Source organism: Ostrinia nubilalis, chromosome 12 (genome assembly GCF_963855985.1).
Source record: "Ostrinia nubilalis chromosome 12, ilOstNubi1.1, whole genome shotgun sequence".
Classification (NCBI taxonomy): Eukaryota; Metazoa; Arthropoda; class Insecta; order Lepidoptera; family Crambidae; genus Ostrinia; species Ostrinia nubilalis.
In genome coordinates this window covers 13,463,473-13,534,659 of record NC_087099.1, presented here as the reverse complement: position 1 = coordinate 13,534,659, position 71,187 = coordinate 13,463,473, and the positions used below count along the sequence as shown (strand labels likewise).

Sequence of the window (71,187 nt, the reverse complement as noted above, 5' to 3'; positions counted from 1 at the left end):
ATGTATTTTTGTACTTTTGACAGTTACACTAATTTTAGACCACACTTTTGGAAAAAACACAGGTCAAATTGGTGTAAGTACTGCCCAAAGTTACATTAATTTGATGATTTTCTGGGATTTGGTTACTTAGTTGCTGTATAATTTATGTAAAAGTATTAAAAAATAAGAGAATTCATGAAAAAAATAAAATTTTGTCGTTTTCTTTATTTTTTTTTTCAAATTTTATTAGAAATAACTTTTATTTTATTCATTAAAAAATGTTAAAAAAGCCACGAAAATCAAGAAAATATGTGTGTTTAATTTTTTTAAGACAGAAATATTGAAATTACTAAAGTATTACTGTGAAACTAATTAATTTGAATATTTTTTTAAGCTTTGACTTACCAATACCGTATTTAGCTCTACGGGGCAACTTAAACTGAAAACAAAATGGATTTAATTTCCCACCTCTTTAGAGCAATGTTAAATTAAGGTCATGAGTACTACAACAGTAAAAGTAACAGAGTAACAACAGGTTAATGTTAGCAACGCGCAGTGACGCCTAGTGGCTGGATAGTTTGCTCAATTGCAATATTTTTTTTTGTTGAGCTAACTTTAACTTCTTTAACTGATACTGCTGGTATAATAATAATGTAATATGTCTTAACACTTTCTAAATTCCTATTTTATTTCATGTTATAAACCTTAGCAAATCAGTGTAATTGCAAAGTTTTGTAGCAAATTTTTTACATTATTACAGATACACCAATTCAACCTGGTAAAATTATTACAATGTCAGTTACACCAAAATTGTGAAGGAAATCTGAAAAGTTCACACCTGAAAATGTCCGTGTAATTGTAATTTTTTTAAAGCTAGAATTTTTTTACGTATACCATTCGAAAGAGCAGAAAAAACTAAGAAAAACTGTATATTTAACTCAAAAACCGTATTTTGTCAGTTACCCCAAGTGAACCTGCAACTGACGATATTTCCTATAGTCTAACGTATCTTCCATTAACTTTTAAGAGTGGTCGTGGGGGATGGTTGTGTCTGTTCTCGTAGAAGATGATCCTTTGATGGCCATCGAAGCGGACCTTGGCAGTGCATTTTGCAGAGCTTCGTCTCGTACAAGTGAAGTACCGCCGACTGGCTGCTACCTGGTAGAAAGTATAGTTTTCTACCACAAGGACATCCCTTTTGCTATGCGTTGACGGTATGAATTCGTACGCGATTTCTGTAAAAACCAAGGTATATATTAGCAGTTGAAGAAAACTCATTGTCATAGCCTTTGAAAACAAGCTTATCTTTTTTCTTTTCAGATTAAACTTCGAGATCACAAGATCTACATGGTGTTTGGCGGACGGTTAGACAAACTTCGTGGGTGTATAGGTAAGGTCATTTTAAGAATACAAGTTCACCCATTTGACCCTAAGTGAGCTACTTTTTTTTAAATGATATTTTTGTTTTTGTAATTTTTTTCCGAAATTTTACCTAAAAACTGATTCAATTTTTTTTCTCGCGTTTTCAACCGATTTTTTTATTTCGTATTAAGGCTTGGTATTTCTGCTAAAGTAGGTATTTCGCGCTGTCAAAATCTGCGCGCGCAATACTTCGCCGAAGACAGCGCGCCAAAGAGCTCTCGCGGCTACACAGTATAGAAATACGCAGTTTAGAAATACGCAGTTGGTTAGGTTAGGTTGACTTCCTTCCGTTCAAGCGTCACACTCATAGCACTTTCTAATACAAATCATATCCAAGTAATACAAATTAAAACAACTTTCAAAATTTTTGGGACTATATTTTAGAATCGAATAAATATAGAATATAACTGCCAAAGTAAACACGGTTCAAAGAGGCGTGGCGTCACCCGACCTTCCGGAAGTTCCGCGCCGGCTAAAAGAATTTCAAGATTACGTCACCCGACCTATCGGTAGATCCTCTGGAGCTTGAGCGATTGGAAAAACATTTTATGATCAGTTACTCGTAGTAGCGATTATTTAGAGCTTGGATAATAATAATAAATTATAGTTGTTGCAATTCACAAAGCTTTGCATGTAGTTAATTACATTAATCAGTACACGCATCAATTTTGTTCAGTCTTTTTGTTTATTAATAAATAAAAATATCATACTAAAATTGCATACATATTTGTTTGTATTGGTCTGGGTGTTTTCTTTCCATAATTTATGTATAACGTATGTACGGGGCTCTGTATCGAAAATCACTATGAGCAATGAGCATCACACACGGTTACCTGGAGTGCATTACCGCAGCAAAATTTTTATAAATGTTGTGCTTTAGAGAGTCGAGAGTATAGCAGATAATTAGTCCTTTGTTTGTTTGTTTTGTGATGTCCCAGATCTCGTAAATGGCTCAACGCAGAAGTTTGAAAAAAATACCAATGATAGACCTTAATATTTCCAAATTAGTTCAAATATTAGTCATTGATTTGAATGATAAACCCCAGTGTAATTAAAAGATTTCAGAAAATCAGATAAAACGGATTTGTGAGTAAACCAGTACTCTTACAATCGAATAAAAAGGTGTAGCATGTACCCTTGGTACACCTTTATAACCACAGTATGTTTTTGGCTAAAATATTCTTCTATCTTGCAGTTTAGACTTTTATTACAGACCTCAGACAGTATTTTTGGAAAACTTTTACGCATGGTGGAGGAAGGGACGCTCTAGAGACTCAAGTCTAGAAGGAGTCACATGAACTCCAAGTTTTAAATCCGCTGACATCTGCTGCATCTGCCATCTTTTTGGCTAGAAGATTCGTCTATCTTGCAGCTTAGACCTTTAGCTACAGACCTTAGTATTTTTGAAACATTCTTACGCATGGTGGAGGAAGAGACGCTCTAGAGCAGTGGTTCTTAACCGGTGGTCCGCGGACCACTGGTGGTCCCTGGAGGCATTCCAAGTGGTCCACGATGTGCACTTGCACACCTTGGTCAAAACCACTTTTAACTGATTTTTGCAGTCAAACTGGTTTTGACCGATTATGAGGTGGTCCCTGACAAGACAGAAATTTGGTAAAATGGTCCCTCATGACTTAAAGGTTAAGAACCACTGCTCTTGAGACTCAAAACTACAAGGATACACATGAACTCCAGTTTTAAATCCGTTGATATCTGCTGCATCTGCCATGTTTTTGGCTATAAGATTCTTCTATCTTACGGCTTAGACCTTTAGCTACAGACCTTAGACAGTATTTTTGTGAAAATTCTTACGCATGGTGGAGGAAGGGACGCTCTAGACACTCAAGTCTACAAGGAGTCTCATGAACTCCAGTTTTAAATCCGTTGACATCTGCTGCATCTGCCATCTTTTTGGCTAGAAGATTCTTCTATCTTGCAGCTTTGACCTTTAGCTACAGACCTTAGACAGTATTTTTGAAACATTCTTACGCATGGTGGAGGAAGGGACGCTCTAGAGACTCAAGTCTACAAGGAGTCATATGAACTCCAGTTTTAAATCCGTTGACATCTGCTGCATCTGCCATCTCTTTGGCTAGAAGATTCTTCTATCTTACAGCTTAGACCTTTAGCTACAGACCTTAGACAGTATTTTTTATTATTTATTTGTGTCAGTGTGCTCTTCTAAAGAGTGTAAGACGATTGTATGTAGGTACTATTAAAATGTAATTTTAACTCATTGGTTTTGTCTCATATTTGAGGAATGTACTATGTATCATGAGTAGAGTCTTTGTTTAAAAGGATGCGAACGATTTAAATTTCAATAGGTAGACAAAATTGATAATTCTTAATTATCAAAAATTTAAGCTTTCTCCAGTAACACTGATATTATTATACTGTGACTCATCAAAGTCATCATTGTCAAAAATATTGACAAATCGCGAACTGTCACGGCCAAAAAACTGACACGCGTCCGTCCTCCGTAAGCGCCACCGCGCGACTGATTGAGATTGTCCAAGCCGTCATGGACGATTTTTTTCACATTTTTTAACATAGTAACTAAATAAGACGCAATATAAAAATTTCATCCGTTAAAAGCCCTCAAGTTATTTCTGAACTTTAGTTTAGTAAAAGATTTAGAATCTCAAATAGCTTATTTTAAAAATAAAACCATAAATAGAAAACGAATAGAGGTAACTTTGGGAATTTATTCTATCGAGTCAACTTCATCAAATCGTGTTTCCATCCGTTAATAGCCCTAGAAAATATCCTCAACTATGCCCAATAAAAATCTTAGCCTTTAATTTTACTGTTTAGTACCTCAAAAATGAAAAATGAAAACCTCATTTTCGCCATTTTCTCTGCTACCCGGCCTTAATATAAAATATGTTTTTAGTCAAATAAAATAAATTTTAGGTCCAGATAATGATTAGATAGCTAGTTACGAGCAGCCAAAAAAGAGCAGAAAAAAAAATGAATAATGGATTGCCAATGATCTTAAAAATATATCTAGTTTTTCTTCTTTCCAATGATATATCACATGTAGTAATTAAATATTGAAATTCGTCAAAAAATCAAAGTTTATGGAAGAAATTGGAATAATTATTAGAGATGGGCCGACTAGTCGCCGACTAGTCGGGAAAGCCGACTATTCGGCATCATTTGTAGTCGGCCGACTAGTGACGACTATTCGGCAAAATATGCCGATTATAATCGGCGCATTACAAAATTAAATATGTGAATGAAATAAAACTCATAATCACCAAGATGATTATGAGGTAGACCAAGGGCGTTTATCTATTGTTTCAACTGATTTAAAATTTTGGCAATCAGTCTAAATTCATACAAAGTTAAGATTAGTTAAAATTACTAGGAAATCATCAAAAATGTTTAAAGTTTATGTAATTTGTCCATATAACAATTATGACACTTTTTTTTCGGGGAAAAAATGCATGGAATTGCATACCTATCCTGAGGGGAAGTGGTGGATTATGTGGGGCTCCTCTCATCGGAAGGATGAGGAATACCCACATAAATAACCCCTGAGATCGCCTTAGTGTGAAGAACTATGGGAATCCGGACAAAGCCATCAACTATCACAGTCCGTCCCGGCAATTGTCCACCTGTATGGCGGGCCCTATCCGACGGTGGTGGTAGTCCGTGTTATGTAGGCAGGGGTACCCCCACGCCCTAGCTCGCTGACCATCACCGTGGATGGTGGAGAGGAATCAATGGGCCTGAATGCGTGGCGTGATAAGCGCAATTTTTCCCATACATTTTGACGTCGATAAGTAAGTAACAATAATATCACGGCGCGCATCCTAGCCCAGCAAGAGGCGATCATATTGTCACCTCCGCCGTCGAAAATTATGACATCTACCTTAGGTACTGTTAGGTGATTGTAATGCTGCTTTTTATTTTTTCTCATATTAAATAAATCTCATTTCTCAAGAAGTCATATTCATCTCTTTAGGAATTTAGATACTCATATTTCTTTGAGAAAATCTAGATATTATTCTTCGGACAAGTAGGTATTAGAATGATCGGCATTGCCGATTAGTCGGCCGACTAATCGGCAATTTGAAAACCGATTAGTCGGCTAGTCGGTTAGTCGGCAAAGACCATAGTCGGCCGGGTCCGTGGCCGAGTCCCCCAGTTTTCGACGCACCCGTGGTCGACGCCCCCGGTCAGTTAAATTCGATTTGAAGCAATTTTTAATCAAATGTACAGTCAGGCACAAAAATGTTTATAAACGAATAAATATTTATTAGGCCAGTAGAATTAAACACAAAAATGAATCTAATGAAATGAAAATAATTCCTACAAAAGTTTTTTGTTTCTTACTACTGCTGGTTTTGGGTTAAAATTTTGCTCCCAGATTGCATAAATAGCGTCAAACATGCATAGTTTAGTATAATAACTAGCTTGTGAAACTTTTTTCGTTGACTGTACTTAGTGCAAAAGCCGAAAAAAAAATGATATTAAATTTATTTAAATTGGGGGCGTCCACCACGGGTGCGTCAAATACTGGGGGACTCGGCCACGGACCCAGTCGGCCCATCACTAATAATTATACAAAAATTTTCCATACAAAGTTGATTTAGATTTTTTAAAAATTATTTTCTTCATAACGTAGAAACGTAAAATAAAATAACGTGAAATAAAACACTCAAAAATAGTCATGAAAAGGAGTATAGCAGAAATATATATAGCGATGTTTAAAGAAACTTTGTATGGATAATTTTTCTATACATTTGACAAATGACAAGTGGTTAAATATAAGAAATAATAATGTTTTTCGAACAATGTTTAGCTTCAATTTTAATACATTTTTTAACTATTAGTTTACATTTTGTTAATATTTAACCATTAGTAGCAAAATTTAACAATTAGTTACTTTAACTACTAATCAAAAAACTGGGCCTAAGGCGATCTGCACACGTTGGTGTGGTTGAAGCATAAAAGGCGTTAAAGAGTAGCCCAGCAGAAGCAATGATAACCTGTATAATAAAACAAAGAAAACACACACCTAAAATACAAATAATAATAGTTAAATGACTAGTATATTTTTATATTTCGTTACATAAGTCTTAATCTAAATAATACCTATGTTATAAATCGCCTATATACGAGTATCTATTCGCACACAATATCTGTTGTAATTAATAGCATAATAAAAAAAATACGTCCACTGTTGGACAAAGGCCTCCTCCAAGGTTTTCCACAATGCACGGTCCTATGCTGCCCGCATCCAGGTTCTTCCCGCGACCTTTACCAGATCGTCGGTCCACCTAGTAGGAGGCCTGCCCACGCTACGTATTCCAGCCCGCGGTCGCTACTCGAGAACTATTCTGCCCCAACGGCCATCGTCTCTACGAGCAATTTTTTTTGCACATAGCTCGTAGAAAAATACATTATTATATTAGATAAATTATTACTTATATTTAGTCTAATCGGGTTTCAGAATAAACAATGGGTCGACCTGAAGAAGTCAGATTACTTGTTACTTAAAAGCGGACAGAGACACTATTGATCTACAAAACATATTATAGCATAAGTGCCACTTGTGGTCTAAACTGAATAAATATTTTTGATTTTTTTACTGTGGTGGTTGGTGGTTGATTGAGGATTGACGGTTATAGTGCGATATGGCTATTTGTATGTGGGGAGATTTAGAATGTCATTACCGATGGAAGGAATTACAGTAATACTGATGTCATTATTGGGCCTGGTTCAGATAAAGCGATAATCGCGCATTTACTGCGCAGTTCTCGTATATTTCCATTAAACCGAATCCGCACGGTTACCGCGTCAAGTGTCTCGTCAATGAAGACCACCCAGGAACCGCGTGACATTGCCTGGATGCCTATCAACATCATCATTTCAGCCATAGGACGTCCACTGCTGAACATAGGCCTCCCCCAATGCTTTCCATGTTGATCAATTGGTAGCGGCCGGCGTCCAGCGCTTCCCTGCTACCTTTACGATGGATGCCTATAGTCTAACGTATCTTCCATTAACTTTTAAGAGTGGTCGTGGGGGATGGTTGTGTCTGTTCTCGTAGAAGATGATCCTTTGATGGCCATCGAAGCGGACCTTGGCAGTGCATTTGGAGCTTCGTCTCGTACAAGTGAAGTACCGTCGACTGGCTGCTACCTGGTTAAAAGTGTAGTTGTCTACCACAAGGACATCCCTTTTGCCATGCGTTGACGTCATGAATTCGTACGCGATTTCTGTCGAAACAACGGTGGATATTAAATTCAGTAGTTGAAGAAAATTCATTTAAATTGCCTTTCAAGCGTATCTTTTTCAGATTAAACTTTGAGATCACAAGATCTATTGTTACTACGAACACTAAAAACTACCTACTTCAAAACCGGTGGGCAATGGGCATTCCAAATTTCAACAAGTACACCTACTGTAAAAAGATATCTAATTATCTACGTTAGACTGGTAGACAAAACGACTAGATTTAAACGCTAGCCCTTCTGATGGCACTGGAAGAATTTTCCTAACCAATTTCTTTCGATACTAACAATGCAGCTAGTTTATGTAAAACATTTATTAGAATAACAATTTTACAGCGCGAGTTGCGGCTCGGTTTGCGTTCTACAGAAAATGACACGCAACAGTCAGTATGGATACCGACAAATTCAAGATAATTGTGGCATCTTATTTAAATTTCCTTTTTATTCTTGAAAATGTCTAGTCGGTTGAACAGGAAAATAGATACTCCAATAAAGTCTGACTGAACGTTAGAGTCGGACATATTTTCCGTTGACTCTGACAAGCTGAGGTGGCGCGTGGTTGTGCTGGTTTTCATACATCACGATCCTGTTGTACTCGTCAAACTTGACCTTGGCAGGGCATCTAGAGGAGCACCGCTTGGTGCAGGTGAAGTATCGGCGGCCCGCTGCAATCTGGTTGAAGGTGTAACTATCCATCACGAGGACATCCCGTTTGCCTTTGGCATTTGACGGCATAAACTCGTAAGCAATTTCTGTAGGAAATAGTGGTGTTTTTTTTATTTTATTTATTTATATTAGGAAAACCAGGGTTTACAATTTAAATAATTACAATAATATAGCAGATAGAGATGTGATTGGCAGAGAATTACATTGAAGGATGATTTAAGTAAAACATCAAGTTATTAGAAAACGACTCGATTGAACCCTTCGGTTGGCAAAAATCCATACCAATTTCTTTCGATACTAACAATGCAGCTAGTTTATGTAAAACATTTATTAAAATAACAATTTTACAGCGCGAGTTGCGGCTCGGTTTGCGTTCTACAGAAAATGACACGCATCAGTCAGTATGGATAACGAGAAATTCAAGATAATTGTGGCATCTTATTTAAATTTCCTTTTTATTCTTTAAAATGTCGAGTCGGTTGTACAGGAAAGTAGATACTCCGATAAAGTCTGACTGAACGTTAGAGTCGGACATATTTTCCGTTGACTCTGACAAGCTGAGGTGGCGCGTGGTTGTGCTGGCTTTCATACATCACGATCCTGTTGTACTCGTCAAACTTGACCTTGGCAGGGCATCTAGAGTAGCACCGCTTGGTGCACGTGAAGTATCGGCGGCCCGCTGCAATCTGGTTGAAGGTGTAATTGTCTATGACCAGGACATCTCGCTTGCCTCTGGCATTTGACGGCATAAACTCGTATGCAATTTCTGTATGAAATAGTGGTGTTTATTTTATTTTATTTACGTTAGGAATACCAGGGTTTACTTAATTACAATAATACAGATAGAGACGTGATGGCAGAGAATAACATTGAAGGATGATTTAAGTAAAACATCAAGTTGTTAAACAATTATTTTAATTAAAAAACAGTAAGTTGAAAGTTTAACATTTAACTTTTACATTATTAAAGTCAAATATAGGTCTGCTATTCTTAAGTCACTAGCTGGTTATGTTAAGAAGACTAATGCCCGTTTTCACCATCAATCCCTAATTTTTAAGTGACCCCTACACATAACAGGAATTTTGTTTTCATAGGGGTCACTTAAAATTAGGGATTGATGGTGAAAACGGGCATAAGGGCCCTCGCCCACGGCGACTTTTACTACTAACACGCGTAACGCGCTACAGCAGCGCGACTGCATAGCTACAAAAAGTCGCCGTGGGCGATGGCCCTAAAGAGAGAATAATTGTGAACAAATAACACATTGCTTAAGTTCTTGATCAACAAAATTTGGAAGACAAGTCCTAATCCTAAATGCATTGTTTTATAATAATTAATGATCTGAATTATGATGAATACTCTAAATTACAAAGCTTCTGGATTTTTTCGTCTTCATTTTGTACACACAAATATAATTTGAGCGGACGCCCGCGCGTTTCCATGCAAAAATGCTTTGCCATTTTCGGGCAAGCGCGTTGGGGTCCAGAGAAACCATCACAAGCTATGCCTTAATTTAAAGCAGGGTGTACAAAGGTAAGGTTTTTTCGGACATTGTGGACAGTAAGTGGGCACTTTCGCAGTGATGTTCTTGGCTTTCTTACTGCCGTACACGGTGACGTTTATCTTGTAGCATCCAATGCAACGGTGTCTCGTCAACTTCACTGGCCCGTCCTTGCGCATTAGGATATGCCGGTTCAAGGGATGGTACTCTGCAAAATAAAAGGTTATCAAACAATGAATCAGTAGAAAAAAAGCTTTTTTGAAATTGACTGGTTAGAAACTGAAACTGATATTTCAGTTACACATTTGCAGTATTATTTCATAATTATATTTTTTAGAAATATCAGAAAAAGAAATTCCCATTTCTTCTAGTGTACAGTATTACACAAAAGTATTAGACTCTCAAGTTAGTTTTTTAAGGCAAAAAATAAAATACATTAAATAGTTAAAAAAAAAAATTTAATTTAAATCACAATTTGCAGTATAATAATTTTATACTTTTTGGAACTTTATAGCATCATTTCTTTACCAATAACAATTTAAATAATGGGTTGACAGGAATGGTATGCTTCTCTTTTTATGTTATTGTCCGCGGTAATAATTAAGAATCCATTGCACTTCGCCCGTTGTGTACAGCGCCAAACCACAGAGCCGTCTTTATTTAATCTGTGCTGGTTATACTTGTAGCCTGCACAGAGAATAATAGGTTTGCCCCTCTCCGATTCCAAAAGCCTGAATCCTATTTGGTTGAGAGACTGATATTGTCTTTGGTACTCCAAGTCCGCCTTGTGACCTATTTGGAATTAGTTAAAGAAAAAAATAATATTAGAAACTGTTTTTTTGTTTATTTTTAATATAACATACATACCGCCAGCACATCATCTACAATATGACTTGATTATTTTTTATTTTTAAGCTTATCTACAGGGTGGAAACGATAAGTGATCTCACTCGATTATTTCTAAACTATACAAGATATCAAAAAACTAGTTACTGATCCTGAAAGTGCTTCATGAGCTCTATCAAACGGTATTAATAATATGTTACAGAATAAACTGGATCTATCCGAAAATTCAATGTTTCCAGCTTCCATACATTTGGTAAAGTCACATTATTTTAAAAACTACACATGATATCGTAAAACTGATTACTGATTCTAAAAGTGCTTCACAAGCTCTATCCAATGGTATCAATATTAGGTTACAGAATAAACTGGATCTATCAAAAAATTAAATGTTTCCTTCTTCCATACATTTAGTACTACCACAGTCATGACACTCATCTCTTGACAATATTATAGCAAGTAAAGCCTAAAACCAATGTTTTCCATGAATAATTTTAAATAAGAATACAATTTACGAGTTTATTTTAAGAGTTTATTATTCAATGAAAAAAAATACACTTCTAATATTGTGTGTCTGGCATACATTTAGTATGGAAGCTGGAAACATTGAATTTTCAGATAGATCCAGTTTATTCTGTAACCTATTATTGGTACCGTTTGAAAGAGCTCATGAAGCACTTTCAGGATCAGTAACGAGTTTTTCAATATCTTGAATAGTTTAGAAATAATCGAGTGAGATCACTTAACGTTTCCACCCTGTATACTTATAATAAATCTGTAGAGAGGTCAATTCTGTACATGAAATATATTTTCAAAATAACTATCAGGGGGTGATTTGTGATCGATAGTGATGCCAAAAATGCAATCAGTAAAATTTTTGTCTGTCTGTCTGTATGTTCCTTATAGAAACAACTACTCGACGGATTTTAACGAAACTTGGTACAATTATTCTTCATACTCCTGGGCAGGTTATAGTATACTTAAGAATTCCGACGGGAACGAGAATTAGCGGGAAAATCTTTTTGTATGAAAAATCTAAACCGCTTAGGTTAGACGCTTGAAATTTGGCATGCAGGTACCTTAGTAAACTTAAAGCTTAGTTACAACAGGATATTGCAAAATTCCCACGGGAACGGGAGTTAGCGGGAAAAAACATTTGTATGAAAAAATCTAAACCGCGTAAGATAGATGAAGGGGGTAAAACGGGATCCACGCGTACAAAGTCGCGGGCGGCCGCTTGTTAATATCATAAAGTTCAAAATGCAACGAGGAATACGTCAGTTAAAAATAATACTTCATCGATGCAGTAGTAAATGTAGCGGTACATAAGTATACATTAATGCTACAATGAAATACAAGGTAAGCAGTAAAAGTGCCAAAGTAAGTGAATGAAACATTATTTATTTATTTATGAAGCGATAAAATGATTATAGTTTAAACGATATTACTGTTTAAAAGACACGACTTTAATTAATCATAATAATAAATTCAGGCTCGTCATCTTTCTTCAAATTGCATTTGCATAACATGATTAATGATTATAATGAATTTAAATTATTTTTTTTTACATTTCTTCCTTCTATCCCTTTTATGTTTGGTTTTGTGATAGTATATCAGATTTTTTCTTTTAAACTCTGCATATTTCACTGGATCTTTTTTTACCTTTTGTCTAAACCGCTTTTGCCTTTCTGCGTTTGTTAATGGCCGCGCTGAAAAAAAAACCATTATTTTAACTTACACGATACAAAGAAATATCTTAAAATATTAAATACATACCTACACCACAATAGAAAGTAACAAAAGAAAAAAAATAACCAAAAATGAAAACTATAAAACCCCTTATAACCCAACTTTAGCTATTAAAAAATAATACTCCAAGTCACGAGTCTGAAAACAAGGTTTATTAGAGACTCTTTTAACACACAAAAATATTACGACGTCATCAAAACATCAAAATAGATTCAACAGGTCAAAAAGTAGCTGATGATGGTATTATTCGATATGAACCTGTTTTTATTACTTTTACAAATCCAAGAATAATAGTCTTAACATTAAATAATAACACAATATGACTAAATTTTATATATCACCAGTTTCATAATTTTTGAGATCTTTTGATAGAAGTCTGTTTAATTATTCAAATTCATTTAGGAAAGATTAACAGTTTTAATATTGAAATACAATGAAAACAGAATAAATATTAATTATTAAAAGATCCACAAACGGCAAATACAAACATAACGACCCAAGAAAAAAAAACAAAATCAAAAATAAGCAAAACGACAATGTCAGAAAAATGAAAGAAATGACATCATGTGCCATGAAAAAAAGGAATGTTTTTTTGAAAACATTAAAGTTATGACGTCATGTCTCGTGGAACACATAATTAATGGCAAAACGCGAACGATTGAAGCGAATTAATTATAAAGAAAAAAAATACTTAAAAATAATTAGCAAAAACAATTAAAAGTTATATTTAAAAAAATAAAATAAAAAATGAAATCATTTTAAATAGATAGGTTTGGAAGGCCGAAATTATGGTACTTATCTTTATTTATTTCCATAACTAATTCCGAGGTTTTCTTTACATGTAGGTATTTTACATTACTATTAATATTTATTTTATCAAAATACCTAATAGTGACTTAGTTTATCAATTTGTATGTATAATTTAGTAGGTATTTCTTTCCAAAAATTTGATTTGTATACTTTCAGACATGTCTATATTAAAAACTTATAAATATAACACTTAAACTAACTAACAGGTAACAATTTTGCGCACGAAAAAAAAAACAACAAATTCAAGTGGTGGGGTTGGTTTGGGCAAAGAGTCTGGGTTTTTCCACGTATAGCCCATCCGACGTCTTCTCGTATACAGGCGGTAGATGCGTGTGTTCTTGGGAGACGCATACGCAGACCAGCTCGTAGTCATCGTTGACGTGGATACAGACGTTGCATTCGAACCTCTCCCTGCCAGAGCAGTACCATCTCTCCCCCCCAGGCATTGGGGAGGGGTTCGTGAAGGAATACCCGTTCAGCATGAGAAGGGTTGCCCCGTTGATGGCCGTCACGACCGTCACTGTAATGAAGTGGGCTGGTCATTATGAAATATTCTAAAGGTTGTCCTTTAAATTAAGACTATCTATGTGATATATTCTATGGTATATTTTACCACCGAGTCACGTACCTCGTTTTGTATCAGGTTTATATGTAGCCGACTGTACTGTACTGGCCTTAATAAGTCAAGGGAAATAAATAAAATTCAATTACAAATCTTGTATTCATCCATGTTTAGGATCATTTTGTTCAAGTATAAAAATACTTATTTACTCAAACATTAGCGGAAGAATGGTGGGGCGCGTCTTCGTGGATGACACGATCTAGTGTGTCTTGTTTTGCGGTATCCTGCAAAACTGGATTGCCATTGGAATGAGCCCTTAATGAGAATGGTCAAACTTCATCTCCAGAAACCTGTTCTGGTGGTCTGTGTACACTTTGGCTTTGCACTTGCGCTGGCTATTGGAGGAACAGTACCAGCAGATCTTGGAGAGGGTGGTGTGGTGCCTCCAGTACGTGTGGTTATCATGCACCAGGAGAATTTGGCCTCTACTGTTTGTTATCAACGCGAACTCGTACTCTGCAGAATAAGTATATGACTGTGATGGGTTATCCCTAGTTGCCTCCACCAGTGTCGCATCTACTGGGGACAATTTTGAATTATTTTAATCGATTCCGAGTTGCCGCTAGTGGGGGCGATCCTGGTGAAGGAAACTGGGAATAACCCGCTGTGATAGGCAAATTATTTGTGTGTGAAGGAAAACTTTGAAGAAAACTGTAGTGTTGTGTGTATAAGTAACCTGAGTGGTTAAATACATTTAATAAAAATATAGTAGCAAAACTATTTGTAATATTCTTAATAAATTGGCGTATTTCCTCACAAAAGTACAGTTCCAGCTACCAATTCCAGTTTTTTCTTTCACTCTCTCTCATTACATATGTATATCCATACATAGAACGAGACGACATGATCGCAAATGGGTAGCTGGCTAGCTAGCTGGACTAGAACTGGGCCACTGTACGTACCAGCTAATATGTATAGGTTTTTTGGAAACCAATTTTTAGTTTTCTCGTAGAAGTTATGTTTTGTTATTGAGAGATCAGTATATTTTTTATGTAAAGGATTGTTTTGATTGGAGAACAGGCGGAACGAAATCAAACAAGTATAATTTTGTAGAATAAAACCCTTTATTAAACTTCCCATTAAATCAACTTTACATACAATGTAGCAGCACATTCAAAATACATAGTAGGATGACTTTGAACACTTGAATCGTCACTATTTAGCCTAATAACTATAATATTCTACCGTCTACGTACAGTTAGCGTCAAAAAGTTACATATAAAAAAAATTTTTCTTCGTATTTTATGTAGCTAACTGAACAGTGGTTTTCTTTAACAATAAACGATAATAAGTAATTGCATTACATAATATTGCTGTTTCGTCGATCAAGAGGGAAAAAAATGAACCTACATTAATCAAATTTTTGTTTTCTAATATGCGATATTATTGTTAGTCAATGTTAAAAAATATATAAAAAAGCTATTTAATGTGGTAAAGCACAATGACCATTTAGTTCTTACAAGATTACATGAACTAAAAATAAACATCAGGGATTTAAACAACTGTTATAATCTCATTCAGACAAACTTTTATAAAGTACGGATATATGATTTCCTTCTTAAATAAGAAATGTTTAAATGCACTATGCAAATACACATGAATAACGTCACATAAGTAAGTACACGCATTTACATAAGTAAGTAAAAAATGTCTGAGGTAGAAGCGATACAGATAATGTTCACTATTGACTTATTCTTAAATATACCTAGTCACAATATAAAAATCTAACTTTAAAAGCTACTTTGCTTATATGAAAAAAAAAACTAAAAATATTAATCTTAAGACATTAGTCTTTACTTTTTGCATGCACTTATAATACAAAAAAGAAAAAATATTTAAATAAATCTTCAAAATAATTAATTTATGATTAATTATTTAGCAATTTACGTTTCGTCCATAATGCTATGCTAATGAGGCAGTAATAGTTTGACTTATATTTTATTAAACACATTTATTACAATAGCTACGCTTATGTATAATGTTCAGCAGCATATTTGATAAAAGAAAATAGATATAATTTTGTATTTTTTATTTTAGCAATCTAACACAAAAAAATTATACGCAAGATTATGTTAGTCAAAAAATCAATGAGTTTTTTTTATTAATAGTTTAAGATGTCAATTACAATTTCCTTACAATGGAAACAATCGAATCAATGTCTCTCAGTAATTTTGTATCTAGACTAGTAAAAATAACTAAAATAACTAGTACTAATAATTTGGAACCTTAAAATTTTGTTCTATAATGGCAGTTGCATTGAAAACAATCAGCTTTTTCGACCATTTATATTTATTTCCCTGGCCATGATGACCTACTTCTTTATTATTGGGTGATAATTTCCCTGGCCATGAAGACCTAAAGCCTTTATCATTGGGTCGTAGAAAAGTACACATGTTTGGGTTTAGATGGCACAGGAGTGGGTGGGTGTGTATGGCCAGTGTGTCTCTTTTCCTTCGGCCTTCTAGTCTGGACTACGTTCAAATTGTCGTCAGTCGTCAGGGTCGCTTTACACCCTTCTTCTTTACTCACGGAACACCTCCACACGGCACCTTTCTTGGACATGGTACACCTTCTGTACGTATATTTGTCGTATAACAAAATATATTTCCCGTTCTTGCCTTTCACGAGCACCGGTCCTGTAAATGGGAAAACCACATTAGTTTTAAGGTCACAAAACAGAATACGAAGCTAGCAAATAAAACCGATATGAATTAAAAAAAACCTTTTAAATACATGAATATTTTGTAAGAAATAAAAAACATTCAGATTCATAAATATTAAATTTATTTTCATTAGGATACCTATATCTGTACAATAATTAAAACATGAACAATCATTGGCTAAACTGTGGATTTTTTATACCTACAGTCGAAATAAATTGAAACGTCAGTGTTAAACATAAGTGCCGTTATACGAAGGTGGTCATAGTAATATTTTTTACTTTTTTGTTAGTTGCTATGCTAACACTGTGGCATCTTTCTTAATATGCAGTTGTAATTCTACACAAGATGCACCAGTGTTTTTACCTTGATGTACTCTCTTCTAATTTTATCCGTCATTCCTATTGGGAAACCTTACCAAGGTAACAATTCCTCAATCATTTAGAACCTTCGATAAATTCGAGATGCGACTCTTAACCTAAACGCTAAAAATTTTTATTAATAAACTATTTGGAACTTTGTTATAAAATTCATACTTAAATGGGGAAATTAGTCATTCTTGTACTATACGTAAGAAACTCAATAAATGAACAATAACTTTAAATTTTTGATATTGTGAACAAAAGGTTTACAAGAAATAAAGAAAAAAAATATTATTTGCACTTTATTTGTAACTAATAATTTAAAACTATCAATGGATTACACAACCCAAATCAATTTGCTATGCTCTGCTCGTACTCAATAGCAGATAGATCATCATCGGTGATAGGATCTAGGAACTCAGGATTCTCTTCATCATCATCCAGTATGAGTTTACTAACTTGTTTGTCGGATACGCGGATGTATTCACCCTTCTCGTTGACGTAGAATACAGGGGGTGCGTGACTGTGTTCGTTGTTTATAACTAACAATTCGCCGGTGTTGGTCAACCGCACTTGGGCGTTGCATTTCTTGGAGCACCTAGACGAGCACGTCCAACTAACTTTGTTCTTGCTGCGAAAGTTCTGCGCGAATGTATACTGCTCATACACCAGCAACTTGTAGCCTTTCTTCGATGTTATGAAGTGTATCTCTGAAATAGTTTTTAAATTAAAACATGCTTTCTATCTTCGATGATAGGAGCGGTATTTGTTTGGGATATTCAAAGAGAAATGAACAATTTAAAAATAACATTTATTTATAAAATTTAAAAACCGTAACCATTAATTCGTTTGTTAACAAAGTTGCGCGATTCATAAAGATTAATCCTAACTATCGGGTAGAGAATTATTTGGAAGTAACCTTAGTTCTTCCTCAAAATGTAACGAATAACATAGCTTATTTACCCTTCCCTAAACATTTAATACCTAGCTATAAAAAGTAATCTAAAACAATCAAACAACGAATTCCATATCGGGGGGTATTTTAACTTTCGGCGGTGGATGGTTATGGTCCCCATAGAAACTGGTCACAGTAAAGGGCTTTTTCGACTCGTCAGTGGTCACGCTGGCTCTGCAACCCTTCTTATGGTGGCTGGAACAAGTCCAATAGTTCCCATCCTTTTTTATGTTGCGCCAAGAATACGTGTATTTCCGAAAATACACCATTCCCCTTCTATTCCTGGAGGGAATTATAAGAGCGTCTGGAAAATTAACAATTTTATACGTGACATACACACATTAATTTGAGTGTTTTATTTTCAAAGTTTTATCGTTAGGCAAGGAGAACAAATAAAATAACTTGTAAGGATAATTAATATATTTTTATTTCACTACTCTAAAATTTTAAATAATAAATAAATACATTCAAAATCGCTAAAACTCTTACTCCATTATTATTAAAGTTGCAAGCACGTTGAACACTAGTTTGATGAAACGTTTAAAAATAATTGTTGAACTAGTGTTGAACACGTGTGTAACTTTTGTAATTTACTCTCATTACACTGCATTTATGTTATTTAGTAAAAAAAAGTATGCACAATTGTAATAATATAATAAGTAAATTATAATACTATGCTATGTTAAAAAAGTTTAAAACTAAGTCAAAATACGTTGTTAAAATGCTATAATACAAGATCGACAGCAGTTGAATTCATACTTATCAACAAATTGCCCTATAATATTTTCAACTAGCTAGCTTTTCTACTAAACTCTGGCACTGGCGACTGTGCGAAAACTGAAATAAATGACATTTAAAATATTGCCCCGTTCATAAATCATTTACTAACTCTTAACTTTCTGCACAGCTCTACCACAAGATACTAGGTGGATCATCAGAAAAACTTTATCGCGCGCGTCCCTGTTTCAAAAACCGGGATAAAAACTATCCTATGTCCTTTCCCGGGAAAAACTATCTCCATGCCAAATTTCATCAAAATCGGTTCAGTGGTTTAGGCGTGAAAGCAAGACAGACAGACAGAATTACTTTCGCGTTTATAATATTAGATTTAGTATAGATATACTATTATAATATGAATATTACGCCAAATAACCCGGAAATTTTTGGAATAAAATTTAGATTAATAATACTATTTTTTGACTAGTAGACATGCAGCCAGATTTTCGTTCCATTGTCAATTATAGCTTTTAAATAATTAAAAAAATCGAATTGCCTAGGATGGATTTTTTAAGTTATTTAAAATTTAGTTTAAAGTTACCTATATCTTGCTGTTATACTCTTCTTAAAATCTTTTATATTATATACTTATATTTTTTTTAACTTACTATTAATTGTGATAATATTAAAATACCTAATACCTACCTAATAATTCTAGGCAAATAAATATTTGAAGCGATACAAATGAGTAGTAATAATGAACACACGTTCAACACTTTAACATTAAAATTAATGTTTTTAGGAGACGGGTAAGTACCTACTAGCTTAAAGCCCGTATTCACAAACATTACTATGAGGTCTCACAGTGCGCGTGGACGCACAGGGTGTCACACGAACCAATCACAGAGCTCTATTCAACGCTGTGCGTTCGATTTGCTGCTTCACTTAAGGCTTGGTATTTCTGCTAAAGTAGGTATTTCGCGCTGTCAAAATCTGCGTGCGCAATTCTTCGCCGAAGACAGCGCGCCAAAGAGCTCCCGCCACAATTTCCAGCTACACAGTATAGAAAAATACGCAGTTGGTTAGGTTAGGTTGACTTCCTTCCCTTCAAGCGTCACACTCACAACACTTTCTAATACAAATCATATCCAAGTGATACAAATTAAAACACCTTTCAGACTTTTTGGGAATATATTTTAAAATCGAATAAATATAAAATATAACTGCAGAACTAAACACGGTTCAAAGTGGCCGTGGCGTCGCCCGATCTTCTAGAAGTTCTGCGCCGGCTTAAAGAATTTCAAGATTACGTCACCCGACCTATCGGTAGGCCCTTGGGAGCTAGGAAAAACATTTTATGATAAGTTATTCTTAGTAGCGATTATTTAGAGCTTGGATAATAAATTATAGTTGTTGCAATTCACGAAGCTTTGCATATGGTTAATAACATTAATCAGTAAACGCATCAATTTTGTTCAGTCTTTTTGTTTATTAATAAATAAAAATATCATACTAAAATTGCAGAAACATATTTGTTTGTATTGGTCTGGGTGTTTTCTATCTATTGTATGTATGACGTATGTACGGGGTTCTGTATCGAAAATTACTATGAGCATCACACGCGGTTACCTGCATACCTCTGTGCACTCATGGGAGTTCAAGCAGAGGTCCCTAGAGTTTGACTTTGAGCTTTGTTTATAGTCATTACGAAGCAGACTGATGGGAAACTGCACTGTCTTGAATTCGAAAGGGAAATTTGACGGTGTTACGGGAATTCTAGGAATAAATAAAGTCTCCTCATTGAGATTGAGACATTTCAATTTGAGATTTCACTTGACATTGAACACAATCTGACATGGAGTTTTCAAACACTTGTAAAAATAAAAAGTAATTAAATCAAAGGCACTAAGTAGTATTGATATCAACTTCGAAGCAAATGACTCCCAAAATAACTTTCTACCCCTTTTACACGTTTGTCATGAATTATAATATTAAGGAATTGTTAAGCAAAATTTCAAGTAGATTGAACCAAAGAATCACTTTGTCCCATACAAACTTTGCCCCCCTTTTTCACCCCCTTCATTTCATGACCCCATTTCGGAAAATCGGATGCCTACGTCATACAAAGAACACACCTTCCAACTTTCAGGTCTCTACGATATCCGTCAGTCATTTAGGACAAAGCATTTTTATTAGTTGTCCCATACTCTATCGTTCCAGGTATGTCATTGACAGGAGGGCGCTACTATCTTAATGGTTTATTCATTAGTCCCAACTTTATGCCACTTGACATTTCAGAATCGTTTGACTTTAGATACCTAAGCGATTTGATATTCGGAGTCTTTTAATGAAATCAAGTTCTGAAATAACTTGAGGTGTTGTACCCGATCAAGCTTTTCAATGCAGTTAAATAGTTTTATTATGAAATTCTTCTCTAAGTCTTAATTTGTCAGAGTAGGTAAAGGCTCCATGAGAGCAAAATTTAGCTTTATAATAGTTTTTAATTTTTTTCTTGAAATATTTGACGCCTTGTAATCTCGCCTGTAAGACTTCGACTTTAATAATTATGCTCTTACATAATTATAAATAGACTAGCTTTCCGCCCGCCGCTTCGCCCGCGTGGAATTTTTCGGTTTTAATATAACCTATTACACTCAGATATAATGTGACTTTCTATTGGTGAAAGATTTTTTAAAATCGGTTCAGCAGATCCCGAGATTACTCCTTACAATTTAACAAATACACAAACACACAAACTTTACCTCTTTATAAATTAGATAAAGGTAGGTAATTTGAAACCCTATTTTGTTTTGTTCTTTTTTTTAATAATAATAATAAAATTTATTTATTTCAAAACTTTACATGCACATAAAGTAAGGCACTGGTTCCCACACTAGGATTCCCTGTGTTGTGGGATCCAGTCTCTTTCATCTGATTATGTTAATACATTAAAGGTTATAGAACAAAGTTAAAGAGAAGAAGCAATGGAATGTGATAGCCGAGTGTAATTTGAAATAATTGTAGTGTATGTGTGTTTGTGTTGCTGGTTGTGTGAATCCTACTTCCAACTAAAATTAATATTAATATTATAAATGCGAAAGTTTGGATGTCTGGATATTTGTTACTCTTTCACGCAAAAACTACTTAACGGATTTTGATGAAACTTTACAGTATTATTGCTGATAGCCCAGGATAACATATAGGCTTTAATTTATGACGATCGATTTGTGACAAACGAAATTTTACTCGGGTGAAGCCGCGGGCAAAGCTATGTAATTAAGAGTTCTGTATGCGTGTAATCTAGGTTATATAACCATTTGGTGAGTACATTTTTACATTTACGCCTTGTTAGTTGTACCACATCCAGTAAGGTATTGATTCTATTGTAGATAAGTGGCCCCTTGAAGGTAAATGATCTTTTCCCAAACATTAGCTTGCAGGTTTCCTTTTTCCACTTCGTTTTCCTCTGTGACCTTTGGCTTTTTTGAATTGTGCATAGTGAGGTTTTGTGGTATTTAAGCGTGACGGCAATGATATACAGTTGTCGCACTCTCATCAGTCCTGTTTCCTTATAAAGAGTATCAGTACAGTATCTTATTTTATTTTAATTATTTCACAATCCAAACTAATATTTACTGTATGTAAATGTTAAATAGTAAATATTAGTTTGGATTGTGAAATATCCTATCCTACTAATATTATAAAGGCGAAAGTTTGGATGTCATGATGTCTGGATGTTTGTTACTCTTTCACGCAAAAACTACTGAACGGATTTTGTTGAAACTTTACAGTATTATTGTTTATAAACCAAATTAACATATAGGCTAACTTATGACGATATGTGACAAATAAATTTCAATAAATAAATAAGACGTGTCTAAAAATAAATAAGACCTGTAACGCCCCTGGGTCTGCGGGTGTCTATGGGCGACGGTAATCACTTACCATCAGGTGATCCGTCTGCTCGTTTGCCTCATATCACATAAAAAAAAAAAAAAAAAAGCGCCATCTACCTATCGTCATTGGTTAAAATCTACAGCACTGGACAAACTACTGTATGAAGTGCGTAAATATTCATTCGGGGGAAGCCGTGAAACGCCTATCAACATGATATCTAACGGAGGTAAAACGAGGTCGCAGTCGAAGTCGCGGACGGCCGCTAGTTTATAATAGGTAGCTTTCCCTCCGCAACCTTATTGGTATTCCATGTATGTGTCTTTTAACTGATTTCTGTTAAACATTTCATGTAAAATTTGTCCAGTTATAACTCCATTTACATCTGCATCTGTAAACAAGGGTTCATGTTCTCCAGCCCAGATGCCGAGTAAACAGAATCATCTTTCAGTGACGTGCAGCTGCCCCTATATTTGACCCACTGACCTAATTTTTTATTGTTTATTTGTATCAGTGTGCTCTTCTAAAGAGTGTAAGACGATTGTATGTAGGTACCTACTATTAAAATGTAATTTTAACTCATTGGTTTTGTCTCATATTTGAGGAATGTACTATGTATCATGAGTAGAGTCTTCGTTTAAAAGGATGCAAACGATTTAAATTTCAATAGGTAGACAAAATTGATAATTCTTAATTATCAAAAATTTTAGCTTTCTCCAGTAACACTGATATTATTATACTGTGACTCATCAAAGTCATCATTGTCAAAAATATTGACAAATCGCGAACTGTCACGGCCAAAAAACTGACACGCGTCCGTCCTCCGTAAGCGCCACCGCGCGACTGATTGAGATTGTCCAAGCCGTCATGGACGATTTTTTCCACATTTTTTAACATAGTAACTAAATAAGACGCAATATAAAAATTTCATCCGTTAAAAGCCCTCAAGTTATTTCTGAACTTTAGTTTAGTAAAAGATTTAGAATCTCAAATCGCTTATTTTAAAAATAAAACCATAAATAGAAAACGAATAGAGGTAACTTTGGGAATATATTCTATCGAGTCAACTTCATCAAATCGTGTTTCCATCCGTTAATAGCCCTAGAAAATATCCTCAACTATGCCCAATAAAAATCTTAGCCTTTAATTTTACTGTTTAGTACCCCAAAAATGAAAAATGAAAACCTCATTTTCGCCATTTTCTCTGCTACCCGGCCTTAAGCAAGTATCGTTTGTGAATACGGGCGTAAGTCTCTACGTGGTCTCATGAATGTCTGATGCAAGTGTCGCCCTCTCCAAAAATATTTATTACGATTTAAAATGGCGACGTGTGGGTTTGACCTAACCTTTAGTTAGAGGTATGATTATATTACTCCTTTTAATACTACATGGTCTTTATTTATAAACGAGCATGTATTGTAAATTGTAAGATGTCAATACTGTAAATCACAATGGTGTGGTCAAGTGTGGTGACCACCATTGTAATTTTTGAAGCTTGAGAAACACGTACTATAATGCCCCAATTAGCAATGCTGTAAAATTTTCATCTATTATCCCAATTAGGGTTACCAGGTGCCCGGCTTTAGCCAGTCAAAAGTCGAGCCACAGAATAATATCGAGCACACATGGGCATGTGATGTTTGGCTACCGATACGAAGATACTAATTGCAAGTGACATGCTTAAAAAGGTATGTCCGGCTTTTATTTTAAGCACTAAGTCCGGATTTCGTATTTTTGGACCTGGCAACCCGGAAGACGTAGCGTGGGCAGGCCTCCCACTAGGTGGACCGACGATCTGGTGAGGGTCGCGGGAGGTGCCTGGATGCGAGCGGCGCAGGTCCGGTCTTTGTGGAAATCCTTGGGGGAGGCCTTTGTCCAGCAGTGGACGTCTTTCGGCTGAAACGAACGAACCCTAGTCCCAATACATACCTACTAAGAAGACGCGTTAAAATGATTGAGAACTACTCATGTTACCTATGCTTATGTCAAAAAACAAAACCGATCATTGTACAGTTAAAAAAATACATAGGCTGATGCAGAAGGCAGTTCAAACAAAGGTTCTTGTAAAAATTACGGTAAAATTTCTATATCAATACTATCGCTGAAACGCGTCACGGGTACTTCTATCGGAGGCGGCATTTCTACTTTCGGTTTTTCTACCGCCTTTTGTTTCTCCGCTTTCGCCTTCTTGGGATGGCTATGTATGATCCCCTGCGGAGTCTCCGTGATAAGTGGCTTTATATGGTTGTGCCGTCCTTTGATCTGTACGATATGTTCGTTGGAGTCTGTGATGAGGACTGAATCGCATTGGCTTTTGGCATACATCACGCAGTACCAAGTCTTGTAACCTTCCTTTGAGGGTTTGCATTGGCGTCGGTATACAAACCCAGCGAACATGAGCAAGTTTGCACCGCGAGCACTTCGGACATATCTGGCTGTAAAGAAATGTATAAGTTTGAAAAGAGCCAATGAAAAAGCCTTGGATTTGCTAATAACTTTTAATGGTATAAAAATCTACATAGAGTAACTACATACTAGACGTGGCAAATGAAATAAGAAAGGCAACATAGAAAAATATTTCTTTAATATAACATGTAAAATAAAATATTAACAATACAAGTTGTTTCTAATAACAATGAAGGCAAGCTTCACTTTTTTCGTTTTTATCTCAAGTTGTGTGCCTTACCTCCCTTACCTTACTTACCATTTACCAATTTTATATGAAACCATTTTTTACCAGGACAGAGGACAGGGTTAATAAAAATACATTTTGGTGTAAAGAATAATTATATTTTTATTCATGTAATGTCTTTAGTTCACAAAATTAGTTCAGATTGTTTAAGTTTAATTTCAGCATGAAGTGCACTATTATAACAAATCAGATCAGTGAGTAAAGTATCAGAAAAATTAGAAATTGCAACATCATTGAACAAAATATTGGTTAAAAAACAAAGTAAACACAATTTCTTTGAACTGTAGTGAATGTTTAGTGCAAAAGTAGTGGCAAATATTTTACAGAACAATAAGTCAAAACACTTACCAGTTGATATAATTATCTTCTACGGCCTGATAGAGAGGACTTACCTAGAACAATGAAGACAAAATTAATTATGATTTCTTAAAGGTTACATTATAAAACTTCATAAGTATTTATATTCCTTGCGCATGTGAATACATTATTATTATATTATCAACTTTGATATTTTAGACTTGTTCAAAGCAAGCACACTTCTCCGCAGAATCCATCTGCATCTATCCACTGAGAAAATGAGCAAATCAATTTATCCATTATAAATGTTTTGCAAACAATCTTATGCTTAATTAATTATTAAATATAATGTATTACAATGCTCACACTTTCTATTAAATAAAAATCTATCAATCTAAAAGCCTATCCAGTACCTCATTGGTTCAGATGATCAATAAAACAGGCCATATTTTTTCAAAGCCTGGTCCTAAATTTAAATTACAAATTAGAATAAAAAAATAGATATCATCCCTAACACTATAGTGTGCCAATATTTTGCTGTCTTGATATTCCAAAAGCAAAGCAATGATATATCAACAGCTAGAAATACTGAGTTTTAGTGAATAAGTTTTAGTAATACTAGAAACACTTAGTGCTAACTAAAAGTTTTTTCTGCAAATATTGTATCTCACAATATCCATAATCATGTGAAAAGAACGCCATAGCAACTTTAATAGCGCGAAATCGGTTATACCTTTGGATTAAAAATTTTATTCCAAATTTAATTACGATAACGTCTGATAAACAGCTTTGAGGAAATAAGTAGTAACATAAACTATTTAAACATATTTTAATAGACAGGAAAATAATACAAAGCAATGTTTACAAATAATACCTTTTAATCTTGCAAACTATGACCTCCACTCCAACTAACAGATTTTAAAATACACACTAGGCAAAGCACTAAGCCTACACTAAATTTGGATGTAAAATTAACAGAATTAACACTTTCCACTAGGTAAACTCACTAGATTTGTAAAAACTAAAAATAAGGTGATTACAAGTCACACTTATGCACATAACAACTACACTCAATATTAAACACCTGGCACAACACACACACATTTTTTTAGAAATATTAGTGGTATGAAAACTGATTTTATAACATTTGTTCTTATAAAATTGCAAAAAAATAAACAATATTTTAGGTTAGAATTTCAGCGTCAAGAAGCGTCAATTGGCGTCATTCATAAATTTTGACAGATGTCAAAAAATACGAATGACACGCCACAGTCATATTAAGGTAACTTCACACTGATCTGATGGAATCAAATTTATTAAAATTATATAGCCTGACCAGCAACATAAAAACCCTGGCATAGAGGCGCTTCAATTGCATTTGATAGTGCAACACTGAGTACAGTCGTACCTGTGTTAATTAATAGGCTAACTTTATGTATCAGGATTCAGGATTACGGGCTAATTTGATATTTTCATAAATTAACGAGAAAATATTATTATAGGTAACCTGGTTTAAATAAATTAAATGAAACCATCAATCGAGCTAGTAGGATTTATTTTATTATTCATCAATAATCAAATTAAGAACTTGTATATTCAACTGCAATGTTTGCTCAAGAACGCTTTAAACTCGGTACTTATTTCCCAATTCCATAAAATTCAACACTTAGAAAGTGACAAAAATTTTTAAAATAGGTAGTTGAAACAAACCACAGCTAATTTTCATAGTGGACTGTACTATGCGATAAACATGTCAGTCAATTTGACAACCTTTGTCGGAAACATTAATCAATGAAAATATTGTCCGAACCCTTAGTATTTCTCTTCGACAAACACTTTAACACATTGTAAGCCACTTTTCTTTCACGACTATAAAAAGATTTTAGCAATTTAATTCACAAAATCAATTGCGCACATTTAAAATAAAGTTTGTTTACACTTTGACAGCAATAGACTGACATGCAGGGTGACATGACAATGAAGTTTTCAGTTACTGTTGCCATTAAAAGAAATTAGTACCATTAGTTTTCCGCAACATGGCGAGGGTTTTTATGTTCCTGGTCAGGCTTATAAAAATAATCACAATAAAAATTACAGTTCAGATTTTTTCTAAATACAATAACTAGAAAATACCTAGTATAAAACCAAACCGAGCGGCGCAGCTACCGAATCCATCCTACCCGATTGCAGACGTATTTCAAGCTGGACGTGACGTGGTCCACACCAGGCGGGATCTTACTCAGATACTTGAAGATCACCGTTCCCAAATAGTTTTCGTCCGCAAGAGAGAAATAGTTGGTCCCACTAACCTTTGAGCCGATCCAGGTTCCCCTTCAGCCAGCTGAGCCAGCTCGCTCAGCACCGGTACGGTACCGGTACTTCCGGAATGAACAAAGTTCAATCAAAGTTTCACTTCCCACGCAGGGGCTTGGGTTCACGAACACTTCCCGGGTTTTTCTAGGGGGTAGTATCACAGAATACAGTCATAATTCAATGATTCATCATTATTATTATTTCAGCCATAGGACGTCCACTGGTGATGGTGAACAGAGGCCTTCCCTAATGATTTCTATAATGGCTGGTTGGTAGCGACCTGCATCCAGATTTTAGCGCCATCCTGCTGATTAGTACCTTTGTGAGGTCGTCGGTCTACCTTGTGCGTGGACGTCTTACACTGCTGCTCTTTCCGGTATAATCAACTTTAGAAACTTGCTGCTCCGTCAGCCGCGGCTCAAGGAATAACAACAATACCAATAATGAAACTAAGCTACATAAAAATGAGTAACTGAAAGGGCATTCATTCAGCATTATGCCAAGTTGTCGCAAAGGACATCGTGATCGTGACGCTTAATTCTTTCATCCGTAGATAGGTAGGTAGTTGCCTAGAAGAGCAAGAGCTAGTTTAGACAACCAGAATGGAGAAGTTTTTGAATGATGTTCCTGCGGTTCTAGATAACATTGCCAGTTCCTCTATGGTTAAGGGTGAAGCTCCCTTCCACCTTCAGCCTGAATGGTGATGTCACCATTCATCAGTTTCCATCTGGTGGGAAATTGGGAATTCCTCGAAAGTCCTCGTTGTGGATAAAAAAGTAACGAACATTTACGAAGATACTTAAATTTGTTACCTGTTACAAATAACGGGATGCCCTTTGACGTTTTAGTTTTAGTTGTAAACAGACAGTTAATGTCAAAGTCAGTAATCTAAATATTATGTTGTAAACAAATACCAAAATTCATGCTAAAATGCGTGAAAACTACTTATTAAACGGATATTATTTATATGTGATGTGAAATAAATTCATAAACACTTGTTGAGTGATTAAATTTATTGTTGATGTGATATAACCTCAAAATGTGCAGTGAACATTTTTTAAATTTTGGTGATAAAAATCATAGTTTTATAGTTGTGGTGAATCTGGTGATGAATCAGTGATGTGTTTTATTAAAGTGATAGTGAGTAGCAGTAAGTTGGTGCCCTGGTAAGTGATTTTTTATGTTCCAAACTGACAGCATCTTTGTTGTTTACTTCAATTTTTGTTTAGAATTTCTTTAAAACGTTGATAAATTCTAATTTAAAATACAATTTGCACTTACTTTATCACATTTAACCACTAGAGAGTGATTAAGTTTCTTTTAAAGGAACAAATATGTTGTCAGTTCACTAATTTTGTAAACTTTTTTATTGTTTTTGTGTTGTGTCCTGTGCTCTTATTTCAGAGATTTTTTTCATAAACGATATTATTAGATACTAAGTTGCTTATAAATTATTTGTTTGCCGATTTTTAACTATTATTATAGGTTACTTTTTTGGTTTACTGCATTATCTTTTCACATTGTTTTCAGCGATGCTCAAATAGGTATATTTGATGCCTTAATTTGTAGTTAAATTTGTATTAAGTGAATATAATGATGGTAATGGTTAATAATGTCAGCGATGTCACATTTCTTTAAAATTGTTTTCAGGTTATCCGTTTTCCATAGTGATTCTTTTCAATGTGATCCATTATTTTACTTATAAACAACGCAAAATATTTCACAGTTGATTTTTAATTATGATTTATGATGTTACATTGTTTGATTTAATATTTAAAATAAAAATACAATATTCCTATAACCCTGGTGTATTGGAAAAAGTTTAAAACTGGGATGCAAAGATATTTAGGTTTCATTCATGGATTATTTAAAAGGTAATATAGCATAATTTTGCAGAATACACTCAATTTTGATCTTTAGCAGTTTAGTATTAAATTCCCTTTTCAGATGATAATTACAGCTTCATACCCACACCTCGAGGGAAGCATCTACTGGTTATGAAGGGGTATACCTACTCACAAATGAAGTTGACCAACAACTACTATTGCTCCAAGAAGCAGTCGGGTAACTGCAAAGCTAGAGTGCGGTTGGACGAGAACGGCCAAATCGTCAGCGCGAACTATGCGCATACGCACCCTCCTCCGATGTATATGCAATCTCAGTCTGGACAGTATTTCAAGTTATAGTCAAAAGAAGCCACAATAGCCGAACAGTGAAGGTTTGGAATGGCTAACTCGAGATCCGAGGAACGAGGGTTCGAATCCCGATCGAGCGGAGGCTTGAGTATTGTGGTGAACCCACTCATAACAAAAATATTTAGCTTACCACGAGGGGCTAAAGGGAGTATTAATAATTTGTGCTAAAACAAATTACTAATAAATCTTTTAAAAAAAGGCAATGCCGGATTAGGACTACTTCCTGGGAATTCAATTCACCAAAAATATCTTTATGTGCCTGCAATTTTATTGGTGCTACCCAAGACGTGATTCAGTTGCTTTAATTGTTTAAAGGTTAATCCGGAACTGCTCATAGGTTTTGTTTTGATCAACCAAATACAGTATTTATTATTGGGGCACTAAGTAACGAAGCGGTACAATATACGACTTCTTCTAAAAATTTAAGTTTCTTGTTTTATTAACTGGATGAAACATGATTTTTTCATTAAAAAAACGCTTTTTTCTTAGACACACCTTAAATTTACTCATTTATTAAAGTAAATAGATTAGTATGTTATACATTATAATGGGTTTTGACATAATAATGAACAGCTCACTGAATTAATTACATAACAAAATGTTATTTCAAAATACAGAACCTTCAAGCCAAGTTTCATCGCACGACAGTTGTCGCCGGGAAGAAAATAATGATCCAATGTTAAGAGCAGACGAAGAGCAAGCAATAATACCGAATGCATGTCAAAATACACAGACGACAAATAACTTTTCTCGTTCTAATACAAATGCTGAACCGAATTCAGGAGCGTATGTAAATGTAACAGAAGATCAAATTTTTACACAACTCTTGCATAATCAAGAAAAGATTATATCTCAGATAGCTGTTTTACAATCATCCGTTGATTTTTTCATGGGAAAACCTTTGAAGACTACGCGCCCAGAACCGCCTTTAAATAAATTGCCTATTATACCACTCAACTGTAAAGAAGATTTGGACAACCTAGAATCCAAATTAAAGGACGAACATTTTTATAATAAAGTGGTCACTGACTTAACATTTGTTTGCGGACAATCGGGAAAATGTAAAGGACTTGATTCATGCTATAAACTTGTAGACTATTTTTTTACCAGGGAAATATTAACGCATTGCAATTGGACCGGGTCCACGAGAATTTTGACTGGCGAAAAGAAGATTCCATTGAAATTTTATTCTGTAATAAGAAACTGTTTTCTAGATGTTGTAAGAAAATCAGATAATGACTTTACAGAAATTGACGCCAATAAGTTTTTTAAAATGATAATTAAGAACGCAAAACCAAGATTGCAAAAGAAGATTGATTCTGTAACAAGGACGAGTAAACCCCGGGTTATGAAACAAACGCTTGCTGGTCTGGTTAGGGAGCAATTAAACGACAATAATAGTGCCAATATATCGCCTCCGCCTCAAGTCTCAACAGATCTCAATCGAAGAGACGTCTGATCACGTCTGTCCCTTGCAAGATGATAACATTGTAGTAGATAATTTAAATGACCAGCAAAAAGAAAGCGAAAATTGAGCGTAAAAAAATTGCCGTACGCAATAAGATTGTGGTGATGTAAGTCTATCTCATTATTTTTTTAAATATTCAGTACATTCTATTAGTTTAGAGAAAAAGGGGTCCTTTTTATTAAAGGCAGCCTGTAACAATACAAATTGTTGTTTACCAAGACAGCGTACTTACTCAAATATGATTAAATTATCTATTGTAAAAACTATGAATCAGGATTGCGACAGCAAAAATTCTTTGGTAAAATTGTTGATAGATTTTGTTCTTTTTCTGGTAATAAAGAAACATTAAAATTATTCGGTCTTTCAATGCATCCTGTCAATCATTGATGATCTATGATTATCTTTGCTTGTCAGGCTATTATGCCAATATTCTCCATTGCAGCAAGATTTACTATACAAATAGGCATAATACAGAAGTGTTCTAGCATCTTTAGGTAAAACTCCTGGCTCTCGTATGTTCAGAATCTGCAAAAATCCATCGATAGCGGTATGTGGTACATTGTTATCATTAGACCAGCTTCTGAATTGGTCTCTAAAAATAAAAGTTCAGTTGTTTAACAATATTTTTGTCTCTTTTGCTTCCCTTGATTAAGTTATGAAAAATTAAGTATGATGGTAAATAATCCTATGCAGAGTTTCACCATGACGAATGTTTTAGATCCATGGAGGTTAACTTACCACCGCGTAGAGAGGTCTAAAGGGACGTCAAAGCTCATAGTCATTGGTGGGTATACGTTCAGCAAGCACTGTCGGTCTACAAACTACTACTGCTCAAAGAAAAACTACGGATGCAGGGCAAAGGCAAAACTGGATGAGCGGGGGAGGATCATCCGAGCTGATATTAAACACAATCATGCCAAACCACATCTAGTCAAGACTGCGTCGGGAGACATAGTGAGGGTATAGGCATAGTTTTAACGCAATGACTTAACGGGCATTTATTTTATACTCTTTATTTTAAGGAATAGCACACTGTTTAGAATATTTAATGTACTTTTTAGGAAAACATGCAATTATCTAGTCAAATGAAGCAATATTTTCTCTAGTTTTAATTAATTTATGTTCTACGAAGATCTATGGATTCAGTGTGTAGAGAAGACTTTTGATTGTTGAAGTTTTTATTTAAAAAATACTTAGAATTTGTGTACAATAAGCATACCAAATAGTAGACGGTGGCTTAGTCGTGGTCCTCCTACTGTAATCATCCAGATAATTAAAACAGGCAAATACTAAGCCGAAGCAGAAGCATTATATGGTGCGCTCGTGATAACACGGAGGTCTTTCTTTCTTTAAGGCTGAGTTTCACCACCTTATTTTAACCGTAATAACAACAATAACCGGTGCTTTTAGTATGAAGTTTGAAAGATTTTTGACGATTGTCAAAGTTAAAGTAAGATAGCGCAACTCACCGTAAGTCAAGGACTGGATCCATCATGAAGAAATTCCAGAAAGTGATTGCTTCCAGAATTTCAAGTAGTGAAAGTGACGATTTAAAATGATTGTTATAGCAATAAGCTATTAATGTAGGTAGGTATCTATCTAGTCATAGTGATGGAATGTCCTAGTACTAATTTTGCTCTTCTGTAATGTATTTTATATCAACAACTACGTGTACCTAATGAATTTGTGATTCTTTATTAAATATTGTTTTTTTAGTATTTGAAAGTTTTATTGATATCCATTTCCTCAGAAGGTAATGCCTAAACGGTATGGTAAGGTAATTTTGTGTTTCTTAAAAGGTAAATGAATAGTGTTTGATGGTCTCTACAGCTGAACTAAGATCAAATAGTTAAGATTTTTATATCATTTAATTTATCAAATTGAAGTGAAGAAAAGAAGAAATAAGTGACCATAAAGAAGAATATATTTTGAATTGTATGTAAAACTTTATTTACAGCAAAAATGGAGTACAACGTGCTCCCAACAAGGAAAGGGAACCACATAATAATGTTGAATAGTTACACATATTCGAAGGATAGTAAAAGTCCCCGCAATTATTATTGTTCGAGCAAGTCAAAAGGATGTAGGGCGAAGTTCAAGTTCAACGATTCGGGGCATATCGTCCACGGGGACATGCCTCATACACACAACCCCCCTAAATATGTGGTGACGCCTACGGGAGAGTTCGTCAAAAAATCTAACTGACGAGCTTTGTGCTATTAATGTTTTCCCAGTGTTTTTCTTATGAATTAAAATGTAAATAGGTAAATATATATTTTTTAGAAATACTACTACTCACCTAATTTTAGCTTTCATACTTGTAGCTTAATAATAAATAAATTCACCTGTAGGTGTCTCTACATGAATTATTAGCTTTAACAATATCATATTTTATACCTAATATTATTTTTGCGTATTGAACTTTATGGTACTAACGATAACGAAGATCATAAGAAATATTCAAATTGTTATCTAATGAATATTAATCGCAATACAATTATTTGTAATTATACTTATACTTGTAATTTAGAATTAAATTTATTCGTAGTTTCTAATGTTTTATTTAGAACATGCTTATTATGTAACCTGATTTTACAAGATAATATTAATGTTATTGCATTGAATGTTGCATTTAATGTATTCTGTACTTGATTTATCAAATACAAATATTGTGGAGAGATTACTTTCTGAGAATTAAAAAATGTTCAAATGCGAATTGCAGACGAGGAAACCTACAGAATAATCCCTACAAGAAAAGGGAACCACGTGATGATGGTAAACAACTACACGTATTCTAAACACAGTCAGTACAACAATTATTATTGTTCGAGCAAACATAAAGGCTGTCGCGCTAAGTTCAAGCTGGACGCATCGGGGAAAATCATCTTTGGGGATATTCAACATATACACAGCCCCCCTAATTATTTAGTAACTGAAACAGGGGAGTACATCAGGATGTAAGGTTGTGTCTTTATGGGATACAGTCGACGACAGACAAAGGTTGAAACCTTTGTATGACACTGTCATCCGCTTTGCAATAGAGGGAAGTCGAACCTTAACTTCGAACTCCTCCTAGGTCCTTCTGATTAATTTCGTTGCGGGTCCAATGACAGTTTAACTTTCCCCCGGGACAAACTTGACCTTCATTAGTTGGGTTTTTATGGCGGTCAAGCTTTAAATCCTGGCTACACAGGAGTTGCAGCTAGGGATTGCAATCCGGTCCGGCGGATCCGGTGTGTTTTTGGACCTACCGGATCCGGCGAGTCTGCGCCGGATCCGGTGGCGGATCCGGTAAAGCAAAAAATACGCGAACGTGAACTGGGAAACTCGAGCGCGCGCGCATTTGCCAGATCGCTAGACGTGCCGCGACACTACATTGTATTTTCCTTTGCAAAAAATAAATGCTTCTTGTTTTATTGTTTCTTAGGAGTCAGATTGTTTCTTAAAAAGAACTGAAGTTGAATTTATAGGTACACATTTAAAAGACTGTTTTGTTGATTTAAGTCTGTGTACCTAGATTATTAATAAGAGTTTAATAGTATTATTACTTAAGTACTTTCAGATACTTACATACATCAATAAGTGAGAGTCAGACTGATTACTAACTTTATTATTTAGAATTTTCATAATTTTATTAGTACAAATAGTACGCACTTACCAAAAATTACAATACTGAAAAATATAAATAAAAGTGACTTTATTTTGCATAAATACGTATTTCCTTTTTCTTTTTATGTACTATTATCAAAACTAAAAATCACTAAATACTAGACCAAGTTACTTTGCAATCCGGCCGGATCCGTCCGGATCCGGCCGGATTAGCGTCAATCCGGTGAAATCCGGCCGGATTGAAAATGATACCGGATTGCAATCCCTAGTTGCAGCGGTGAGAACGAGAGGTGGGAATAGTCCCGTAGCACATCAACCTATTCATTTTTGTTGTACGCGATACAATTGACAGACATTTCCTACATTTCTTTAACGCTTAAAAATAGGATAACTTTTTGTTAATTGACAATTATGTTTTATTAGTTATTAGAGAATACAATTTGGTAATAAAGAATTTGATACACCGTGATATATTTTTGACCTTTAAAAAAATTATTTATTACATTGCATTGTTTATTAATAATATTCTGAGCCTCAAAGAAATATCACATGCTATTAATATGATTATTTAATTAAAACAATACATTTCAGGTAATACCTATAAAATGATCCCCACGAAGAAAGGAAGCCACTTAATAATGCTGAACGAATACACATTTTCTAAGGACAGTAAAAGCCGTAATTATTATTGTTCGAGTAGATTGAGAAAGTGCCAGGCGAGGTTCAAAATGGACGAAAAGGGGGTTATCGTGCACGGGGACTTTGCGCACACGCATGATCCACCAAAGTATATTATATCACCTAGAGGAGATTACATCAAAGTGTAAGATTTGTTAGTTCTAAGTATAAATTGTAGACATTGTTCCAAAGACATGAAAGATTGTAACATAAGAGCCGTAACTGTTAATTTTCGAGCAAGCTTTTGTTTCGTTTCGCAAGGGTTTCGTTTCGGGGGAGGTTTAAAATAGACGAGTAAGTGGTTCATTGTGTACATTGTGCACTATGATAATAAGAGCGACCATTAAAGTTTTGCGTCTTGAATGAATAAATAAATAAAAGAAGCTATGATGGAATTGCTTTCTTCCGAGCAGGTGTCGATTTGGATGATATGAATATTTTTTAGGCTTTCTAATAAGTGTCAATAAAATAATTACCTGATATTAATGTATTTTTATTTTAACCATTTAAACCTTTCTTGTAAGTAATTTCATCTACGTTTAAAATGGAATGCCTTATACTGTAGTGCCTAAATAAAAGTGAATCCCGATAATAACAAACCTGTATCCCTCAGGGTATACTATGATACCATCAATGAGGGGACATCCGTTGCTCCTGATGAACGGCTTCAGGTTCGCCAAGGATAACCGGAGCTCCAACTATTACTGCACTTATAGGACCAGAGGATGCAAGGCTAGACTCAAACTGGCTTCGGACGGGAAGGTGATACGAGCCCAGCGTAACCATATACATGATCCTCCACAAATAAGGATCAAATATATGCAGCAGCATCTCCATCCTCTGCAACTTGGAGATTCGGTCCACGAGGACGCGTCATACTTCTACTGATAGATCGGCTCATGGTGAAGGACTTTGACTTTACTTATGACCACGTTTGTAATAGAATCTTAGCGTTCGTAGCTCTTAGTGTAGCTGTTGTACTAGTTTGAAGCATTAAAGGCAACGGCTCGCGCCTTGAAAGAGACGGGAGATTCTGCGATCGTTACTGACTTAGGTCTCTGTCTCGCTCGCGAACTGCTGATTATAAGCCTGTGTTATAAGTTGCCTAAAGTCGAGTAACAGTCGCGGTATTCCGTTTCGGTCTCTTTCTTACTTTCATGGGCGTGAATCTCGCCTTCAGTATTTATCCATCGTGGGTGCGGCATTAAGTGAGCTCATCAAACTGACGTTTCCACATCATTTGGCTGCTGTGAGCTCATTGTATTTGTTGCGGCCAAAAGTTTGGCACATTTTGACAGTATTTGAATGAACTGACAATCAATTTATTGTACATTTTCTTTTACTCTTTAATAAAAAACGAAATGTCTCGCCGTAGTGTTAAATCTTGTAAGTATAAAAAGTCTTATGCTTCAACCACACTAACGAGTGCAGATCACCATCGCCGGCGTGATCATAGGCCAATGACAGGTCGCGTGAACTGTCATGGGTCGCGCGACCTGTCATTGGCCTTTGATCGCACCGCGGCGGCGATGGCGATCTGCACGCGTTGGTGTGGTTGAAGCTTTCATCGTTAAGAAATTAATAAATAACAAAATTCTTTACATAATAGCATGTACCTCTATGTATGACAAGAAATATCTATTGTAACCTCATTTTGTAATTAGTGTGAATTTTACAAACAATATTGTAATTATAGTGAAATATTTTACAGGCTTGTTCCTCTACGACTAATAAGTAGGTACAGGACCTTCATGTAAATACGTTGATATGATAGTGCAACTGTGCAATGTAATAATCGTGCAATTTCAAGACTTATAATGTTAAAAAAAAAAATTACATGTCTGTATACTATACTGTAACGTGTGAACTGTTAATGATGGAAAGCTGTGATTCGGTGAATAATTTCATTTTTTAATGTTTAATTATGTATTTTATGTTAGAGTTTCCCGTATTTCAATTATTCATACTTTGTTAACGATAGCTAGGCATGTTTTTTTTTTATGTGACAGGAGGCAAATTTGTACTATATCGTGCGACATCTGATCATGTGCACTCATTAAAATGTTTACTGTTTATTTATTTTATTTTGATCACATGTTTCATTGTATACCAAAGATAATACAAATAATGCCAAGTGTAGTCTCACAAAGATAAGGCTCTGAAGCTGGAACTTCACGGCTGTATTTATTTAATGTATTTTAAACACGAATATATGGTGTATGTACTTATGATAGATGTATTAAAGTATTTACTCAATTATTTCAATAAAATACAATACCATAAAAGTATTTATCATTTAAATTCTATAGCATTTTTTTATTTCATAAGAACCTAATCCAAAAATGTCATTCTAGACACAACTTGGTAGGTATAATGTTACTATAAATATCGTGCATTTCATGCTAGCTTTGCCAGTCAAAAATTCCATTTTATTTCGCTGAAATTTACCAATTTCCAAATATAAGCGAGTCAATTAAAAACATGGATTGGCGTAGATTGTTTACCAATATTGCTTGATAGGATTCATATGGATGATTTCTTAACTGACGATATAAACAAGCTGATGATTTTTCTCAACCACTTCTTGCAACCAAATTAATAATTATTATAATGAGTTTCATACCAATAATTCTTATTTTAACCTTTCAGGCCGAAACTACACGATGATACCGACAGCCAAAGGCAACCATTTGCTGATGATGAACGGGTACACAATACACATTCCGCAAAGACAGCAAAACTCTGAATTACTATTGCTCGAAGATCCTGTCAGGGTGCAAGGCTCGACTGAAGCTGTCGGTAGACGGGGAAGTTAGAGAAGCAAACTGCAATCACACGCACGAACCCCCGAAATACTACAGGACACCCACCGGACAATATATTAAAATGTAAAAGAACAATATCTCAAATGTCGCGAGACGTCAAATGTGAATTACAGCTCTGTTAAGTTACGTGTCGTTAATAAATTTTACAAGTAAATACTGATGTCTTCATATCCATATTTTTATCCATCTTCACTTGGGCACACTTGGGGGTCCGTGGCAGAGTCCCCCAGTGTTCGACGCACCCGTGGTGGACGCCCCCGATTTAAAATATTTATTTTTTCGGCTTTTGCACTAAGTACAGTTAACGAAAAAAGTTTACAAATACAAATACAAAATATTTTATTTCATTACAAAAGTACATTAAATAACATACAGGGTTTGGAGTTTCCTTTTAAGCATACAGTTGCTTGTGTTAGGAAACACCGCTCTTGTGTTAACAATATTTAAGTAGAACTTATTAAAATCTCTATTGTACCGCGTGTCAGTGTATGTGTGTGCGTGCGTGCGCGTGTGTGTGTGTGTGTGTGTGTGTGAATACTATGTGTAAGGTTTGACTAGGTTTTCGATATCGTCATAGTTTTTGGTCTTAAGCCACTCTGTGATTCTGTTTTTACACTCATGGATAGTCAACGGATAAATATTTAATTCATTGTTAAGGACATTATAAATAGAGGATGACAGTCTACCGTATTGACGTTTAGCAAAAGTAGTTTTGACCATAGCTGCAGGAACAACATTTTTCTTTCTTCTGCTATCACTATTTATAAGTTTGATGTCGTAGGGAAAGTATTACAAGCTAATTATATAGCAATAATAATCTTATATTTAATGTTACATAAGATGTTATGTTTACAAATAAACTTTCAGGCCGAAACTACACGATGATACCGACACGCAAAGGCAACCATTTGCTGATGATGAACGGGTTCACATTTCACAAAGACAGGAAAAGTCTGAATTACCATTGCTCGAAGATCCTGTCAGGGTGCAAGGCTCGGCTGAAGCTGTCGGTAGATGGGGAAATCATCGAAGCGAACTGCAGTCACACGCACGAACCCCCAAAATACTATATAACTCCTACCGGACAATATATTAAAATGTAAAAAACAATATCTCAAATGTCGCGAGACGTCAAATTACAGCTCTGTTAAGTGTAATCAATAAATATGAAAAGTACTGATGTCTTCATATCCATATTTTTATCCATCTTCAATAAATAATCTTATATTTAATGTTTCATAAGATTTTATGTTGACAAATAAACTTTCAGGCAGAAACTACACGATGATACCGACAGCCAAAGGCAACCATTTGCTGATGATGAACGGGTTCACATTTCACAAAGACAGGAAAAGTCTGAATTACCATTGCTCGAAGGTCCTGTCGGGGTGTAAGGCTCGGCTGAAGCTGTCGGCAGACGGGGAAGTTAGAGAAGCGAACTGCAATCACACGCACGAACCCCCAAAATACTACAGGACACCCACCGGACAATATATTAAAATGTAAAAAAACAATATCTCAAATGTCGCGAGACGTCAAATGTGAATTACAGCTCTGTTAAGTCACGTGTCGTTAATAAATTTTAAAAGTAAATTATACTGATGTCTTCATATCCATATTTTTATCCATCTTCATTAAATAATCTTATATTTAATGTTACATAAGATGTTACGTTGACAATTATAAACTTTCAGGCCGAAACTACACGATGATACCGACAGCCAGAGGCAACCATTTGCTGATGATGGACGGGTTTACATTTCATAAAGACAGAAAAACTCTGAATTACTATTGCTCGAAGATCATGTCAGGGTGCAAGGCCCGAGTGAAGCTGTCGGTAGACGGGGAAGTTAGAGAAGCCAACTGCAATCACACGCACGAACCCCCGAAATACTACAGGACACCTAAGGGACAATATATTAAAATGTAAAAAATAAAAATATCTTACGCTTGAAGCGCGTTACGAAAAGTTTTAACGTAGGTCTCGGCATCGTTAATATGCAATATGCATACTATATATTCTTCTGTAAATAACATACATACTATGTATTCTTCTGTAAATTGTGTGCTATTCTGTTGAATATTGCCTTAATAATCATTATTAATTTTATAATGGTATCTCCAATTCTCCATAGCCATTTTTTCTGTCTTATGTTTTAGAAGGTGATGTGCTTTATGCATGTGAGTACTTATTAATAGCAACTTCTATTTGTATCTCTGTAGGTCTTCTATTGAAACATTCATAATAAATATTTAAGTAAATTACTGATCTCTTCATATCCATATTTTTAAACCATCTTCAAAAATAATATTTTATTTAATGTTACATAAGATGCGAATAAAAGTGTAAGTTGACTATAAACTTTTAGGTAAGTTAATAGAGAAACACGACTCTCAACGCGATATTTTTTATATGAGTTACATGTACTCACGGCTTGACGTTTCAGCTGCTATACTGCAGCCGTGGTCACAACAACACAACTCATATAACTCGTGTTTCTCTATTTTAGTGGTAACTGAGTTTGTTGCGGCGCTTCTTTTCAGCACTTGCCAAATGTTTGTCTCGAAGCGCTGGTAGGGCAAAAAAGAATGAGACATGTGTAGGCTCCTTAAGAGCATTTGACGATTTGCAAGAACTAATTTAATTAGTCTAAACAAATAAAGAAAATTTTGATTTTGATTTTGATTTTAGTTGAAACGGAACGCGAAAGTTTAAAATCTTATATTAAACTTTTAGGTCATTCGTACATAATGATACCGTCTCAGTCACGCAGAGGGACTTTGCTGATGATGAAGGGGTTTACTTTCCGCAAAGACAACAAAAGCTGGAACTATTACTGCTCGAGGAGAGTTCAAGGATGCAAGGCTCGGGTGAAGTTGTCTGCAGAAGGCGCTGTGAAGGAAGCTCTCTGTGATCACAATCATGAACCGCCGAGATACTATATTACACCTTCAGGACGTTATGTTAAAGTGTAGAATAGAATAGCACGGGACTCTCGTTCCCACCGCTGCAACTCCTGTGAAGCCACTAGCCAGGATCTACAAAATAGAATATCAGTAGTTCTGCTTTGTGTAGGTGTTTGTAATTGTAAATACTTTTTTGTGGTGTTATTTGGAACAATGTTAGTAAAACATTGAAGTAAAACTAAAATGAGTTTTGTAATTATATTCGATGTTAATTTATTTATTTAATTAACAACAATTAAATCTCTAACATTACATTACAGGTTAGCCCAATGCGATAGAGTAGATTAATTAGTACCTACTTATTATTTAACAATTAACATTGTTAAATACTTATGCATGCCTAAAATATTGAGAAAATAAACATTATAGTTTCTGTGACTGACTACCGTACAGTCAGTCACAGAAACTTTTGTCACCTAGACAGTAATTAGTACTTGACATACTATGACAAAAGTCACCCGTGCGCGCGCGCCTTTACTACCTGCTCTGCCTGCACTTGTACTTGGTAACAGGGACCTTTTAAAATGGCTTCTCCACCTTCCTTAAGCCAGAAACTTATTTTGGGCACATTAGAATAATAATTTTTAACCAAGGTAGATAAAGTTAAGAACGGGTTTATTTCCAAAAAAACAAAAATTGTCGACAATTTCAGCAAGAATTTACCAAGTGTTATACTATTTTGGAATCCTTACTAAATGCGCCAAATTATGACGTCACTTGCCACACTCGCGTAGTACATTTTTTTTTCAGTACAGTCGGTTTAAACTAGACAAAATTTTTATTTTGAAAATTTTATTGGGAATAATGTATTTTTTTCATCCAAGCTGGAGTAGCTGGTTTTGTAATTTTGATAACAATTTAGAGAAGCATTCTTCAGGATTACATAACAAAAAATATTTTTTTGAAAAAGTGAAGATTTGTGGCAACACGAGTAAAAAGACCGTCACCGGGAGTAGATTTTTTTGTTTTTTTTAAATAGGTACCTATTATTTTGACAAAATGACACATAGATTTTTTTTAATATTTTTCTGATAACCAGCATAACTTGCCTCAACACCCAGTTCCGGCTTGACGTTGCATTACGGGACACCCTGTATAAAGATGAAAATTAATCTGAGTCAAAACGTTAGTTTAACAAAAAAAAAAATAACTTGAAAGTAGCAACCCTGGTTGTTCGTTTCAGCAAATAATAGATAGACTCACAGCAACAGTATTAGGATACAGGCTGGATGCGCTGTTTGGATGTGAGTTTATTAAATAAATGTGATTATTTGAATAAAATGAATTATGATTTAATTTCTCACTGCAGTCAGCATGAATAGCCCTTTAAAAAATCTTGTCTTAAATATGGCATTTTTTTTCCAGAATTATCGTACCGATTCATTCCCCCGTCCAAAGGAAGCAAACCTTTACTCATGATGAACGGGTTCACATATTCACAGCAAGGCCATACCCTGAACTACTACTGTTCAAAGAAAGACTCCGGTTGTAGAGCGAGAATAAAACTAACTGCAGAAGGAGCAATAAAAGAAGCCATTTGCAACCACATTCATCCTCCTCCAAGATATTTAGTGACGAATACAGGGAATTATGTGAAGATATATCCTTAGCAACATTAGCAGCGATTTGTAGACAATATAATTTAAAAGTACTTAGAACGATAACTCAAATTAAAACGTTTTGTCACGAAAAATACGCAGCATTACATACAGCATCAGTATTCTGCCTTTATGCTTTAGTTCATTAGGTCAATGTAAATAAATTAATGTGATTTGATTAAATTTTATTACGTTTTAAAGTTCATTATAATCGAGGCAGTCTTAAGGTTCATAACCTTCTATTTTTAGTTACAATTCTGAAAGATTTTATCATACCTACGTTTCCGGGGAAAATATAGGTACAATTCCGTCAATATTATAACCGTTTTAAATGTCTTCAGTCATAAAAAGATAGTGAATTATCTTTCCAGAACCATTGTACCGGTTCATTCCCTCGTTCAAAGGATGCAAACCTTTACTGATGATGAACGGGTTCACATATTCACAGCGAGATCAGTCCCTGGACTACTACTGTTCAGAGAAAGACTCCGGTTGTAAAGCGAGGATAAAACTAACTGCAGAAGGAGCAATAAAAGAAGCCATTTGCAACCACATTCATCCTCCTCCAAGATATTTAGTGACGAAAACAGGATATTATGTGAAGTTGTGAATTTAAATATATTTTAGCTGTAGGCTGTGCAAAAGTGTTACGTAAGTGTGGGTAAGTTAAGTACCATAAATTTTTGTAAGCTACATAAAAAGCCCTTTATTTTGATACACCACTCGATAACTTTTGAGAAAAAAAAAAATTTCTAAAGACATTATGGAGCCTGAAATCCGCCATTTTGATTTTTTTCAATTTTATTTAATGTAGCCAGTGTCATTCTCACGATTTATACGAGTTTAATGACACCTCTTACGCTAAAATCAAGCCGTTTAGGCTGTAGGCCGTGCCAATGAAATATACATACATACACTCAAAAATATAAACCTCCTTCTGGGACAGTCGGGTAATTGGAATAAAGACGGTCTATCAACACCAACCGTTCATGTCACTAATATTATTCGCAGCATCAGTGTCATGCCTTAATTTTCTTTTCTTTTTTATTATTTATCTTTATTAAAGAAACATACAGCCTTGTTTGACACATGCAGCTTAAAATTAAGTGGGTTATATACATTGGCCTTTAAAGTTTCTAAAGCTAGGTTGTACTGTCAAAGTTGAAAAGGAGACAGACGTGAAGCATAATTTATGCATGCAAAAGAAAATATTAACATTAAAACATTATAAAAAATTAACATTAACATTAAAAAAAGTTAAACACAATTAACATGGTAATACGCTAAAAATCAAGTAGATTGAAGGAGACGGCGAAACTTCACAATGCGTTCATGAAAGATGTCTAAATGACTAAATGCAGTATTATATATTTGTTAGTGGCTCTAATGATGAAACTATTTTTACGATAATTTGATCTACAAATGGGTACCTATACTAAAAAAAGTGTGTAATTGGCTTTATTTATCAGTTGTAAATAATTGTGGATTGATAAAAATATATTATTAAGTTCAAAAATGTTGTAAAGATTGTTTTAGTGTATGTCTTGTTGGTTGGCCTATTTAATAAATAAAATGAAATAATGTTTTAATTTTTCAGTGTTACCAAGACAATCTTAAAAAATCATATTAGGGTAAAATTGATTGAATAATTTAAAAATAAATAGGGATTAAATCCTAGTTTTGAGGTCAGCCCACCAGAATCTGTCGTCTATGTGTGAACTGTTACATGACACATGTTACAATTTATTATCCAGTTCTTGATTGCAATTTCTATAATATAAGTGGAATGATGACTTGCGAAAAGTCGCCGACTGAAGTTTGGCTTGCCAAATCCAAGGTAATATGCTGTCTAGGCAGATGATGATTTATATTAATTTTATAACCTTTTTAATTGAAACTCTGGAAGACGGGGAGCAATAATAAACAATAACAATGGTTTAACATATTTAGGAAGATTAACGCCTTTTTAAATGTCTTCAATCATAAAAAGATAGTGTGTTATCTTTCCAGAATCATTGTACCGGTTCATTCCCTCGTCGAAAGGCAAACCTTTGCTGATGATGAACGGGTTCACATATTCACAGCAAGCTCAGTCCCTGAACTACTACTGTTCAAAGAAAAATAATGGTTGTAGAGCGAGAATAAAACTAACTGCAGAAGGAGCGATAAAAGAAGCCATTTGCAACCACATTCATCCTCCACCAAAATATATAGTGACGATAACAGGAGATTATGTGAAGTTGTGAAGTTACATACATTTTAGCTGTGGGCTGTGGCAAAAGTGTTACGTAATCTACCAGCTAGTCCCAATAAAGGAGTGAAAGTTGTAAAAAAATAGCTCCACCTGCGGAATTACAAATTGCTACAAGTGACAAAATTAACTAACCTAAGCCTTGAAAACTGTACGATGAAGGAATACAACTGATTCGTGATTTTTACCATGGGGATCACATTAGTACATAAATGCCCGGCATGAAAGATGTGAAAACAGTCAAGTCGAATGCGGGAATGAAGTTACGAATGCGAGAGAACAATGATTAAAACAGAAAAGCTTTCGAAATGTTGAACGATACTCCTCTTAATTATTGACTTGTTAAAAGAAATAACGAGACACTACTTAATAAACGTTTCACAATTTACAGACTTGTGAGTTTTGGTCTTATGATCCGGAATAACAGTGTACCTTTTTCCTCCTGACCATAATAACTAACTAACTAAAATAAATATAAAGTGAATATGTAAAAATGTAATTCTTTCAAGATTCAATTTCATTAAAAAGTTTTTTATGTTATTGATACGTTACGGTATATGATGTCAAATTGCCCTTGCGAAGGTATCGCCAAAAAATTTGACAAAAACGAATGTTTCATATTTTTTTATAATTTAAATATTGTTATTTATTGTTCCAGAACAATCGTACCGGTTCATTCTCTCGTCCAAAGGCAAACCATTACTGATGATGAACGGGTTCACATATTTCCGACAAGCTCAGACCCTAAACTACTACTGTTCAAAGAAAAACAACGGTTGTAGAGCAAGAATAAAACTAACTGCAGGAGGATCCATAAAGGACGCCATTTGCAACCACATTCATCCTCCACCAAAATATCTAGTGACGAAAGCAGGGGATTATGTGAAGTTGTGAAGTTACATTCATTTTGGACCCATACTCTATTTCATTGTGCTCTGACAGGGTATCGAAGACTTTGCCAACTTTGTTTGGATACTAATCCATATCCATAGTTCTGAAAGTATATGCTACAGACAAGTGTAGTGTAAAAATAAAAGAACGTTATTCAACAAAATGTTATTGAATTCAAATGAGTTTAACGCAAAAGTTTGATTATTTTTATTTTAAAGATATATAAAATATGCTTGTATCACGAGTGAGCTCACCACAATAGTCGAGCGGTGGCGGGGACCGAACCCGCGTTCCCCGGATCACGAGTCGGCCAGTCCGACCCCTTCACCGTTCGGCTATCGTGGCTTACAATTACAATTATTATTCTAACTCTAATCAATGATGAAAGATTCTAACTTCCAGGACAGTGGTACACAATGATACAGACTTCTAAAGGAACCCAGCTGCTGATGATGAACGGGTTTACTTATCGCAAGGATAACAGAAGCAGGAACTATTACTGCTCGAGGAGGATGAGAGCGGGATGCAGGGCTCGCGTGAAGTTGTCCGAAGAAGGGAACGTGGTAATTGCTAATTGTGATCACACACACGAGCCCCCAAAATATTATCAAACAATGTCAGGGACTTATGTAAAAATGTAAACCTTAAGCCTAGGCGCAGACCATCGATTTTTCGTCGGCCGATAGTATAATCGGGCAGTTGATCAGTATGGGCATGTATGGAAGTGCGCACATTACACCGAATTGATTTGGCCGATTCTTCATACAGTTTAAAATCGGGCACAAATATCGGCCAACTAAAAATTGGTGGTCTGCGCCTAGTCTAACACTTTGACAGCAGGGCGATTTATTGCGCCGCTACTTCTAGTGCGCGGGCGTTTTTCGGCATATTTGTATCGACTATAGAGTTAGAGAAATTTAAGGAGCACGGAACGAGTTCGTGGGTCGCTGTGAAAGTGTTAATAACTTTTTTGAAGGCATTTGGAAAACATGTTATATTCACATCGCAATAAAATCGCTAATATGTCATGTTTGCTAATTTTGTACCTATATTCGACTGTATCGACAATGACTTAGATGAAAAAGTTTTCAACTCGTAATATCACAAAATATAGCAATTAAATGTATTTTCAAGTTACAAGTGTCATAATAAATAAATTAAGCTAACTTATCTTAATATTGTCAAGGCATTTTCTTCGACAGACACTCAATCTCAAACTGTTCATTGCTGTTCAAGACCATACTTATTTTTGGATGTCTTATGGCACGTACCTAGTTAGATTTAGGTACGTAAAGCCCGGTCTGTGAGCACGTAGAATTTTGTCCAATGACCCCAAATTACGCGCGAGCGAAAAGGATGAGTAGCTTGGGGTCATTGGACTAAAATTCTACGTGCTCGCAGACAAGACTAGTATTATTTATTTTATAATCGAATTATAGTTTCAGGAAAAATGACATACAAGTTCATCCCGTCAAGTAAAGGCAAGCCACTGCTGATGATGAACGGGTTTACATACTCACAAAATGCAAGCTCTCTGAACTATTACTGTTCCAAGAAGAATGCTGGGTGTAAAGCAAAAATAAAATTGAATAAGGATGGAGCCATAAAAGAAGCCAATTGCAGCCATTTTCATGCACCGCCAAAATATATTGTGACACATGAAGGAAATTATATTAAATTGAGTTAAAATAACAAAAAACTGGCCAAGTAGGGGAGACTGGGTACGGTTGAAACAAAGGACGGTTGAAACAGAGCAAATATCTCGTAAACGGTTCCGCGAGGAGTTAGGGGTTCTAGGGGAAAAAGAAGCTGACAACAGGTCCGAACACGAATTTAATGCCTAAAACTTCCTAACGCGTTGACGTTGTGTGCAAAACCCCATATTGTTTTTTACTACCCAAAACTAAGTATTTTTCTTCAGACATTAACGCTTATACTACCTGTTCTTTTTATGTGAATGTATCGAGTGTGCGTTTGCGATTAAAATGAAGCTTGTAGAATAAGGTCCAGTAACTATTTTTAATGTGTTATCATTAGTGTCGAAACTATAAAGTATATTTTACCAAAAGTGGGGTTGGGGACGGTTGAAACATTTTTTGTGGGTACGGTTGAAACAGAAAATTTATTAATGTTTATTTTTTGTAGATACCGAGAGTTTGGGTAAGGAATATTTCCAGAGAGGAAATTGACTTAGTAAAGCATAAGAGGAGGTAAAAGCTGGAGATTCACTGCGGAAAGTGGCGGAAAAGGATAGTTTGAAAACAAAAAAAGATTTTCGTTAACTTTATTCAGAATGGTAATATTATTTTATTATTAATGTTTATTAGGTTTGGAAATATCGTTTAGTTAATCATATTTCTGTTATTTTTTTAAATGTTTACTACTTATCAAAGGCTAATTAATGTTTTAGAAATATTAAATACTTAGACTGATTAATGTCGTCATGTGGTACCATAATTTTAATATTCGTAGTATTAATGATAAATAAAACACGTTTTATTAGTACTTTTTGTATTATTTGTATGTATTTCAACAGATTCCAATCGCTGTTTCAACCGCCCCTGGCATGGGGACGGTTGAAACAAAATTTCTTTTTTTTTAAATTTCGTATATTTCTATGAATAGTAACCCGGGAACTATAATGATACAGCCATATCATAGCTAAAACTTCAAATTTCAATTTCACGTATCATAATCGTCACTTGGTTATTAAACAACAAAATTATTGACAATTAAAGCAAAATTGTTTCAACCGTACCCAGTCTCCCCTACGTGTCGTGCCACGCGCAGTTCGTAGTTGTCTGTCGTTACCACAATATACTTCAAATTTGGGGCTTCACTCATTTCTCACAAAATTACAAGGATTAAAGTTTTTAATTTTTAGTTTTCACCTCTTCCTTCAAAAACAAGTGACAGCGTGGGTAGCTTAACACTAATCTAATAAGCTAATATTTTATATCATGCGATAGCCAATAAAATTATCTATTAGTAGAAGTAGAAAACAGACACAAGTTTCTTTAAAATAAAGGAGTAAGAATGGATTTAATTAGAAAAATACATATTTTTTTCACTTCTTTTTCAGTTATTTTCTAACACAATAAAAACCAGGTCGTTAAAGTATGTTTTATTTGCATTGTATTAATATTATTTGAGGTATTCTACAAAACGAATGTAAATTTATTAATCTACGTCTATTAGTTTCGACGGTAGTTGTTAAACAAAGATACCCCTTCCCAGCGGTTCCATAGTGCTGTTAACATGCGAAAAAGCAATGCCTGAAAGAATCACACAACCTATTCCGACTACATGACTAGACTAGTATGGAAGCAAAACCTCGGACAGACAGACAGACATATCGAAACTATAAGGGTTCCTTGTTAGGACAACGGAACACTAAAAATGATACTAATCATAATGAACGTATACTACCCGCGTCAAATAATTCGTGACACCCAATGTAGTCAGAAAGTTAGATCTAAGTACCTAGTTATTTATTTTATAATCGAATTATAGTTTCAGGAAAAATGTCGTACAAGTTCATCCCCTCAAGTAAAGGCAAGCCACTGCTGATGATGAATGGGTTTACATACTCACAAAATGCAAGCTCTCTGAACTATTACTGTTCAAAGAAGAATGCTGGGTGTAAAGCAAAAATAAAATTGAATAAAGATGGAGCCATAAAAGAAGCCAATTGCAGCCATTTTCATGCACCGCCAAAATATATAGTGACACATGAAGGAAATTATATTAAATTGAGTTAAAATAACAAAAAAACTGGCAAGTACGTGTCGTGGCACCCGCAGTGTAGGGTTCCGTAAGTAGTTGTCTGTCGTTACCACAATATACTTCAAATTTGGGGCTTGACCCATTTCTCGCAAAATTACCTACAAGGATTAAAGTTTTTAATTTTTATTTTTCACCTCTTCCTTCAAAAACAAGTGACAGCGTGGGTAGCTTAACACTAATAAGCAAATATTTTATATCATGCGATAGCCAATAAAATTATCTATTAGTAGAAGTAGAAAACAGACACAAGTTTCATACATTTTAAAGGAGTAAGAATGGATTTAATTAGAAAAATAAATATTTTTTTCACTTCTTTTTCAGTTATTTTCTAACACAATAAAAACCAGGTCGTTAAAGTATGTTTTATTTGCATTGTATTAATATTATTTGAGCTATTCTACAAAACGAATGTTAATTTATTAGTCTACGTCTATTAGTTTCGACGTAATTGTTGAACAAAGATACCCCTTCCCAGCGGTTCCATAGTGCTGTTAACATGCGAAAATGTACTGCCTGAAAGAATCACTCAACCTATTCCGACTACATGACTAGACTAGTATGGAAGCAAAACCTCGGACAGACAGACAGACATATCGAAACTATATAAGGGTTCCTTGTCAGGACTACGGAACACTAAAAATGATACTAATCATAATGAACGTATAGTACCCGCGCACAGCTTAGTGCAGCAGCCGCTAGATAAACAGACTGTAATTTTTTTGTTGGCAAATAAAATACTTTTACTTTACTTTACTTTACTTTAAAATAATTCGTGACACCCAATGTAGTCAAAAAGTTAGATCTAAGTAGTTTTTGATTTTATAATCGAATTATAGTTTCAGGAAAAATGTCGTACAAGTTCATCCCCTCAAGTAAAGGCAAGCCACTGCTGATGATGAATGGCTTTACATACTCACAAAATGCAAGCTCTCTGAACTATTACTGTTCCAAGAAGGATGCCGGGTGTAAAGCAAAAATAAGATTGAGTAAAGACGGAACAATAAAAGAAGCCAATTGCAGCCATTTTCATGCACCGCCAAAATATTTGGTGACACATGCAGGAAATTATATTAAATTGAGTTAAAATGACAAAAAAGCAGTAAAAGTGTTGCACTAAACTCATTGTTTGGAGTATTAGGTTATTCGACTAGTTTGTTTTTTATTTATTTTTGTGATCTACATGAAAACGTGGTACACTTTACTGTCAGTAAAGCAGGCTCGTGACACTAGTGATTTATAGTTATTTAATTTTTAGCGTTCTCTCTCTCATACATCTCAAAAAAGTATAATTTTCAAACTAGTGATTTATGATTTAATGTGAGATGTGCATACCCATAGTTTATCAAGATTGATATTTTGGGTGTAATTATGTCTAGAATTTACCCTTAGATCGGCTATATTTGTCGTAGAATCGATGAAAGGTGAAATAAACGCGTTTTCGAAAAGAGGAAACTTTCTCCTAAGTACTCCTAACGTACTCTAAGATGTCCCTCGCTTGATAAATTTTGATTAAATGATTGTCAAGTTCAGCATATTGGGGATCCGTAATCCAAATTGAGTGCAATGAAGCGATCTTGTACGACCAAGGCCAATTCGACCAAACTTTTATCCGAAAATAACTCCTGCGGGTCTAGACAAAGTGCAAATTATAATCGCAAACCAGTCGCAAAGTGGTCGAAAAGCCCCTTTTTTGTATGGAGTTTTGACGGATTCGATTTTCGATTCGATCAAAAAGTGCGTTTTGTCTAGGGGGGCTGGTATAACTGGCGTCTGGCACATTGACAGTTTCAGTATGGGAAATATGTCAAAACTGACGATTTATTCTGAGATTAACATTTACTCTTGTTTGGTTGAATCCACCCTGAACTGATGATGTCTTGGTAATGAAATAGAAATTCTATTTAGTCCGTCAGAAAGGTAATAAAAAATAATGGGTACTTTTTTTTTAAATCAAGTTATGACAGTGATATTATGTTGACTTGAAATGTGGCGTGACGTCACTTCTCAGTAAAAACTCTACAAGGCGTGACGTCACACAATATTTCAACTGTTCTTCTGTCTGATAGACTAAATATTACAATTTTGCCATTTAGCCAGTAGGCTAACGTTATAATATTGATTACTTTGTTTTTAGTGTTTAATTCAAGAAATGTTATTTTAGGATTAAGCGTGTGTGTTTTTAAGTTTAACTGAGTTGTATGAAAGTTATTTGATTGCTAAAACCTGATGTTAAGTGAGATGCAGTCTAAGATGTATTGTAATAACAGAGCAACAATAAAAATATCACAATATTTATGTGTTGTTATTTATTCATTATTCTGTCCCATTCAAATGTAGACCATTACTTATCTAATGTCGACTGGAGAAAATAGGTAAAGTGTTTCTGTTTTTAATGGCTATTATTGAGAAAAAACTTGTTTGTTTATTTAAGGACGTAGCACACTTATCAACCCGGAAAGGGATCGGAACCGTATCAACTCGATTCGGTCAGTATTCTTTGTATGGAACTCCATAATGAAACGCACACCTATCGGCACCGTCACGTAAACGCCTCGCCTCGCGATTGACAGTGCGCGAAAGGCGATACGGTGTTGATCCCTTTCCGAGTTGATAAGTCTGCTATGACCTTTAGTCACCGTTTCGTTGTATAAAAATGAAAATTCTTGTTACTTTTGTTACAGAAAAAGCAACAGATCACTGCGACAATGTGTCGATTGATAGTGATCAACAGTATGAGATTGAGTATCTTGAGCAAGACGATCAAACATATTATGAGGATATTGAGTACATAAATATAGAGGATAAAGGTAAAGAAATGGAACACAAGATAAAAAGCATTTGCAAGCAACCTGTGTTAGGAAAAGGTGAGAATTTATTGTTTATATTTGACATTTTTAAGTGCTGATTCTTCTTCTTATTGTGTCGACAACAAACCTACACAGTGTCAGCCCATAGCTCCGCTACAAGAGTGGCGTTGTCAGCAGCATTCATTAAATCCTCCTGCCTGCAGTTGCTCGGGCACTCAGGGCACGACATCATTGTGCTGATTGATAATATACAAATACAGCCTGTAGTCTTTTTCTAGCTTTTTACAATGTACTTGTATTAACTGTTCATATTCAGGTTTCACAATCATCATTGATTTTATTAGTGATCAAAAGAGTAAAATTTTCTTTTAAATGTGTTATCTTTTTTCAGTTAAAGGAAAAACTTGCATTTGGAATTTCTTCGACTTGGCTAAAGGTGAGAATGTATACACGTGCACGTTCTGTTCAAAGGAAATAGCAATTTTTCCAAAAAACGTGTACAACTTACGGCGCCATATCAAGACTTGTCACACCAAAGAATTCGAAATTATCATGAAATACGCACCGCCGCATGATTATCTAAGAAAATTCGTCAAATTAGAAATATTTAAGAATATTCACCAATCAATGGATGAATGTAAGTAAAAATGAATTTTTTGAAATGTTTTATTGAAGTTGATCTAACAAAATGGATTGATATAGATGACCCACGCTGAACTGTCCCACCAAACTCAATGACAGGGGGGCGCTACCATCGTTCAACTATATGGTTCATGGCAAAAATCGGAACCAGCGTTCCGGTATTGACGGTGGCGCCCCACTGTCAATGTCATGGATAGGACAGTTCAGTATTTTGGAACTATACTACTGCTCAAGTGCTCAATGCATGACAGTCAGCGTCAAAAAGTTTGTGACAATCATAGTTGTGCAACATCTTTGTTACAACTGGAATAAGTTGACTGTGTTGTGTTGTCAATTATTTGGCCACTTTGGGTGTGACAAACTATTTGATGCTGACTGTACCAGTTGTATTTTTTACATAATAAATTAGGATTAATTAAATTTTTAGCGGCACTTACGTCCGATGAAGGAGAATCAGATGAATCAAATTTCCCAAAAGAGGAGTCTGTATTGGTTTCTTTGTCGGCTGAAGACGAAACTCAAAACGAAGCAGAATTAGACCTTCAATTTGTAGAAGATATTCAAAATATTTGCAAGAAGACCATCATTGGTAGATGTATGTATTACCTACAATTTTATAATACAATAAAATATTTATATACTTACTAATGCGCTGGATGCAGGCCGCTTCTGTTTGGTACTACTACTTACCGGACGGTGTAGGAAATCATTGGGGGAGGCCTATGTTCAGCAGTGGACGTACTATGGCTGAAATGATGATAATGATGATTATTTTGATCAAATACACTCGATATCAAATAAATCGCACCTCCCGCGACAAGCATTTTCAAACGTATGCATCCCCACTTCCCACCAATATTGGCACCATTTGAAAGCCTAGTTCTAAACTTCATTTCATTAAAGGAAAGGGTTTTACCTCAAAAGTGTGTCTTTAGAAGGATCCAGAGTCACTTCTTAAAAAAATAGGTAGTTACGCTTGAGCCAACTTTTATGGCTATAAAACTGTTAAGTTGGGATTAATCGCTACCCATCTGTTAAAGAGGACACGTGTGATCATTATTTGGTTTTATAACCATAAAATTTGGTCTAATTGATCCCAGAGGTAAGCCCAAAGTGAGGTCTTTTTTCAAGTCACATTTATGGTATATGTTAATCATTTATTAAGAAATTAAATGTTTTTCTTTAAGGATATTTATTGGGCTTTCAAATAACAATATTGTTGGGGCACCATGATTGTGTCGGAACAAAATCTTTAAAGTTCGCGTCACGGAAGGTGCGGTTTATTTGATGTTGAGTATATTTCGTTTGTTTCTAGCGAAATCCAAAACCTGCATATGGAACTTCTTCAAACGCGGAAAGGACAATGATTATGTATGCATGTTTTGTTCGGCATCTGTAAAGGTGTACGCGAACTTCGTGAGTAACTTGAAGAGACATCTTCAGTCGCGACACAAGAAGGAATACTTGGTGATATTATCAAGCGCGCCTATGACTGATTCCATTCACCAAAGGCGAAATAGAAATAACAGCGATAGTTGTGCAGGTAAACATATTGAAATATGCAGAAAGATAAATACGTGACTATTCCCACCTCTCTTTCCCACCACTGCAACTCCTGTGTAGCCAGGATCTACAGCTTGACCGCCAATAAAAACCCAACCAATGAAGGTCAAGTTTTTCCCGGGGGAAAGTTAGAGGAAGATAAATAGGGCAAACATCCAGTCATTGAACCGAACACAATAAAACGACCTCATAAACGTAACAAGAAGGAGCTGGATGCAGGCCGCTACCATCCGGTCAATAAGTAAATCATTGGGGGAGCCCTATGTTCAGCAGTGGACGTCCTGTGGCTGAAATGGTAATGATGATGATTAGCAGCCACTGAAACAGTCATATACATAGAACTTTAGTCGACCATAGCCCAATGGAACAAATGGGAGGAAGGCTTGTTTGATGGCAACATATTTTTTTTTATTTTCAGATATTTCCGAGTCATTTGTCAAAGATAACTTTGACCGGCTCTACAACGGGTCGTATTTGTGTAAGCACTGTCAAAGTGTCTTTGAATGTTCTGGAAACCTAAACATTCTGCACTATCACATTCAGGACAAACATCTGGAAATGAATCAAGATCTCAATGAACATGGCGAAATCCAAATGGTCATAGTACAAACATCTGAAGAATAAATAATAATTATGCTGGGTCACACAAACTTTCATTAACTATAACAAACGTTAAATCAGTCAAAATCCGTATAAACATACACGGTTATGGTTATACTTACGGTTAACGAAGGGTGGTGAAAATTAGCCTTTAAAATACTTTTGTTTATATAAAGAACTTTTGTAAATAAAGATTCTATCTAATCGTGTGTGTTATTTATAAAAATTTCAAATTACAAGTAGTTTTATTTACTAAGCATAATGTCACGCTCGCTCTTTATTTTTAGGTCTATACTACGACATAGTGAAGTCTCAAAAGGGTAAAGACCTGATCCTCATCGACGGGTATACATTCTCCTCGTCGAGGACGAGGAAGTTCTGGTTATGTTCCACCAAGAACCCCAACTGCAAGGCGAAGCTGACGCTCGACAACGATGGGAGAATTACCAAAATACACAACGTACATTGTCATAAACCTAGGGTGTATAAGAAGGCATCTGACGGGACAATCATTCGAGTTTGATACGTTTTATTTTTATTAAAAAAAATCAAGAGTAAGCGCGATTAGGTACGCACATAGCCTAATGGTTAAGATATTGTTTATAAATTAATTATAGCATTTATTATTTTGATTATTAACAATAATACTGTAAAGATTTATCGGAATCCGTACAGTAGTTTTTGAAGAAAGAGTATGTAGATTCTTTCTGTTTCCATTCCAGCTCTATTTTTAATTAAGCAACATTAAAAGCTAGGTAATGATGTAAATTATAAAAGAAATTAATTATATTTTAGGAATTATTAAAATATTTGTTTTTTATTGGTGCCTTGTTGATTGGGCAAAGAATTTTATATTGACTTAATTGGAAATAATAACAATGATTTAATATGCAGCACTCAAGCAAAACATCCTGTATATTGTTTTTATCTGTCAACTCGCGTTACTAACTTTAATTTGCTTTTAGAAAAAGGCTACATATTTGTGAAGTCTCGAAGAGGGAGAGATCTCATAATGATGGATAACTATACTTACTCTCACGTGAAACCCTATTGGAAGTGTTCCAGCTACCCTCGATGCAAGGCCAGGCTGAAGCTAGACAAGGAAGGCAATATTACTTGGGTGCACAAACAGCATAGTGCGCACCCTACGCGGAAGTTATTCGTATCTAACAGCGGAACGAATTTTGTCATATAATATTTAAAACCATCATGTTCATGTTGCATTTTTTACAGTTTATCGTTATAAAAGTTTTTGTTGCAAAATCCCGTGAGAGTGATGACTTTTGTCATTTCGACGTATAAGCCAGTTAATAAAGTAATATTACGTCGGTTACCTACAAGGTGGACCGACGACATCGTAAAGGTAGCAGGGAAGCGCTGGACGCAGGCCGCTACCAATCGATCAACATGGAAAGCATTGGGGGAGGCCTATGTTCAGCAGTGGACGTCCTGTGGCTGAAATGATGAAAGTAATATTAGAGGGAAATGTGAGGAATACAATTTCTGACTTCGTGACTTTATTTAGACTAGTTAGATGAATATTTCCAGATTACAGGCTTTCTAGATTCTAGAGCACATGTTTCGAAAACTATACAAGTTAAAGAAAATTTTTACTAATGGGCTGAGCTAGTGAGCGCGTTTAAAAAATCTCTATCATCTTTAGAAAATAAGTAAAAGTTGTGGATTTATATTGAAATTGTGTGTGTGTTATTTTAATGAATAAGAAAAAAGGCAATAAAATGTTTCCTTGATTTTGAGTTACAATGATTTTTGACTAAGCATAAAATTTTTGCAGATATCTTTATCTCCAGACGACAGCACATCAAGTTAAATACCGAGAGATCTTATGTACAACCCGAACTTGTTCGTCAACTCGCACGTGTCAAACTCGCAAGCGCGTGCGAGTCGGCACCTTCCGATTTTTTACCTATTGTTTTTGTAATCAACTCACACGGAAACGATAAGTGACCTCACTTGATTATTTCTAAACTATAAAAGATATCGAAAAACTAGTTACTGATCCTGAAAGTGCTTAACAAGCTTTATCAAACGGTATCAATAACAGATTACAGTATAAACTAGATCTATCCGAAAATTCAATGTTTTCAGCTTCGACGACGAACAAGCCTAACAAGTTTTAAATTACATTTTGAATCAATAAAGATGTTTCAATTACTCTTTCTTTTGCGTAGTTATTATATCACAGATTAACTCATTATTCGAACTATTGAACTTTCTTAATTTACGTATTGCTTTAATTGTTTTGTTAGTTTAACTTAGTTGGCCTTAATTTTTTTTAAGTAATTCCACAAGTTCATTTTCAATTATTATTACTTATTAAACAATATTTTATTTTATCTTCATTTGGCTTTTAAATATGTGTATAAAAAGTTTGTCATGAATCAAATCGTTTTAGGGAGTGGATCACAAGCAGGTTCGCCCAGAAATGAAACTGGATTTGAAATAATTACATCCCAGCGAGGAAGGTCGGTACTACTTCGTGCAGGATACAAATATAATAAACAACGAGAAAATAAAGACGGTTCCTGTATTTGGAGGTGTTCTAAGAGAAATGTATGCAAGGCAAGATTAATTACTTATAGCAATAACTCTATCAAACGAGAGGACAGTCACGACTGTGACTGATTTTGTATCAAAGGAATTGGAGCTTAACTTTAAATACCAAATAACTACCTGTGCCAAGCCGGCCGCTAGAAAATTATAATAAGCCAAATTCTCGAGACATTTAATTTTATATTGTTGTCATGTTGATTTATATTAAAAACCTATCTGAAAAGTATATTCTGTTTTATTTTTAAACTTAAGTTGTTTCAAGTGTTTTGTACGATTCAATATAGGTAATTCATTAAACCGTTTTTGTAACTGACTCTTCAAACGTCAGATTTCATAAACGTGCGAGTTGACGACATAAAAAACGGAAGGTGCAAACTCGAGAATTTAGGCGTGCGAGTTAACGAACAAGTCACCCAGCCGAGTTAACTGCGCACCTGGCAGCCGTGACGTCACATAGACGCTCTGGTACGGACGAGACGAACGTGGTGGGTGAAGGTAGCCTTTTGAACTAAGCGTCACAGACGCAGCGTCTTTAATTTTGGTCTTGTGCCACCAACGCCGCGAACACAAACTCGCTTCGAAAGGCTACCTTTAAGTAGTAGCGGCGTAAGGGGGGGGCGGTGGGGGCGGTCCGCCCCGGGTGCCAGGCATCAGGGGGTGACACAAGTCGCGCAGATTAGTACTCACTGGGGCGCATCTGCATTGCAAGTCTGCGGTCTATGTCATGATACGGGGGATGGAGGGGTGCGATTGTCTTTCAATCTTCGAATCGGTAGTTCACCCCAAAATTCTGGGGGGGGGGGGGGGGGGGGGGGGTACCAGGGGGTGCCTTAGGACTTATGATGGGGGGGGGATCGCCCCGGGTACCAACCAAGCCATGCTACGCCGCCACTGCCTTTAAGACCAAAGCTAAAGGTTAAAGCTAAAGGACGCTTAGTTCGAAAGGCTACCTTGAGGTGTACGGGAGAGTCGAATTCCAGCGAGGTGCGCAGTTAGCTCGATCGGGTTGTGAAAGGGGTGATTTTGATAACCTATATGATGTGCTGACGTCTTCGTACGTATGTGTAATGGTGTTTGTGGTTTATTCACCAAATTCCATTAAGTAGGTAATGTTAATTATCTTTACTTTTGCCTGTTACCTAGTTGCCATTCATATTTCTTCCATGTACGTAATTAATTTAAAAAAAAAATTTTGGTTCACAGCGGGAAAAAGCTACAGAATTGTAAAGTCCCAAAAAGGGAAGGATCTGGTATTGTGGGATGGCTACACATACGCAAAGCTGGGTGCCAGTTACTCCTGGGTTTGTTCCACGAAATACCCCCATTGTAAGGCCAAACTGAGACTGGATAAAGGAGGATTGATTACAGAGTCCTATCCCGTTCATACACACCCTGCGAAGAAACTTTATGTCACCCAAAGCGGCACTGTAATTAGATTTTAAAATGTATTAGATTGTAAGTCTGAATGTGTTGACTCTAACTCTAGATACATAATATTAAATACTTTTAACGAATTTTATAACCTAATCGCAATCGCAAATCGCAGCGCGTTTTTTTATCTGTGTGTTCTTTGTATTTATTGGAATAAAAACCGTTATTTTATTTCAGCGTGTATGTCAAATTGTAATCAGTGTTACTACACTCTCTACTCGTAATAAAAGACGAAGTAACTGCCTCTTAAAGAGTTTTATTTTTAATTGAAATTACCCACTTATATGTTATACATATATTTCTATCTCCACATAACTTACTCATGATCGTATACAAAAAGTCGTCTCATTCGACGTTGGCTATTGGACGCAATGTTACGTTTATGTCACATAGAATTTAGTCCAATGACCCCAAGCTACCCATCCTTATCGCTGGCGCGTAATTATGTTGTTGTCGCGCTCGCACACTCACTGCGGGCGCCCGTCGCACAGTCGCGACAGCAATATAATTACGCGCGAGCGATAAGGATGGGTAGCTTGGGGTCATTGGACAAAATTCTACGTGCTCACAGACCGGGCTTTAGTAGTACATCACATGTGGTATAATACAAAACATGTAATACCTAACCAACAAGTCTCAGGAGTTGCCAATCCTCAACTGCTCGTGGATTAGATCAATTGGAAGGAGCTTACACCAGTTATAATGTTTGCAGGATTGGTCTATCATTGGGTGAAGTCTCGAAGGGGAAGAGATATGATTTTGCTCGACGGGTATACCTACCGTAAGCTTCGCGATAATTACTGGTTGTGCTCCACCTTACAAACCTGCAAAGCCAAACTCAGGCTTGATAATAAACAGGCCATAATTTGGGCCGATAACGCACACTCACACCCGAAAAGAACATGATATAGACGTGCAAATGGAACATATGTTTGTAAAAAGAAAGGATTATAGTGCGTTTTTTTGAGAATTCATCCCATAATATTTGTTAATTCTGATTTTTGACAAAAAGTCAGGAATCAGAATTAACAAATATTATTGACGGTTTTTAAGAAGTTTTTGATGTGTTTGTGTTTAAATAAATCATCTAAATTATGAGTAGTAGAAGGGACTTTTTATTTAACACTATGGAGTAAACCTTTGCATACAATAAAGATTATCTATCAGCCATAGGACGTCCACTGCTGAACATAGGCCTCCCCTAATGCTTTCCACGTTGATCAATTGGTAGCGGCCTGCATCCAGCGCTTCCCTGCTACCTTTACGATGCCGTCAGTCCACCTTGTAGGTGGACGTCCCACGCTGCGTTTTCCGGTACGCGGCCTCCATTCCAGAACCTTGCTGCCCCATCGGCCGTCAGTTCTGCGTACTATATGCCCTGCCCATTGCCACTTCAGCTTGCTAATCCGATTAAGATTATCTATACTTCAATACTAATATTATAAATGCGAAAGTAACTGTCTGTCTGTCTTGCTTTCACGCCAAAACCACTGAACCGATTTTGATGAAATTGGGCATAGAAATAGTATTAGTCCCGGGAAAGGACATAGGATAGTTTTTATCCCGGTTTTTGAAACAGGGACGCGCGCGATATAGTTTTTCTGTGACAGACAAAATTCCACGCGGGCGAAGCCGCGGGCGGAAAGCTAGTAGTGTATATTTTTTAGAATCTATCTCCTAATGTTTGTTTTCTTTTTTTTTCAGGATTGACCTATAAAATAGTGAAGTCACGGATGGGAAAAGACATGATACTGCTAGATGGTTATACGTTTCGGAATATAGCACCGCACCGCTGGATTTGCTCGTCAGTTGGGCGAGGACGAAACTGCAAGGCGAAACTGAAACTAGACCAGCACATGGCCATAGTCGAGGTTAACAACACACACACTCACCCTCCAAGCAAATGGCACATGTGCAATGACGGTTCTTATGTTAAAATTTATTGATGTATTTACGTAAAAAAATTATCAAAATGAGCAGTAGCAGAGGCTTTTTATTTAACACCTTTAGGAGTATATTTACCTTTTCCTAAAACATGGTTTAGATGTAAGAATGGCACATTATGTCAGCATCAAATTAATGCAGGTTCACTTTTACTCACTTTTTTGTCAGGATTGACCTATGAAATGGTGAAGTCACGGAAGGGAAAAGACTTGATACTGCTAGATGGTTATACGTTTCGGAATGTAGCACCGCACCGCTGGGCTTGCTCGTCCACTCGACACTGCAAGGCGAGACTGAAACTAGACCAGCACATGGCCATAGTCGAAGTCATCAACGCACACTCACATCCGCCGGGCATATGGCACAAATGTAAAAGCGGTTCTTATGTTAAAGTTTCTTGACATGTTTGTGTATTAATAAATAAAATCATCTTGTTTTATGAGCAGTATAAAGGACTTTTTCTTTAGCTCTTTTCTGAGTATATCTAAGACCTTTTTCTAGAACATGGTTTACTAGTAGATGTAAGAAAAGTACATTTTCAGCATTAATTAATGAAAGTTCACTTTTATTATTGACTATTTTTTTTGTCAGGATTGACCTATGAAATGGTGAAGTCACGGAGGGGAAAAGACTTGATACTGCTAGATGGTTATACGTTTCGGAATGTAGCACCGCACCGCTGGGCTTGCTCGTCCTCTCGAGCTCGACACTGCAAGGCGAAACTGAAAGTAGACCAGCACATGGCCATAGTCCAAGTCAACAACGCACACTCGCACCCGCCAAACAAATGGCACAAATGTAAAAGCGGTTCTTATGTTAAAGTTTCTTGACATGTTTGTGTATCAATAAATAAAATCATCTTATTTTATGAGCAGCATAAGGGACTTTTTCTTTAGCACTTTTCTGAGTATATCAAAGACCTTTTTCTAGAACGTGGTTTACGAGTAGATGTAAAAATAGCACATAGTCAGCATTAATTAATGAAAGTTCACTTTTATTATTGACTTAATTTTTTTTGTCAGGATTGACCTATGAAATGGTGAAGTCACGGATGGGGAAAGACTTGATACTGCTAGATGGTTATACGTTTCGGAATGTAGCACCGCACCGCTGGGTTTGCTCGTCCTCTCGAGCTCGACACTGCAAGGCGAAACTGAAAGTAGACCAGCACATGGCCATAGTCCAAGTCAACAACGCACATTCGCATCCGCCGGGCATATGGCACAAATGTAAAAGCGGTTCTTATGTTAAAGTTTCTTGACATGTTTGTGTATCAATAAATAAAATCATCTTGTTTTATGAGCAGTATAAGGGACTTTTTCTTTAGCTCTTTTCTGAGTATATCTAAGACCTTTTTCTAGAACATGGTTTACGAGTAGATGTAAGAAAAGCACATTTTCAGCATTAATTAATGAAAGTTCACTTTTATTATTGACTTAATTTTTTTGTCAGGATTGACCTGTAAAATGGTGAAGTCACGGATGGGGAAAGACATGATACTGCTAGATGGTTATACGTTTCGGAATATAGCACCGCACCGCTGGATTTGCTCGTCCGTTGGGCGAGGACGAAACTGCAAGGCGAAACTGAAACTAGACCGGCACATGGCCATAGTCGAGGTTAACAACACACACAGTCACCCTCCAAGCAAATGGCACATGTGCAATGACGGTTCTTATGTTAGAATTTATTGATGTATTTACGTAAAAAAATTATCAAAATGAGCAGTAGAAGAGGCTTTTTATTTAACACCTTGAGGACTATACTTACCTTTTCCTAAAACATGGTTTAGATGTAAGAATGGCACATTATGTCAGCATCAAATTAATGAAGGTTCACTTTTACTAACTTTTTTGTCAGGATTGACCTATAAAATGGTGAAGTCACGGATGGGAAAAGACATGATACTGCTAGATGGTTACACGTTTCGGAATGTAGCACCGCACCGCTGGATTTGCTCGTCAGCTGGGCGAGGACGAAACTGCAAGGCGAAACTGAAACTAGACCAGCACATGGCCATAGTCGAAGTTAACAACACACACACTCACCCTCCAAGCAAATGGCACATGTGTAATGACGGTTCTTATGTGAGAGTTTATTGATGTATTTGAGTAAAAAATAAATCATCATAAGGAGTAGAAGGATTTTTTATTTAACACTCTTTGGAGTAGGTATACCTTTTTGAAATCTGCATTATTTTTTTATTACATTATTAGCAAAGTTTACATTATTGAATTTTTATAGGTTACCAAATGGTCATGTCCAGGAAAGGCAAGATGTTGGTGTTAGTTGGAGGGTATACCTTCTCAAATACCTCCAAGTTTCAATGGATGTGCTCGACGAGGAATCCGTCATGTCGAGCCAAGCTGACGATGGTTGACGGAGTTATCGTCAGCATAACCAATGAACATTGTCATCCCAAAAGATCTTACCGAGATACTATAATAAAGTACTAGAGTTAAAATACCGATTACCGGTGCACCTACTATCGTACATTTCACGGTATCGTGGATTTAGATGTAAGTTAATTTATAAATATGTATAATAAGAGTAAATGAAAAAAAAAAGAAATGACATAACATATTTATGAGATATAATGATGACGGAACATATGAATAAGAATGCCTTAAGGCAGTAAGTTCGCCTAATGTTAAAATTTTGGCATTAAAGTATTAAATAAATAAATAAATATTTTTCATTACTTACCCCTTGATTTAAAATATTATAAAACTAATGTGGCTATCGTGGTATATTGCCAACAGACCAGCCGGACTATGATGCGCGCTGTGATAAAATCTTATCGATGATTTTAAATCAAATCAAATATATTTATTTTGCGAACATGGGTATTACAATTAGGTGTTACAAGTATTAAGCGACAAATGTTTACTGCGTAAAAGCGATAAAATGGCGCGGTAAAATTGACTTATTTCACTATTCCCCGTTGGCAATCCCAGTCAACGCCAATTGGAGCTTATAATGGGGAATAATGAACTAAAAAGTTAATTAATCCGCGTTATATTAGGATTTTATTTTTAACGTAATGGGGATTAATGAACTAAAAATTAATGAAATATAAGCTCCAATTGGCGTTAACGGGGATTAGTGCACATAAAGTTCACTAATAGTGGAATAAGCCGGTAAAATTTTATCACGGCGCGCATCCCAGGCCTACTGATTTGGGTCTCGGAAATATTAATTAAATAAAATGTTATTTCCAGCTATTGAAAAATCTCATAACATGAAAAAAAGTGAGCACAAAATTAGCAACAAAATATTATCGGGATATAAGTGTGAAGTATGTCCAAAAAAGAAAAATAGAAGATCCAAAAAGTCTTGTAGTTTGTGTCATCAAACACTCTGCACCGAGCACGTGAAATTTTTGTGCCATGCCTGTTATACGAGGTATATTTGAAAACACTTGGTTCTCTGATCTATGAGAATTTTAACCGTAATAAAAAAATAAATTTAAGGTGGATTTTGTATATAATTTTTAATTAAATCAATACCCGATGACAACAGAAACACTTATGGGTGATATATCTGACGCCGTGAAATTGTGAACTCTGTCGGTTTATAATACAGTGTGAGTCACGTTAAAGTGTACATATGAAAATAGATGAAACTAGACCTATTTTTATCGACAAAAAAGAGGTCAAAAAATTTTTGAGATTTTTTTTTAATTTTTTATAGAATTTTTTTTCTTCCAATTACATATTGTAAAGAAAACGTAATAACTTTTAAACTAAGCGGTATATCCTGATAAAATAAAAACAGTAATAATGCTAAATAACAGGCAATACTAAAAAAAATACATAAAATACACAAAAAAGGCCAACAAATAATAAAAAATGATACTTTTTGGAAAAAATCTGCTTTTAAATTCGTGTTTTTTTTGGTTATTTGATAAATGGCAATGCCAGATTTTGTATGGAAGGTGGCGTCTTTTTTTTTCGCGCGGCCATCGACCAAACTTTGTTTTTTGATTACAAAGTAGTGTAATAAACCAAACTTACTATGGCATGTATACCTCTAAACGCAGTCTGAACTGAGTAACGAGCATTAGAAGTTTAATGATTTTCATACTAGATTTGCTTTTTGCGCGCAAGTTTTGTAAGAAATTGCAACAAAATATTGCGCTATTTTTTTATTGCGCTCATTCTGCTGCATACTGATGTCTGGAGCCTTTAATGGATGGTATTGTTTGTTTACACATACAATGTCATTATTTTGTTGCAATTTCTTACAAAACTTGCGCGCAAACAGCAAATCTAGTATGAAAATCATCAAACTTCTGATGCTCGTAACTCAGTTCAGACTGAGTTTAGAGGTATACATGTCATAGTAAGTTTGGTTTAGTACACTATTTTGTAATCAAAAAACAAGGTTTGGTCGATTACCGCGCGAAAATAAAAAGACGCCAATTTCCGGCATTGTCTTTTCTACAAAAAATGCCCCTATAACCGGTGGTTTTTATTACTTTGTATTATTCTCTATCGTATTACCTTCTAAAAGTCGCATGTCTCTATCCCTATCACAACGTTTGCAATGATCGTTTGAACTAAGCCTCTCCGGGCGCGCCATTCAAAGCTTCGTCAACAACGAAACTGAAAATGGCTCTAGATTTGTAATTTTGATAAAGACAAGTTAGATTTCAAATAAAAACAAAAGATTTCGAAGTAAAATAAGCATTTTAGTTAAAATTAAAATTGTCTCTATCTGTAGCGGAGAATAATGTTGTGGCAGGCCTTTGTTCAAACGATCATAGCAAATGTTGTGATAGGGATAGAGACATGCGATTTTTGGTTTTACAAAGATAATACGATAGAGAATAATACAAAGTTATAAAAACCACCTATTATAGGGGCATTTTTTGGAGAAATTTATCAAATAACCAAAAAACACGAATTTAAAAGCAGATTTTTTTTTAAAAGTATCATTTTTTATTATTTTTTGGCCTTTTTTGTGTATTTTATGTATTTTTTTAGTATTTCCTGTTATTTAGCATTATTACTGTTTTTATTTTATCAGAATATACCGCTTCGTTTAAAAGTTATTACGTTTTCTTTACATTAAGTAATTGGAAGAAAAAAAAATTATATGAAAAATAAAAATAAAAATAAAAAAAAATGACCTCTTTTTTGTCGATAAAAATAGGTCTAGTTTCATCTATTTTCATATGTACACTTTAACGTGACTCACACTGTATTATAACACGTGAGTTTATAAACTAACGGTGGATTTGGTTAGGTTAGAATACGATTACAAATTGTACTTTATTTTATTTTTATTTATTTATTTATTAACACCAACAAGACATACACCATTTTAGACAATATTATACATGCTTATATAATAGGTTAAGTGCTATCTTAATTATAGGCGTTACACAAAAGAAATTGAATTAACGTATACTTAATATGACAGGTCACAATTTCACGGTGACATATCTTTGTTCTAACTTCGTTTAAGGTAGAGATGGTCTCCAAAATGCACTCCATCATAAAACTTTTTAACAATGAGTTCCAAGTATGACCTGAATAGTAAATTAATAATTAAATTAAAATACCAATAAAATTGGGCTTATTCCACTATTCCCCGTTGACAATCCCCGTCAAATTTTAACGTTAACGGGGATTAGTGAACAAATAGTTCACTAATCCCCGTTAACGCCAATTGGAGCTTATAATGAGGAATAATGAACTACAAAGTTCATTAATCCCCGTTATATTAGGATTTTATTTTGAACGTAGTGGGTATTAATGAACTTTTTAGTTCATTATTCCCCATTATAAGTTCCAATTGGCGTTAACGGGGATTGTCAACGGGGAATAGTGGAATAAGCCTAAAATTGTAAGGTATTCTTATCATTAGATCCGCGTCATTAATGTAGGTAAATGAAAAATCTTTATTCAATTTTGACCAATATTTGGCACATTATGAACATCAAAATAAATAAAAAAATATTACCTTTTTCCCTTCTCCCTCCTTTTGGTTCTTTTCTTACCACCGCTTCGAGACAAAAATATTATGGCAAGTGCTGAAAAGAATAATTATTATTATGATCCAATCACTGTAACAGTATATTATTTTTGTTTCTTACAGACATACCTTATGAGGTGATCAAGTCGCAGAGAGGGAAGGACCTCATACTGATAGGAGGGTATACGTTCTCAAGCACAAGTAATACTTCGCTTAATTGGGTGTGTTCAGCGAAGGTCCCCAATTGCAAGGCGAGGTTGAAGAGGCGCCATGACGGAAGTTTCGTATATGTGGATAACCAGCATAACCATCCGCCCAAGCAATATATGAGGCTAAAGGATGGCAAATACATTCGTGTTTAAATCTCCATTAATTTTATTTAGAAATATTAATTCTACAATTGAAATCAATTCATATTTTTATTTTTTTTTAGTTTTAAAAAACGTTATAATTTATGTCTAATTTTGTGTTGGGTGTTGTTATTCCTTAATAAATAAATCAATAAACGTTGTTCCTTTTTGAGACGATAATAAATCACCACAATAATACTAAAAATTACAAGTACAGGTCTGTATGAAACAAATAATTTACTGCAAGTGCTTGACCAGACGTGGGTGCGGGGTGTTGTCAGTATTCAAACTTAAATGAAATCTTAATCAAGTGTCCATAGTGAGTCTGAGTAGTTTGAGTACAATCCAATTGAGCTAACTGCGTTCCTAGCTGAAATGCGACTCCCTCGCACTTACCCGCACCGCACACCTCCCGCGATAAACCCGTCCGTACCAGAGCGTCGATGTGACGTCACGTCCACCAGCTGCGCATTTAACTCGACCAAGTTGTAAGTTTGCAGCATGGCCAAGCACTTAGGCTGGTTTTAGTGTCACGCGGACCGTCCGGTGCGGACCCGCTCCGCACGGCCAATCTGTATGAACTTCTAGAGAGCGTTTTAAAGTAATGCGGTCCGGAGGAAAAATCGGCTGTGCGGAGCGATCCGCACTGTCAGTCCGCGTGACACTAAAACCAGCCTTATAGTAAATTATTTGTGCTTCTTACAGACATACGTTATGAGCTGGTTCAGTCGCAGAGAGGAAAGGACCTCATTCTGATAGGAGGGTATACGTTCTCAAGCACAAGAAGCAGTTTGACTCATTGGGTGTGTTCAGCAAGGGTCCCCAATTGCAAGGCGAGGTTGAGGAGGCGTCGTGATGGAACATTGACGTTTGTTGATAATCAGCATAATCATCCGCCCAAGCAATATATGAGGCTAAAGGATGGCAAATACATTCGTGTTTAAATCTCCATTAATTTTATTTAGATATTAATTCTACAATTGAAATCAATTTATATTTTTAATTTTTTTGCTAATATTAGCTAATTTTGTGTTGGCTGTTGTTATTCCTCAATAGGTAAATAAATCAATAAAACGTTGTTCCTTTTAGAGATGATAGTAAATCACCACAATAATACTAAAAATGACTAGTACAGGTCTGTATGAAACAAATAATTTACTGCAAGTGCTTGACCAGACGTGGGTGCAGCGTGTTGTCAGTATTAAAACATAAATGAAATCTTAATCAAGTGTCCATAGTGAGTCTGAGTAGTTTGAGTACAATCCAATTGAGCTAACTGCGTTCCTAGCTGAAATGCGACTCCCTCGCACTTACCCGCACACCTGCCCGCGTTCGCCCTGTCCGTAGCAGAGCGTCGATGTGACGTCACGTCCACCAGCTGCGCATTTAACTCGACCAGGTTGTAAGTTTGCAGCATGGCCAAGCACTTAGGCTGGTTTTAGTGTCACGCGGACCGTCCGGTGCGGACCCGCTCCGCACGGCCAATCTGTATGAACTTCTAGAGAGCGTTTTAAAGTAATGCGGTCCGGAGGAACCGCTCCGCTCCCTAGCAGTTCATACAAATCGGCTGTGCGGAGCGAGCACTGTCAGTCCGCGTGACACTAAAACCAGCCTTATAGTAAATTATTTGTGCTTCTTACAGACATACCTTATGAGCTGGTTCAGTCGCAGAGAGGAAAGGACCTCATTCTGATAGGAGGGTATACGTTTTCAAGCACAAGAAGCAGTTTGACTCATTGGGTGTGTTCAGCAAGGGTCCCCAATTGCAAGGCGAGGTTGAGGAGGCGTCGTGATGGAACATTGACGTTTGTTGATAATCAGCATAACCATCCGCCCAGGCAATATATGAGGCTAAAGGATGGCAAATACATTCGTCTTTAAATATCCCTTCATATTATTTAGATTATATAAAATGTAATATTCTTCAACTGAAAATTTTGTGTGGGCTGTTGTTATTCTTCAATAAATCAATAGGTAAATAAAACGTTGTTTCTTTTTGAGGTTATAATAAATCAATACAATAATACAAGTTACAGGTTTGTAAGAAACAGAAATTATTTACTGATATTATAATAAGAAATGAAATTATAATCTCAAGTGTCTAAGGCAGGGGTGGCCAACTTGATTAGACATAAGACCTACTGTTTACTAACGAAACCCTGGGCGATCTATTACTTACATACTTCTTGAAATCTTAAATGAAACAGCATAGTTTAGTACACAATTATGTAGTATTTTTTGTCTTGCCACGATCGACTGGACTAATATTCGCGATCGACCACCCCTTCTAAAGGCACGTGAGCGCCACTGTGGACTAGTTAGAGTACAATCAAATTGAGCTAACTGCACACCTCGCTGGAATGCGGAGGCTTCCGGCGACTGGGACCGCAATTAACTGGGACCGCGGTCCCAGTCGCCGGATGCGTAAAAATTAAATAATTTTCTTCCGGCGACTGGGACCACTCATAGATAACTTTAAAGAAAATATTATTCAATCCAAAATCGGTACAGTACTAAAATCCATGAGTGGTCCCAGTCGCCGGAAGAAAATTATTTAATTTTTACGCATCCGGCGACTGGGACCGCGGTCCCAGTTAATTGCGGTCCCAGTTGACGGAATCCTCGAATGCGACTCTCCCTCGCACTTACCCGCACACCTCCCCGCGTTTGCCCTGTCCGTACCAAAGCGTCGATGTGACGTCACGGCCGCCAGGTGCGCAGTTAAGTCGACCGTGTTGTACCTCCGCGTGTGTAGTTTGGCAAGCACTTATAGTAAACTAGCAGCCGCCCGCGGCTTCGCCCGCGTGGAATTTTGTCTTTGTCAAAGAAAAACTTTATCGCGCGGGGCCCTATTTAAAAAACCGGGATAAAAACTATCCTGTGTCCTTTTCCAGGACTCAAACTATCTCTATGCCTTTCATCAAAATTGGTTCAGTGGTTTAGACGAGAAAGCAAGACAAACAGAGTTACTTCCGCATTTATAATATTAGTATAGATAGTATAGATTACCTGTGTTTCTTACAGACATATCTTATGAGCTGGTCAAGTCGCAGAGAGGAAAGGACCTAATTCTGATAGGAGGATATACGTTCTCAAACTCAAGGATATGCGGCAAGACGATTCTTTGGGTGTGCTCAGCGAAGAGTCACTGTTGCAAGGCGAGGCTGAGACGACGTCCTGATGGAACATTGGTGTCTGTGAATAACCAGCACAACCATCCGCCCAGGACGTATATACGGCGAAAGGATGGCAAATTGATTCGTGCTTAAGGTTCTATACTAGTGACAAAATAATTATGT

General features: G+C 35.6%; 1 protein-coding gene and 3 long non-coding RNA genes across 4 annotated transcripts; all 4 read left to right on the top strand.

Moving 5' to 3' along the window:
* The first annotated feature begins 38,398 nt into the window (after nucleotides 1-38,398).
* Nucleotides 38,399-40,098, top strand: LOC135076977 (uncharacterized). Its single transcript, XR_010258361.1, has 3 exons — nucleotides 38,399-38,565; nucleotides 39,370-39,601; nucleotides 39,773-40,098. It is a non-coding gene; the product is annotated as an uncharacterized LOC135076977 (long non-coding RNA).
* Nucleotides 40,099-42,440: 2,342 nt separating this feature from the next.
* LOC135076976 (uncharacterized) lies at nucleotides 42,441-49,311 on the top strand. Its single transcript, XR_010258360.1, has 5 exons — nucleotides 42,441-42,713; nucleotides 42,835-43,728; nucleotides 45,078-45,713; nucleotides 45,977-46,772; nucleotides 47,649-49,311. It is a non-coding gene; the product is annotated as an uncharacterized LOC135076976 (long non-coding RNA).
* A 3,322-nt stretch (nucleotides 49,312-52,633) lies between these two features.
* On the top strand, nucleotides 52,634-55,777 carry LOC135076979 (uncharacterized). Its single transcript, XM_063971512.1, has 5 exons — nucleotides 52,634-52,859; nucleotides 53,194-53,439; nucleotides 53,872-54,039; nucleotides 54,760-54,987; nucleotides 55,426-55,777. Exons 1-5 carry the CDS (start codon nucleotides 52,649-52,651, stop codon nucleotides 55,629-55,631), a joined length of 1,059 nt encoding a protein of 352 aa, XP_063827582.1. The 5' UTR covers nucleotides 52,634-52,648; the 3' UTR covers nucleotides 55,632-55,777.
* Nucleotides 55,778-55,898: 121 nt separating this feature from the next.
* Nucleotides 55,899-57,358, top strand: LOC135076562 (uncharacterized). The gene is made up of 2 exons (XR_010258302.1): nucleotides 55,899-56,932; nucleotides 57,087-57,358. It is a non-coding gene; the product is annotated as an uncharacterized LOC135076562 (long non-coding RNA).
* The last annotated feature ends 13,829 nt before the right edge of the window (nucleotides 57,359-71,187 follow it).

Excerpts from the sequence above, each read along its gene's own strand:
- LOC135076979 (XM_063971512.1), top strand. The coding sequence starts at position 52,649 with ATGAAAATTCTTGTTACTTTTGTTACAGAAAAAGCAACAGATCACTGC. Across the intron at positions 54,040-54,759 it reads GAAGACCATCATTGGTAGAT|CGAAATCCAAAACCTGCATA; the intron begins GTATGTATTACC and ends GTTTGTTTCTAG. Across the intron at positions 54,988-55,425 it reads TAACAGCGATAGTTGTGCAG|ATATTTCCGAGTCATTTGTC; the intron begins GTAAACATATTG and ends TTTTATTTTCAG.